Below are 72,089 nucleotides of genomic sequence, written 5' to 3' on the forward strand. Positions count from 1 at the left end.
CCAACAGTGAGGGACCTGAGGAGGTCAATGGCCTCCTCACTGAGGACAGCAGGGGTGACAGGGGCAGGGGCTGAGGTGCCTGGGGTGAAGGAGATGCCTCCTGCCCACCCTCCCTTATATGATGGGGCAACTCCAGAGGCACTGTGTGTGGCTATTAGGTGAGGACATGGACCCAATACAGTGTGACTAGGTGTCTGGGTCTAGGGATGTCCCTAAGAGTTAGTTTGTGTCTAACAGTTGTCCCTCGCCTTTTGCAGGTGACTCTGGTTACCCCAACCTGTCATGGCTACTGACCCCAGTGAGGAATCCCAGGACAAGGGTAGAGGAACGCTACAATGAGGCACATGGGCGAACTAGGAGGATTATAGAGAGGACCTTCGGCCTCCTGAAGGCCAGGTTCCGGTGCATCCATATGACAGGTGGTTCCCTGTTCTACTCACCAAAGAAGGTGTGGCAGGTCATCGTGGCCTGCTGTATGCTTCCCAACTTGGCTTTGCGACAACAGGTGCCTTTTCTGCAGGAGGATGGTCCAGATGGAGGTCTTGTGGCAGCTGTGAAGCCTGTGGACAGTGAAGACGAGGAAGCAGAAGAAGAGGACATAGACAACAGGAACACGGTGATTCAGCAATACTTCCAGTGAGACACTTGTAAGAAGACCACACTGCCTGCTACATCTGATTTAATTCGTCTACCTATCATCTGTCTGTCACTTTCACCCAGTGTATGGACCCTGAATTGTCACTTTGCCCTTCCATTTCACAGATGTGGGTCCCACTGTGTGACCTCTGCTATGTTACCTCATCTACTAGAGCTGTGTGACATAGGTATGTTGACAATAGAATGGACATTGCTATTTTCCTTAGTTATTGCAAATACACATTGGTGAAAGCACAGACTGACTCCAGATTGTGTTGTAATTCAAGGGTGTTTATTTAAGTGCTAAATATTGGAGGGGGTTGTAAAATGGTCAGGGGTGACGGTGGAGGAATGTCCATGGCAGAGTCCAGTCTATTAGTCTCACAGGTGCATTGTCCAAAGGGGCATAGGAAGTGGAGCTGGGGCAGTTGATGAATGGACAGGGTGACAAAGTGGGACAGAAGGATGACAATCAGGGGGGGTCTCATTTCTTGGCGGGGTCTTGGCATTGTTCTCTGTATTTGTCCTGGATCTCAGGGACTATTTGCGGGGTGGTTCTCCATCTGCAGGGGGTGGGGTGCTGGTGTGGTGGTCCTGTGGCGGTGCCTCCTGTCCACTAGCGCTAGCGGAGGTGGTGGGCAGTTCATCGTCCAGGCTAGTGTCAGTGACCCTTTGTTGTGCCACAGTGTCCCTCCTGGTGTTGAGGAGTTCCTTCAGCACCCCTAAAATGGTGCCCAGGGTGGAATTGATGGATTTGAGTTCCTCCCTGAATCCCAAATTCTCCTCCTGCAGCCGCTGGGTCTCCTGAAACTTGGCCAGTACTGTTGCCATCGTCTCCTGGGAATGGTGGTATGCTCCGATGATGTTGGAGAGGGCCTCATGGAGAGTGGGTTCCCTGGGCCTGTCCTCGCCCTGTCGCACAGCAGCCCTCCCAGGTCCCCTGTTTCCCTGGGCCTCTGTCCCCTGAACCGTGTGCCCACTATCACTGCCCCCAGGTCCCTGGTGCTGTTGGGTTGGTGGGTTAGCCTGGGTTCCCTGTAGTAGTGGACACACTGCTGCTTGACATGTCTTGGGGACAGAGGTATGGGCCCGCTGGGTGAGTGCTGTGCTGGTGTTTCCAGAGGGGGGGAAACTCTGTAGTGGCCTGTGCCAGTGTGAGGGGAACCGACTGTCCCAAGGTCCCAAATGGGCCAGGCTGGTCATCTAGATCCAGTTGGATAGAGCTGCTGTCATCACTGTGGGCCTCTTCTGTGGGTGGAGTGGACATGTCTGGACCCTCCTGTCCGGTGATGTTGGGTAGGGGTCCTGCAGGGGTGTAAAAGCATGATTATTGCATCTGTGTGTGCCATGGTGTGCAATGGGGGGGTGACCCTGTACCCCAGTGCTTGCATTCTTGAGTGGGACCTTGTGTGATAATGGTTTAGGGGGTGTATGGGTATATGCAGTGGACATGCTTTGGTGATGGGTGTCCATGCTTTGGTGTTACATGCAGGGCTTGGGTTTGGGATGTGTAGTTTTTTATATTGGGACATATGTGAGGAGTTGGAGTGATGGGGGTGAGGGCGAGGGTGGGGGTATGTAATAGCATGCAGGTGGGTGGGGGATGAAGTAGTGAAAGATTTGACTTACCAGAGTCCATTCCTCCAGCTACTCCTGCGAGGCCCTCAGGATGCAGTATAGCCAAGACCTGCTCCTCCCATGTTATGAGTTCTGGGGGAGGAGGTGGGGGTCCGCCGCCAGTCCTCTGAACTGCAATCTGGTGTCTTGAGACCACGGAACGCACCTTCCCCCGTAGGTCGTTCCACCTCTTCCTGATGTCATCCCTAGTTCTTGTGTGCTGTCCCACTGTGTTGACCCTGTCCACGATTCTTCACCATAGCTCCATCTGCCTAGCTATGGTGGTGTGCTGCACCTGTGATCCAAATAGCTGTGGCTCTACCCGGATGATTTCCTCCACCATGACCCTGAGCTCCTCCTCAGAAAACCTGGGGTGTCTTTGCAGTGCCATGGGGTGGTGTGGGTTATGTGTGGGGTGGTGTGTGTTGTGATGTGTGGGGTGATATTTAGAGGTGTGTTGTGTGAGGAGCGTGGATGTTGTGTGAGTGATGGTGTTGAGTGCCTGTGGATGCTATTGTTGTTTCTGGTGGTGTCTCTCTCTGGCCTTCTGTCGCAATTGTTGTCGTAAGGGTTTGTGGGTGATGTGGGTGTGTGTTTTATATTGTATTGGATGTGTGGGTGTGGTGTGTGTATGTGTATCAGGTGTGTGTCTTTGGAATTGTCCAATGTGGATGTGTTTTGTAAGAGTGTGTGTATATTGAGCGCGGTGGTCTGTACCACCAATAGAATACCGCGGTTGAAAGACCGCTGCGTGGATTCGTGGGTCGTGATAATGTGGGCATATTCCAGTTGGGATGACGGTGAGGTTTTGTTATCGCCAGTTTATCACTGACCTTTGGTGTGGCGGACTTGCATGGATGTCTGGATTTTGGCGGATTCCGAGCTGTGGGTCATAATGGCAGTGGCGGTATTCCGCGGCCGCGGCGGTGTGTCAGCGGTCTTCTGCACGGCGGTAAGCGGCTTTTACCGCCAATGTTGAAATGACCCCCTTAGTTCTGAGAAAGGAAGAATGCTTAGAAAAGAGTCAGGAAAATGAAATTAGTGTGTGTAGTGTAACAGGTGGAATTGTGGAATAGGACGAATGGTTAAGAGCGGTAGTTGAAGATTCAGTGTTACAGCGTGTGTGTGAAGGAGTTAGGTATGGGTGGGAGTCGAATGTGAGACAAGATGAAGAATTGGGAGGATTTTGGACAGTGAGGGATGAGTTGTCTATGGAGAAAGGTCTTCTTTTGCGTGGTTTCAGATTAGTAGTTCTGGCTATTCTGAGGGACAAAATTACAGAATTGGGACATGAGGGGCATCAAGGGATGAGTAGGACGAAAGCTAGAATTTGTCTTAACTATTGGTGGCTAGGCATAGACTTAATGATTGAAAGGATTGTCAGGGAATGGCCAGATTGTTGCAATAGTGACAAAGTGTACAAAACTAGAGTACCACCGATGTGTATTATAGATATTCCAAACAAACCTTGGGATGTAGTAGCTGTTGATGTTGTTGGACCAATTCATGGGAAAGGTGGATCCAACTGTATCTTGGTTTTGGTATATCAGTTTGGGTGTGTTGGGGAAAAAATGACAGTGTCTCTTGGCGCAGCATGAGTGGGGGAAGTGACTGTGAGAAGAAATGTATACAAAGAAGGAAAGAATATTTTGATGAAAAGAAGAACACATTTAATGTTGGAGTGAAGGTTGGGGATACAATTCTAGTCAGGAAACCAACTCTATGTAAAAGTGGAAGTAAGTTCATGGGTCCATTTGAAGTCATCACATTTTCAGGAATGCTGTCAAAATTAAGGATGGGAGGGTGTGGAATCTCAAGCGTGTAGTTATTTCAAAGAGAGTTTCATGACTTTAAGTTTATTGATATGTTTTTTGTTCCCTGTTCTTTTCCCTTTTGTTTTGTTTTTGAACATTATAACCTTGTATCTTGTCCATAAGAGGGGAGGTGTGTGGTAGTTGTCATTTTGGCATCTCATTGGATGGTACAATGTAAGGGATTCCATTCCTGAGGTAGATGTCATTCATGACATAATATCAGATTTCCAGTGTATGAGTGTTCCTCTGCCTCAGGCTGTGGAGAGAGATGGATGTTCTTCAGTTGTGAGTGGATAGGATACTCCTAATAAAGAACCTACTCTTCATTTCTGGACTCTGCATCTTCATTACAACAACACATCCTACAAACTTTTAAACCATATAAAACAAACAAGTAATTTTTACTCCCTGTAGGAAGTTGGCTCTGTATGCACTATTTCAAAGTAAGGAATAGTATGGACAGAGTCCAAGGGTTCCCCTTAGAGGTAAGATAGTGGCAAAAAGAGATAATTCTAATGCTCTATTTTGTGGTAGTGTGGTCGAGCAGTAGGCTTATCAAAGGAGTAGTGTTAAGCATTTGTTGTACACACACAGGCAATAAATGAGGAACACACACTCAGAGACAATTCCAGGCCAATAGGATTTTGTATAGAAAAATATATTTTCTTAGTTTATTTTAAGATCCACAGGTTCAAGATTTACATGTAATACTTCAAATGAAAGGTATTGCAGGCAGGTACTTTAGGAACGTTGAATTAGCAAAATAGCATATACAGTTTTCACATAAATCACATATCGCTATTTTAAAACTAGACAGTGCAATTTTCAACAGTTCCTGGGGGGAGTAAGAGTTTGTTAGTTTTTGCAGGTAAGTAAACCACCTACGGGGTTCAAATTTGGGTCCAAGGCAGCCCACCATTGAGGGTTCAGAGCAACCCCAAAGTTACCACACCAGCAGCTCAGGGCCAGTCAGGTGCAGAGGTCAAAGTGGTGCCCAAAACGCATAGGCTTCAATGGAGAAGGGGGTGCCCCGGTTCCAGACTGCCAGCAGGTAAGTACCCGCGTCTTCGGAGGGCAGACCAGGGGGGTTTTGTAGGGCACCGGGGGGGACACAAGTCCACACAGAAAGTACACCCTCAGCAGCAGGGGGACGGCCGGGTGCAGTGTGCAAACAAGCGTCAGGTTTGTAATAGGAATCAATGGGAGACCAATGGGTCTCTTCAGCGATACAGCAGGCAAGGGGGGGCTCCTCTGGGTAGCCACCACCTGGGCAAGGGAGAGGGCCACCTGTGGGTCGCTCCTGCACTGGAGGTCGGATCCTTCGGGTCCTGGGGGCTGCGGGTGCAGAGTCTTTACCAGGCGTCAGATCTTAGAAGCAGGCAGTCGCGGTCAGGGGGAGCCTCTGGATTCCCTCTGCAGGTGTCGCTGTGGGGGGTCAGGTGGGTCAACTCTGGCTACTCACGGTCTCGCAGTCGCCGGGGAGTCCTCCTTGAAGTGATTGTTCTCCACAAGTCGAGCCGGGGGCGTCGGGTGCAGAGTGCCAAGTCTCACGCTTCCGGCGGGAAACACGTGTTGTTTCAAAGTTGCTTCTTTGTTGCAAAGTTGCAGTCTTTGGTGAACAGAGCCGCTGTCCTCGGGAGTTCTTGGTCCTTCTAGATGCAGGGCAGTCCTCTGAGGATTCAGAGGTCGCTGGTCCCTGTGGAAAGCGTCGTGGAGCAGTGTCTTTAGAAGTGGGGAGACAGGTCGGTAGAGCTGGGGCCACAGCAGTTGGTGTCTCCGTCTTCTCTGCAGGGTTTTTCAGCTTAGCAGTCCTCTTCTTCTTAGGTTGCAGGAATCTGAGTTCCTAGGTTCCGGGGAGCCCCTAAATACTGAATTTAGGGGTGTGTTTAGGTCTGGGGGTTAGTAGCCAATGGCTACTAGCCCTGAGGGTGGCTACACCCTCTTTGTGCCTCCTCCCTGAGGGGAGGGGGGCACATCCCTAATCCTATTGGGGGAATCCTCCAACTGCAAGATGGAGGATTTCTAAAAGTTAGAGTCAATTCAGCTCAGGACACCTTAGGGGCTGCCCTGACTGGCCAGTGACTCCTCCTTGTTTTTCTCATTATCTCCTCCGGCCTTGCCGCCAAAAGTGGGGCCGTGGCCGGAGGGGGTGGGCAACTCCACTAGCTGGAGTGCCCTGGGGTGCTGTAACAAAGGGGGTGAGCCTTTGAGGCTCACCGCCAGGTGTTACAGTTCCTGCAGGGGGAGGTGTGAAGCACCTCCACCCAGTACAGGCTTTGTTACTAGCCACAGAGTGACAAAGGCACTCTCTCCATGTGGCCAGCAACATGTCTGGTGTGTGGCAGGCTGCTAAAACTAGTCAGCCTACACGGGTAGTCGGTTAAGGTTTCATGGGGCACCTCTAAGGTGCCCTCTGGGGTGTATGTTACAATAAAATGTACACTGGCATCAGTGTGCATTTATGGTGCTGAGAAGTTTGATACCAAACTTCACAGTTTTCAGTGTAGCCATTATGGTGCTGTGGAGTTTGTGCATGACAGACTCCCAGACCATATACTCTTAGGGCTACCCTGCACTTACAATGTCTAAGGTTTTGCTTAGACACTGTAGGGGCATAGTGCTCATGCACTTATGCCCTCACCTATAGTACAGTGCACCCTGCCTTAGGGCTGTAAGGCCTGCTAGAGGGGTGACTTATCTATACTGTATAGGCAGTGTGAGGTTGGCATGGCACCCTGAGGGGAATGACATGTCGACTTAGTCGTTTTGTCCTCACTAGTACACACAAGCTGGCAAGCAGTGTGTCTGTGCTGAGAGAGGGGTCCCCAGGGTGGCATAAGACATGCTGCAGCCCTTAGAGACCTTCCCTGGCATCAGGGTCCTTGGTACTAGGGGTACTAGTTACAAGGGACTTACCTGGATGCCAGGGTGTGCCAATTGAGGAAACAAAATTACAGGTTAGGGAAAGAACACTGGTGCTGGGACCTGGTTAGCAGGCCTCAGCACACTTTCAAATCAAAACTTAGCATCAGCAAAGGCAAAAAGTCAGGGGGTAACCATGCCAAGGAGGCATTTCCTTACACAACCCCCCCCCCCAAAACAAAAGAATATGAGACTAACCTTTCCCAAGAGAGTCTTCATTTTCTAAGTGGAAGAACCTGGAAAGGCCATCTGCATTGGCGTGGGCAGTCCCAGGTCTGTGTTCCATTATAAAGTCCATTCCCTGTAGGGAAATGGACCACCTCAACAGTTTTGGATTTTCACCTTTCCTTTGCATCAGCCATCTGAGAGGTCTGTAGTCAGTTTGAACTACAAAGTGAGTACCAAAGAGGTATGGTCTCAGCTTCTTCAGGGACCAAACCACAGCAAAGGCCTCCCTCTCAATGGCACTCCAACGCTGCTCCCTGGGGAGTAACCTCCTGCTACTGAAAGCAACAGGCTGGTCAAGGCCATCATCATTTGTTTGGGACAAAACTGCCCCTATCCCATGTTCAGAGGCATCTGTCTGCACAATGAACTGCTTGGAGTAATCTGGAGCTATAAGAACTGGTGCTGTGCACATTGCTTGTTTCAGGGTGTCAAAGGCCTGTTGGCATTCTACAGTCCAGTTTACTTTCTTGGGCATTTTCTTGGAGGTAAGTTCTGTGAGGGCTGTCACTATGGATCCATATCCCTTCACAAACCTCCTGTAGTACCCAGTCAAGCCAAGAAATGCCCTGACTTGAGTCTGGGTTTTTGGAGCTGCCCAGTCCAGAATAGTCTGGATCTTAGGCTGGAGTGGCTGAACTTGGCCTCCACCTACAAGGTGTCCCAAGGAAACCACAGTTCCCTGCCCTATCTGGCATTTGGATGCCTTGATAGAGAGGCCTGCTGATTGCAGAGCCTTCAAAACCTTCTTCAGGTGGACCAGGTGATCCTGCCAGCTGGAGCTAAAGACAGCAATATCATCAAGATAAGCTGCACTAAAGGACTCCAAGCCAGCAAGGACTTGATTCACCAACCTTTGGAAGGTGGCAGGGGCATTCTTTAAACCAAAGGGCACAACAGTAAACTGATAATGCCCATCAGGTGTGGAGAATGCTGTCTTTTCTTTTGCTCCTGGTGCCATTTTGATTTGCCAGTGCCCTGCTGTTAAGTCAAAGGTACTTAAGAATTTGGCAACACCTAATTTGTCAATCAGTTCATCTGCTCTTGGAATGGGATGGGCATCTGTCTTGGTGACAGAATTAAGTCCTCTGTAGTCCACACAGAACCCCATCTCTCTCTTTCCATCTTTGGTGTGAGGTTTGGGGACTAAGGCCACTGGGCTAGCCCAGGGGCTGTCAGGGTGCTCAATGACTCCCAATTCCAGCATCTTGTGGACTTCCACCTTGATGCTTTCATTAACTTGGTCAGACTGTCTGAATATTTTGTTTTTGACAGGCATGCTGTCTCCTGTGTCCACATCATGGGTACACAGGTGTGTCTGGCAAGGGGTTAGGGAAAAGAGCTCAGCAAACTGTTGTAGGACCTTCCTACAGTCAGATTGCTGTTGGCCAGAGAGGGTGTCTGAATAGATCACTCCATCAACTGAGCCATCTTTAGGGTCTGTGGAGAGGAGATCAGGGAGAGGTTCACTCTCAGCTTCCTGGTCCTCATATGTTACTATCAACAGATTCACATCAGCCCTGTCATGGAAGAGCTTTAGGCGGTTCACATGGATCACCCTCTTGGGGGTCCTGCTAGTGCCTAGGTCCACCAGGTAGGTGACCTGACTCTTCTTTTCTAGCACTAGGTAAGGGCCACTCCATCTGTCCTGAAGTGCCCTGGGAGCCACAGGTTCTAAAACCCAGACTTTCTGCCCTGGCTGAAATTCAACCATAGCAGCCTTTTGGTCATACCAAAACTTCTGGAGCTGTTGGCTGGCCTCAAGGTTTTTGCTTTCCTTTTCCATGTACTCTGCCATCCTTGAACGTAGGCCTAGTACATAGTCCACTATATCTTGCTTAGGCTCATGAAGAGGTCTCTCCCAGCCTTCTTTCACAAGAGCTAGTGGTCCCCTTACAGGGTGGCCAAACAGAAGTTCAAAGGGGGAAAACCCTACTCCCTTCTGAGGCACCTCTCTGTAAGCGAAAAGCAGACATGGCAAGAGGACATCCCATCTCCTTTTGAGTTTTTCAGGGAGCCCCATGATCATGCCTTTTAATGTCTTGTTGAATCTCTCAACAAGGCCATTGGTTTGTGGATAGTATGGTGTGGTGAATTTGTAAGCCACCCCACACTCATTCCACATGTGTTTAAGGTATGCTGACATAAAGTTGGTACCTCTGTCAGACACCACCTCCTTAGGAAAACCCACTCTGGTAAAAATACCAATGAGTGCTTTGGCTACTGCAGGGGCAGTAGTCGACCTAAGGGGAATTGCTTCAGGGTATCTAGTAGCATGATCCACTACTGCTAGTATGTACACTTCCCTGAGGCTGTGGGAGGTTCAAGTGGACCCACTATGTCCACATCCACTCTTTCAAAGGGGACCCCCACCACTGGAAGTGGAATGAGGGGGGCCTTTGGGAGTCCACCTGTCTTACCACTGGCTTGACAGGTGGCACAGGAGACACAAAACTCCTTGACCTTCTGTGACCTGTTGGGCCAATAGAAGTGGTTGACTAGTCTCTCCCACGTCTTGGTCTGTCCCAAATGCCCAGAAAGAGGAATATCATGGGCTAAGGTCAGAATGAACTCCCTAAACTCCTGAGGCACTACCACTCTCCTAGTGGCACCAGGTTTGGGATCTCTTACCTCAGTGTAAAGGAGTCCATCTTCCCAATAGATCCTATGTGTTCCTGTTTTCTTTCCATTGGACTCTTCAGCAGCTTGCTGCCTAAGGCCTTCAAGAGAGGGACAGGTTTTTTGCCCCTTACACAACTGCTCCCTTGAGGGTCCCCCTGGGCCTCGGAGATCAACCTGATAAGGTCCTAACTCCAGAGGCTCAGTTCCCTCAGAGGGCAGAACTTCTTCATGAGAAGAGAGGTTCTCTTTTTCTTGTTGTGTTGCAACTGGTTCCCCAGTTGTCTTTCCTTTTCTCTTGGAGGGTTGGGCCCCTATTTCAGGCTCCAACACCACTTTTTCACCCTGAGCCTTACACTGTGCCCTTGTCTTGACACACACCAGTTCAGGGATACCCAACATGGCTGCATGGGTTTTCAGTTCTACCTCAGCCCATGCTGAGGACTCCAGGTCATTTCCAAGCAAACAGTCTACAGGGATATTTGAGGAGACCACCACCTGTTTCAGGCCATTGACCCCTCCCCACTCTAAAGTTACCATAGCCATGGGATGTACTTTAGTCTGATTGTCAGCGTTGGTGACTGGATAGGTTTGTCCAGCCAGGTATTGACCAGGGGAAACCAGTTTCTCTGTCACCATGGTGACAGTGGCACCTGTATCCCTCAGGCCTTCTACACTTGCCCCATTAATTAAGAGCTGCTGCCTGTATTTTTGCATGTTAGGGGGCCAGGCAGCCAGTGTGGCTAAATCCACCCCACCCTCAGAGACTAATGTAGCTTCAGTGTGACATCTGATTTGCTCTGGGCACACTGTTGATCCCACTTGGAGACTAGCCATTCCAGTGTTAGCTGGAGTAGAGTTAGAAGTGGAACTTTTCTTGGGACAGGCCTTGTCTCCAGTTTGGTGTCCAGGCTGATTACAGCTACGACACCAGGCCTTTTTAGGATCAAAGTTTTTACCCTTGTACCCAAAATTGGATTGTGAAGAGGTTCTGGGCTTACCCTCCTGAGCAGGTTTTTGGGGGCCTGAAGAAGACTCTTTACTATTTTTCCCTTTGGATGTCTCAACACTCTTCCCCTGGGGAGGCTTTGTGACCCCTTTCTTTTGGTCACCCCCTGTGGAAGTCTTGGTCACCCTAGTCTTGACCCAATGGTCCGCCTTCTTTCCCAATTCTTGGGGAGAAATTGGTCCTAGGTCTACCAGATGCTGATGCAGTTTATCATTTGAATAATTACTTAGTAGGTGTTCTTTCACAAATAAATTGTACAGCCCATCATAATCATTTACACCACTGCCTTGAATCCAACCATCCAGTGTTTTCACTGAGTAGTCCACAAAATCAACCCAGGTCTGGCTCGAGGATTTTTGAGCCCCCCTGAACCTAATTATATACTCCTCAGTGGAGAATCCAAAGCCCTCAATCATGGTAGTCTTCATGAGGTCATAGGATTCTGCATCTTTTCCAGAGAGTGTGAGGAGTCTATCCCTACACTTTCCAGTGAACATTTCCCAAAGGAGAGCACCCCAGTGAGATGTGTTTACTTTTTTGGTTGCCCAAGCCCTCTCAAAAGCTGTGAACCATTTGGTGATGTCATCACCATCTTCATATTTAGTTACAATCCCTTTAGGGATTTTCAACATGTCAGGAGAATCTCTGACCCTATTTATGTTGCTGCCACCATGGATGGGACCAAAACCCATCTCTTGTCTTTCCCTTTCTATGGCTAGGAGCTGTCTCTCTAAAGCCAATCTTTTGGCCATCCTGGCTAGCAGGAGGTCATCTTCATTGAGGCTGTCCTCAATGTTTGCAGAGCTGCTGGACTCCCCTGTGAGAGAACCAGCATCTCTGACTATCACATTTGGAATCAGGGTTTGAGGAGCCCTGATTTCTCTAACTAGGACTGGAGGGGGGGAATTCTCCTCCACATCACTAGCTTCCTCCTCTGGGAGGTCATCCTCAGAGGGGTTGGCTTTGGCAAACTCTGCCAACAGCTCCTGGAGCTGTAGTTTGGTAGGGTTTAAACCAGCTTTAACATTTTTTAATTTGCAGAGAGACCTTAACTCCCTCATTCTAAGATGGAGGTAAGGTGTGAGGTCGAGTTCCATCACACTCTCTTCTGCATTAGACATTATGGGGGTCATTCCAACCCTGGCGGTAAAAGCCGCTTACCGCTGTCAGAAGACTGCCAACATACCGCAGCGGCTGCCCCACAACAGGCAATCCGCCAAAATACAGACATCCACAAAAGTCCGCCACACCAAAGGCCAGCGAGAAACTGGCGATGACCAAACCTCCACCGTCACGCCAACAGAAATACGGCCACACTATCACGACACACGAATCCACGTGGCGGTCTTTCAACCGCTGTATTCTATTGGCGGTACACACCGCTGAGCTCAAAATACACGCACACTTACAAAACACAGCCACATTGGACAATTCGAAACACACACACCTGATACACATACACACACCACTCCCACACACCCAATTAAATATAAAACACACACCCACATCACACACAAACCTCCACTCCTAGAGAATCGGGACCACTCACAGAGAAATAGAGAACCGAGCACCCAGACGTGCATATTACATACACCCAGCAATATTACCATGCACTTCACACAACACACCAATACACATCACCACACTTAGCACCACACAATCCACCCCACACATCACCCACACCACCCCATGGCACCGCAAAGACACCCCAGGTTTTCTGAGGATGAACTCAGGGTCATGGTGGAGGAAATTGTACGGGTAGAGCCACAGCTCTTCGGGACACAGGTGCAGCACACCACCATTGCCAGGAAGATGGAGCTATGGAGCAGAATAGTCGACAGGGTCAACGCTGTGGGACAGCACCCAAGAAATAGGGACGACATCAGGAAGCGTTGGAACGACCTACGGGGGAAGGTGCGTTCAATGGTATCCAGGCACAACATCGCGGTGCAGCGGACTGGCGGCGGACCCCCACCTCCTCCCCCAGAATTTACAACATGGGAGGAGCAGGTCTTGCCGGTCCTGCATCCTGAGGGCCTCGCAAGAGTATCTGGAGGAATGGACTCTGGTAAGTCTCATCTTCACTACTTCATCCCCCCCACCCCACCAGCATGCCAACTCATACCCCCACCCTCACCCCCATCACACTTACTCCTTGTAAATGTCTCACCATCACAACCCACCCATCCCAACCCCAAGCCCTGCATGCGAACACAAAGCATGGACACCCATCACCAAAGCATGCCCACTGCACATCCCCATCCCCCCCAAACCACCGTCACAAAAGCCCCCACACAGGAATGCCAGCACTGGGGTACACGGGCACCCACCCATTGCACGCTATGGCACACACAGATGCAATAACCACCCATTTATACCCCTGCAGGACCCGAACGCCACGTCACCGTGCAGGAGGGTCCACAAATGTCCACTCCACCCCCAGAAGAGGCCCACAGTGATGACAGCACCTCTGTCGACCTGGATCTAGATGACCAGCCCGGCCCATCGGGGACCTCAGGACAGTCGGTTCCCCTCAGACAGCCACAGGCCACAGCAGACCTTCCCCCCTCTGGGAACACCAGCACAGCACCCACCCAGCGGGCCCATCCCTCTGTCCCCAGGACACGTCAATCAGCGGTGTGTCCACCACTACAGGGCACCCAGGTTAACCCACCACCCCAACAACAACAGGGACCTGGGGGCAGTGGTAGTGGGCACACGGTCCAGGGGACAGAGGCCCAGGGAAACAGGGGAACTGGGAGGGCTGCAGTGCGACAGGGGGGGGACAGGCCCAGGGAACCCACTCTCCACGAGGCCCTCTCCTCCATCATGGGAGCCTACCATCATTCCCAGGAGACGATGGCGACGGTCCTGGCCAGGTTTCAGGAGATCCAGCTCCTGCAGGAGGAACAGTATTTGGGGTTCAGGGAGGAACTACGAACCATCAGTTCCGCCCTGGGCACCATTGTAGGGGCTCTGAATCAGGTAGTCACCACATTGCGGGACACTGTGGCACCACAAAGGGCCCCTGACACTAGCATGGCCCAAGAACTGCCTACCACCTCTGCCGGCGCTAGTGGACAGGAGGCCCCGCCACAGGACCAACAGGCCACCAGCACCCCACCCCCTGCAGAAGGAGAACCACCCTGCAAGCGGGCCCTGAGATCCAGGAAGAAGACAGAGTAAGATGCCAAGACTCCCACCAGGAAAGGATACCTCCCTGATTGTCATCCCACTGTCCCACATTGCCAGCCTCTCCATCCTTAAACTGCCCCTGCTCCACTTCCCACAGCCATTTGGACAATGCAACTGTGATCCAAATATTCTGGACTCTGCCATGGACAATCCTCCACCATCACCCCTCACCGATTTGCAACCACCCAACAATATAGAGCACTGTAATAAACACAGTTATTGCACAAAACAATCAGGAGTCTGGCTGTGATTTTGTACAAATGTATTAGACATTACCGTGCCAAAATGCTTATTTACATTGTGATGCCAACATACCACTGTCACACAGCTGTAGTCCATGGGGAAACAAAGCAGATGTCACGCAGTGGGTCCCACATCTCTGAAATCGGAAGGGAAAGTCACAACCCAGTTACCATACACTGGGGGAAAAGGACAGACAGTAGAGAGGTAGTAGTGTTTAAGTATATGTAATATGCCGGTGTGTATTCTTACCTGTGTGTCATTGAAAATACTGCTGTATTACTGTGTTCCTGTTATCTACTTCGGCTTCCTCGTCTTCACACTCCACAGGCTCCACAGCTGCTACAACACCACCATCTGGACCCTCCTCCTGCAGAAAAGGCACCGGTCGTCGCAAAGCCAGGTTGTGAAGCATACAGCAGGCCACGATGATCTGGCACACCTTCTTTGGTGAGTAGAATAGGGATCCACCTGTCATATGGAGGCAGCGGAACCTGGCCTTCAGGAGGCCGAAGGTCCGCTCGATCACCCTCCTAGTAGGCCATGGGCCTCATTGTACCGTTTCTCTGCCCTTGTCCTGGGATTCCTCACTGGGGTCAGTAGCCATGACAGGTTGGGGTAACCAGAGTCACCAATTAGCCACACACGGTGCCTCTGGAGTTGACCCATCACGTAAGGGATGCTGCTATTCCGCATGATGTACGCGTCATGCACTGAGCCAGGGAACTTGGCATTAACATGGGAGATATACTGGTCTGCCAAACACACCATCTGTACATTCATCGAATGATAACTCTTCCTGTTTCTGTACACCTGTTCACTCCTCTGTGGGGGAACCAAAGCCACATGGGTCCCATCAATGGCACCTATGATGTTGGGGATATGTCCAAGGGCATAGAAATCACCCTTCACTGTAGGCAAATCCCCCACCTCAGGGAAAACGATGTAGCTGCGCATGTGTTTCAGCAGGGCAGACAACACTCTGGACAACACCTTGGAAAACATAGGCTGGGACATCCCTGATGATATGGCCACTGTTGTTTGAAATGACCCACTTGCAAAGAAATGGAGCACTGACAGCACCTGCACTTGAGGCAGGATCCCTGTGGGTTGGTGGATTGGTGACATCAGGTATGGCTCCAGCTGGGCACACAATTCATGAATAGTGGCTCGGTCAAGCCTGGATGTCAGTATGACATGTCTTTCCTCCATTGTCGACAGGTCCACCAGCGGTCTGTACACGGGAAGATTCCGCCATCTCCTCGCATATCCCAGCGGACGGTGCCTATGAAGGACAACAGCGAGCACAGAGTCAATCAACCCACAGGTACGTAACCACAGCTTGCACATAACACGATTCTCAATCCATTGAATGGTTTGTATGAGTGTTGATGCAAGGCCTAGGTATGTGTGACGCAGTAGAAAGTAAGCCATCTGGGCCCCTGAAATGGCGGCTGCCTGACCTGTGAAGTGCGACAATGGGATGTGAGGTAACTGCGCTGGCGTGGCACACCGTGGCGGTATGCGGTCGAAGACCGCGGCGCTAAGCAGCATTGGTTAACATTGGACCCTATGGGTCTCAGGAGCCAATGACGATGTGCGCCGGCGGTCATGGTACGCACCGCCGCAGTACGCACCGCCGCGGGCGTGGCCGCCATTTTATATCTGCTTAATCACTCGATGCCTGATCTTCGACAGGAGAGGACCTACACTGCAAGTGCTGCTGTGACCTCGGTCTGGAAGAGACAATGGCTCATGCGACTGGGGAAAGGGCCCATGCCTTCACTGCTCAGGAATTGGAGAAACTTGTGGATGGGGTCCTCACCCAGTACGCGCTACTCTACGGTCCTCCAGACCAACAGGTAAGTACACTGGGATCATGCTTTGTGGGCAATGCCTGTGTTGAGTGGGGTGGATGAAAGTTGGTGGGGAGGGAAGCGATTGAGGCATGCATCAAACGACGGTGAGAGCATGTGCCACATGGCAAGGGTAGGGATGGGGGGCCACTCACATTGAGCGTGCAGAAGGTGATGACTATTTTTCTCCCCCTGTACATTTCACATAGGTCAGCGCCCACCAGAAGATCGATATTTGGCGTGCCATCGCCAAGGACGTCCGGACCCTGGGAGTCCACCACATACGGGGCACCCACTGCCGGAATTGATGGGAGGACATCTGCCGCTGGAGCAGGAAGACGGCGGAGGCTCAGCTGGGGATGGCCTCCCAACGTGGGAGGGGTGCCAGTCGGACTTTGACCCCCCTGATGTCACGGATCCTGGCGGTGGCCTACCCCGATTTGGATGGGCGCGTGAGGACATCACAGCAGACACAAGGGGGTGAGTACACTCTCATCCTGGTGACTTTGCGCGCAGTGGAGGTGTCTGGGTGGGGGAGGAGGGCTGTGGGTATCCCTAGGGCAGGGCAATTTCTGTAGGCTAGGCCCCTCCGTAAGGCATGGCCCTGTGCCCCCGCCCCCACCTCTGTAGGGTGCCAAGTACAGCTATTCATGGCCCTGTGTCATCTATGTGTGCAGATGTCGTCCATAGGCTTGTAGGCCATGTCCCACGGATTGAGTAGTCGACCCAAAGTGCGCGGCGTAGTGCAGGGGGCTTCTGTGTCTGTCCTGTCCGCCAACGGTGTCGCCAATGCATGCACTCAACATGTCTTTATTTTCTCCCCCCCCCTTTTTTTGTGGTCTTCCTGTTCATGTGTGCATTAGCATCATGAGACGGAGGAGCAGTGGCATCGGAGCACGAGGGAGCTGCATCCCACATGGCCATGGAGGGCCATGCAACGGACTCCGAATTCACCAGTGGGACAGAGGGCGAGGGGAGCTCCACAGCGGGGACTCGGGCAGACATCAGTGACACCGACTCGTCCTCTGAAGGGAGCTCCCTTGTGGTGGTGGCAACATCTGTGCCCCCCGCAACAACAGGTACAGCCGCAACCCACCGCACCAGCACCGCCCTCCCAGCAGCCCCACAGTGTTTGCCCCGTGCCCGCTCACCCAAGAAGGTGGGCATCTCCTTCGCCCCAGGCACCTCAGGCCCTGCCCCAGTCACCCCGGCTGCCCTCAGTGAGGAGATCATTGACCTCCTGAGGACGCTCACTGTTGGGCAGTCTACCATTTTGAATGCCATCCAGGGTGTCGAAAGAGAGGTGCACCAGAGTAATGCATACCTGGAGGGCATTCATTCTGGTCAGGCTGCCCTTCTGCGATCGTTCCAGACTCTGGCCTCAGCACTGATGGCAGCCATTGTCCCTGTCTCTAGCCTCCCCCCTCCAACTTCCTCCACCCATACCCTATCACCTGTACCTCTGCCTATCCCAGACACACCATCAGACCAGCCTGCACACACCTCAACACCCAAGGGAAGCTCAGCCAGACATAAGCACCACACATCACACAGGCATTCACAGAAGCAACATCCACATACAGACATACCAACACCCACTGCCTCCACTGTGTCCCCCTCCTCCTCGTCTCCCTCCTCCCTCCCTGTCACGTCTCCACTCACACCTGCATGCACAACATCTTCAGCCACTACGTCCATCACCAGCACACACACCAGCACCCCCGCACATGTGCACTCACCACCCCCACTACCATTTGCACGTCCCCTGCGTCCTCTCCCAGTGTGTCTGTGACCCCCTCTTCCAAGATACACAAACGCAGGCAGCCACCCACCCAACAGCCATCCACCTCACGACAGCCTCCAGCCCAAGCACCTGCACCCAAAGACACCAGACTTAAAACTCCTACAACCACAACCTCTTCCTCCACTCCCATACCCACTACACCTACCCGTCCCACTGCTCCTAAAAAGCTTTTCCTGTCCAAACTCAACCTCTTTCCTCCAAGTCCCCCACCCCGTCCATGTCATAGGACTACAGACAGCACCTCAGCCACGACAAAACCGGCCCCTGTCATCACAGTCTGCCATGGACTGTGGAGTGCCCCACCCTCCAGGGCAGCCAGTTCGGTACGAAGCCAAGGCACGGGCAGCCCACCCCCGGAGAAACATCCCAAGATAGGCAGTGGCCGGCGCGAGAGGGTGAAAACACCAGGGACGAAAACCCCTACCATGGCTGCGGCAGGAAGTGTGGAGACAGCTGGCACACCGCCCAAGGTGGGGAAGGGCCACAGGTGATCAGGGAAGGCTGGGAAGGGCAGCACGCCCGACAACACCGCCATCAGCCCAGCTGGCCAGGAGGGCCCCGCCAGCCCCATCCCAGGTGGGCAGGAGGCCACCAACAGGCCCGGCACTGCAGCCCAGGAGGGCCCCGCCAGCCACAGGACAGGTGGCAAATGACCTCCCCGCCATGGCCGGATCCGCTGAACTGGGCCCTTCATCTCAAGCACCGCTGCGCTGGGCACCACCGTCTCAAGCACCGCTGCGCTGGGCCCTTCATCTCAAGCACCGCTGAACTGGGCCCTTCATCTCAAGCACCGCTGAACTGGGCCCTTCATCTCAAGTACCGCTGCGCTGGGCACTGCCGTCTCAAGCACCGCTGAACTGGGCCCTTCATCTCAAGTACCGCTGAACTGGGCCCTTCATCTCAGGAACCGCTGAACTGGGCCCTTCATCTCAAGCACCGCTGCGTTGGGCACCGCCGTCTCATGCACCGCTGCGCTGGGCCCTTCATCTCAAGCACCGCTGTGTAGTGTGGTTAGTTTTACGTATCCTTTGCACATTAGCTTCAGGCTTTAGGCCTTTGTGCACTTTGCCCTGAATGTATTTTATTCATTTGCTGACAGCTTAGACCCTCTGTGCACTTTGCTCTAAATGCTTTTTATTAGGCTTCGTACTGTTATTTTTCAAATAGCCAGTTCTACGGTGTTGTTTTTTATTCATATCACACTGTTTAGCCTACTTCAGCGCTGGAGTTCTCCATAACATATTCACTCTGTGCTTCAGTCAAGGATACAGTCTGGTACATTGCCGATAGACATGGTAGGAGTTTAGATTTGGCATTCCTGCGTAGGGACATTTTGTGATCACAATGACATGTTAGTTATAAAATCACTTCCTTGTCCCAATACACGAGAGAGGGAGATTCCGACCAGGGAACCACAACTAGGCGCTGACTGCCTCGTTGCAGATGCTGAACCAGATCACAGGTCTTTGCTCAGGTATGAGGGCTGATGTCTCCCCAGTGATTCGGAAAGGCAAGCTAGAAGCTTAACATGCTGTGCTCTAAATAGAACAAGCAGAGGGAGAGTAGAAACTGTTAGGCACTATGATAGCTTTGTTCTTATGTTTTACTCACCTGGTGACTATTTCAATCCTACTATGTTGTATTGTTCTGGTTATTGTGGCTCACGCCTTATTATCTAAAATACAGTCGTTTTATTAAAACATTATATAAAACTTATACTGTCTTTGTCATTTGTATATGAGATCATATTGTAAATGAGGGAGTTGGTTTGGATCTGAGTGACCACGACTTCCCTGAGAAGTTCCAAAGATGTCATGCGCTCGGCTGCATAATCATTTCTTCCCCGTGGGAGAAATGAGGCACTGCTAGTTAACCGGAGCAAAAAACGGATTTAGGGTGACAGAGTTCTTTACAAGTGGGTCAGACTCAGTCCCCCACACCGTTATCGATCCTGCTGCCTAGAAATCCAGTAGTCTCATTTAGGATAATGAGAGCCCACGCGACATGGTGCCGCCAACGATTGGTCTGGCTCTAATGTTTAGGTCCGACTGACTCTCCCGGTCTCATATATATTTTGACTCCTCGGTTCCGTATGCGGAGACGTCCGTGGGGCTGAGGGTTTCCGCCACCACTGGATAGGTACATCCTATTGCTTAGTGGTTGGTTGTTCAAGCTTGAACTTTGAAAGGAAAAACCCCAATATTGGTGTGCCTTCTCTGACCTGGAGCTATTTTTTTTTTAACAAATGGCGAATCCTAATGTAGTGAATATAGCAATCAATATGCGTCACCCACTCACAGGACATCTGATAGCACATGGACTGACAGTCCAGGGGGGTCCGGTCACTTTTGTGGTGGACGCCCATGCAGCCTATAGAACAGAACTTTTTCATTCTTGGGTCATATTTCCAGCAGTTGATGGGGGAGCAAATACTTTTCACAAATTCACTGTTGCGAATGCCCCTGGACAATACAGGGCTTACGCATACTTAGAGATACCTTTATCTTATCAAGAACACCATAATTGGCTTGATGGTGCCCTCCCACACACAGTAGCACAAGTAAGGTTAGGTCCACTGAGTAATGATGGTCCGACCTGGCCTTTATTGGCTACTTATACACCATATCCTGCGGTTGCAAATTTGGCAGTGGCTGACGTGCGTCGTTTATATATAGACTTAGCAACTACATACAAAAGACTGGTTCAGTTTGTAATGCAGGCATTAAATACTAATGCAGCCCGTGCTGCTCTGGCTCACCAACAAGCAGTGGTTCCGGGTATCAATCCAGCCACTGTACACTCAGTTATGGGTAAGGTACTGGCTAAACGTGAGGAGACTCCATTTTGGCTGGCGCAGAAAATGAATACGCTGGAAGCAGTGTTTCCCCATACGGGACCTCAGGATAAACATAGAATATTGACGATGTGTTTGCCGTATGGGATGGTTCCTCCGGTGGACCTTTGTAATACCTGGGGCACGGTGTTTGCCGCGCTCTACACTACAGCACACGGTACACCGACATTAGCTAATTTACCGGAAGTGCTTAAACAAATTCAAGATGAATATGGGGCTCCAGATTTGTGTGGGTATGGCCACAACGCTCGGCTGACGCTCGAACTGTTATTAAAGATTTGCGCATCTTTGTCGATACATTTGCAGTGGTGGCTTTTCATTCGGACCAGGGCCCTGCTTTTGCCTCTAAGGCATTCAGGGGCACCATGGCTTCGTTGGGGGTCCAACTCCAATTCTCGTCTCCATTTCATCCCGAGGGAAATTCTGTCGTGGAGCGTTTGAATCGTGATTTAAAGCAATCCTTAACGGCCAGAGTTATAGGTACGGGTCGTGGTTGGCTAGCCCACCTGTATGGAGTACAGAGAGCACTTAATAACTTGCCTAGAAGGTCACTGGGGGGTCGTACTTCATATGAGTGCCTGTTTGGAACACGAATGTATGTTCCTGATCTAGATGGTCCTGGTGTGGAGGCGGCGGATACGCCCTTTGACATAAATGATCGTGTCACTGTTTTGCAGGATTTACAACAATTCCGTGAAGATAACTCTTCTGCAAGTGCTGCCTCCTCAGGAATTAAGGATGAACCAGTAACTCCTACTAGTTGGATACCCAGGATTGGGGATCTAGTGCGTGACAAGGTCGCAGTAGAGAAAGAATTTGGTCCTTCTTATTGAGCACCTGTCCCTGTGTTAGGGGTTAGCGGCACGAGAACTGTGATTTTACCGCCGCTGCAAGGGGCCAAAGGAAATCGCTTTGTTTCCATTGATAATGTCAAGTTACAACATGTGGCCGATTCTGCACAGCAGACCAAGAGGGACACCCAGTAGTTCCGGAATCCCTCTCGCTACTGGGGAAGAAGTCCCGCTGCAGGTGATTTACACTGTTTCCTCTCCGAGCTTGGGGAGGGTGGAAGATGATCTTGCGATTGTTCCACAGACAACGATTAATTTGGATTCTTTTGATCAAGTTGCTGTACGTTCTACTGATGTTTCTGAACATGTGGTTTATAGCGTGCCTAGGCGAGAGCCTCCATCTGCTTCTTTGTTCACAATTGCACCTTTTGCAAGAACTGCCTCTGGCTGCTTCAACGACGCTGATGATGCAGTGTCCAGCTCCTCGTCCTCAATATCTTCTGTCCGAGGTCCACGTAAGCTGCTGGGTTGGCTTAAACGCACATATTTTGTTTTTCCTTGGAACTATTTGTGGCTTTTTATGGCTGTAATGACTCTTTTTTTATGGTTGGGATTTGTGGTTACTTTTTTTTTTAGTAATACATGGTCATTTTCTTCCTGATCGATCTGACATTGAGCACGTGGAGGCTGTGTTAAAACCACATTTTTCGTCTCATATGGTTCGAAGAGACTTGTCCAATGTAAACATTTCTGCAATACCGATTCCGGATGGGATTGTGTGGGATAAAGTAATGTTTGATATATATGGTCCCACTGAATTGATTCAAATACCGTATGTCCTCAAGTTATCAATGAATGATATTGTTATACCAGGCATTGTTTCTGATGATTGGGATGTGAAGACAGTAGATTCTATGCTAATAGATTTGCAATATTATACTGTCTATGACGATGAAGATGCTTACCAATTTAGAGATAATCATGGTGACATGTTTTGCTACAACTATTATGGACACCACTTTATTAATAAAGCTAGTAGCCCTAAGTCCATATTTAATTATGTGCAATGGGAACGTTGCTCGACTCCTCCACAAGGGAGTTCGAAAACGTATTATGATAAATTTGCATATTTTTCTGGGCATAATCAACGAAATGCTAGGTCTTACTATTTTAAAGTTACTCCGTATTCTAATAAGCAAATGTTATTGACCGATACTAAATTACTGTATTCAAATTTGTTTGTATCTAAACTTTCGGTCGAGGGGTATGACTACTGGTTTAAGACTGTTGACTTGAAAAGTGTTTGGGGTACGAGAAATTGGCAGATGCAAGGCAGGGATACATTATTTAGAGCATGTCTTAACCCTGTGCAGATGATTTTCCTCAATGACACAGTACAACAGACTAGCTGTTTGGGCTTGGCGACAATCAGAGAGTTGAATTTGCCTAGTATACCTGTCCATTCCAAATTAAACAACTGGCAGCACTATGTGAATGCTACTTTTAGTGAATTTACACATTGGGTCCAGAATGGTACGCTTAACACTTCATCGTTACATCCGGGCGGGTGGTTATTATGGCCCGTAGACACTAATGAGTGTCATCAACGTTTTGTCACCTCTTCAGGGGGTTTCAGGACTAGTAAGGCAGACCCTCGTTACATTTCGCCAGAACATGCTGATATTATAACTACATACAGCGTGGGGAAGCTTTGTCAGCAATGGTTGAAGTCATCCACGCTGGATGCAGTTAAGTCACATCTCACGTTGCTGTCTAATGATACTGATTTACAAGATTTTTTGTCAGGTCCCAAGGTACCACGGAAGAAAAGATTTTTATACGAAGTTTATAATGAGATTTGGAAGCTTTCACAACAGGAGGCTGCAGCCCGGTTGAGGCAGATTGATCAGGAAAATCTGCTGCAGACTTTCGGGGTCATTCTAAGTTTGGCAGGCGGCGGTTGCCGCCCGCCAAACCTATGCGCCAAATGACCGCTCCGCAGTCAAAAGACCGCGGGGGCCATTCAGACTTTCCCGCTGGGCAGGCGGGCGCCCGCCAAGAGAGCGCCCGCCGGCCCAGCGGGAACGGCCCTGCAACACAGAAGCCGGCTCCGAATGGAGCCGGCGGTGTTGCAGGGGTGCGACGTGGGTGCAGTTGCACCCGTCGCGATTTTCACTGTCTGCTATGCAGACAGTGAAAATCATGCTGGGGCCCTGTTAGGGGGCCCCTGCACTGCCCATGCCAGTGGCATGGGCAGTGCAGGGGCCTCCAGGGGCCCCAGGACACCCGTTCCTGCCATCCTGTTTCTGGCGGTGAAAACCGCCAGAAACAGGCTGGCGGGAAGGGGGTCGGAATCCCCATGGCGGCGCTGCTTGCAGCGCCGCCATGGAGGATTATCCCAGCCGGGGCTAATCTGGCGGGAAACCGCCGGACCCGGCTGGGCGACCGCGGCTTTACAGCCGCGGTCGGAATACCACATGAAGCACCGCCAGCCTGTTGGCGGTGCTTCCGTGGACAGCCACCCTGGCGGTCTATGACCGCCAGGGTTGGAATGAGAGCCTTTGTCTGTTGTTGATAATGGCATGCATACCCTTTCTGACCCTGCTTACACGATTGACAGCATTGTTTCCTCTGCTATTGACATTATTAAATCGGACATATCTTCTTTATATCATGGGCAGAGTCAGACGCGGTCCATCAAGCAACTGGGTTGGACTTTATCTCCTTTAATTTGACTCGTCAACAACAGTTGATGGCTACAAAGGAAGCGACATATGTTATGTTGAATATTGAGAAATTGGAGAAACTGCCTTTCACGGTGGCTGAGATTCCGTCAGCTGAGTGGTTGATTCATGGGGTTATTAATTTGCCTATCTCCACTCTGCAATTTACTTCTTGTTTGAAGCACATTCCGGTGGGTAGATATGAACTATTGGGAGACAGTTACATACATGAGGTGTGGGAGCTCCCCTTTCAATACAGATGAGTTAATGGTTTGAGGGAGGTTTTTCTTAGCGGTAGCGAATGCGAAGCTACTGTCAGCCATTCCATGGTTTGTAAACAGCTGTCCTTGCACGGAGCATGTAACGCTTTGATTGCTAACTTAGCTTGTTATTTGAAGGGAGTTCCAGTCCCGGTTATTAAAAACACTTTCCAGGTGCTTTCTAACGGCAGTTACATTGTTCTTAACAGCGAACGCTGCTGTGGCATGTGTGCATGAATAGTTTACGTTGTCGTTGTCAACAAGGCCGTTACGTGCTGCGGGAATGTGTTGTTTCCCCCCACTCAAATTAGGGAGGTAGAGGACATCTGGCCTCATATTGCTACTTCCAAGGTTGATTTCGACAAGTTGAGTCGGCTGAAAGCTTTATTGTTTCAAAAGCATGTGGCCCTTACATCTGCTAGCGAGACCTACGCACTTCAGGTGGCAAGGTCATCGGCGGAGATACAGTCCCTTTTGAATACTAACTTTCCAAGTCACTTCGGTGAACTTGTGGGACGTATATTTAATGCATCCAGCACTGCTGGTATTGCTAATTTTTTCAAAGCCGTTGGTGTTGGTTTCGCTCACACCTTCTCTTCCATATTCGGTTTGATACCTTCGGCTATACACTCTATTTTCAGAAGCATTTTTGGGGGTAGGAGTTTAGATTTGGCATTCCTGCGTAGGGACATTTTGTGATCACGATGACATGTTAGTTATAAAATCACTTCCTTGTCCCAATACACGAGAGAGGGAGATTCCGACCAGGGAACCACAACTAGACGCTGACTGCCTCGTTGCAGATGCTGAACCTGATCACAGGCCTTTGCTCAGATATGAGGGCTGATGTCTCCCCAGTGATTCGGAAAGGCAAGCTAGAAGCTTAACATGCTGTGCTCTAAATAGAACAAGCAGAGGGAGAGTAGAAACTGTTAGGCACTATGATAGCTTTGTTCTTTTGTTTTACTCTCCTGGTGACTATTTCAATCCTACTATGTTGTATTGTTCTGGTTATTGCGGCTCACGCCTTATTATCTAAAATACAGTCGTTTTATTAAAACATTATATAAAACTTATACTGTCTTTGTCATTTGTATATGAGATCATATTGTAAATGAGAGAGTTGGTTTGGATCTGAGTGACCACGACTTCCCTGAGAAGTTCCAAAGATGTCATGCGCTCGGCTGCCTAATCATTTCTTCTCCGTGGGAGAAATGAGGCACTGCTAGTTAGCCGGAGCAAAAAACAGATTTAGGGTGACAGAGTTCTTTACAAGTGGGTCAGACTCAGTCCCCCACACCGTTATCGATCCTGCTGCCTAGAAATCCAGTAGTCTCATTTAGGATAATGAGAGCCCACACGACAGCTGCGCTGGGCACCGCCGTCTCAAGCACCGCTGCGCTGGGCCCTTCATCTCAAGCACCGCTGAACTGGGCCCTTCATCTCAAGTACCGCTGCGCTGGGCACCGCCGTCTCAAGCACCGCTGAACTGGGCCCTTTATCTCAAGTACCGCTGAACTGGGCCCTTCATCTCAGGAACCGCTGAACTGGGCCCTTCATCTCAAGCACCGCTGCGCTGGGCACCGCCGTCTCATGCACCGCTGCGCTGGGCCCTTCATCTCAAGCACCGCTGTGCTGGGCACTGCCGTCTCAAGCACCACTGAACTGGGCCCTTCATCTCAAGCACCGCTGCGCTGGGCCCTTCATCTCAAGCACCGCTGCGCTGGGCACCGCCGTCTCAAGCACCGCTGCGCTGGGCCCTTCATCTCAAGTACCGCTGCGCTGGGCACCGCCGTCTCAAGCACTGCTGAACTGGGCCCTTCATCTCAAGCACCGCTGAACTGGGCCCTTCATCTCAAGTACCGCTGTGCTGCCCTCCGCCGTCTCAAGCACCGCTGAACTGGGCCCTTCATCTCAAGCACCGCTGAACTGGGCCCTTCATCTCAAGTACCGCTGCGCTGGGCACCGCCGTCTCAAGCACCGCTGAACTGGGCCCTTCATCTCAAATACCGCTGAACTGGGCCCTTCATCTCAAGCACCGCTGCGCTGGGCACCGCCGTCTCAAGCACCGCTGAACTGGGCCCTTCATCTCAAGTACCGCTGAACTGGGCCCTTCATCTCAGGAACCGCTGAACTGGGCCCTTCATCTCAAGTACCGCTGAACTGGGCCCTTCATCTCAGGAACCGCTGAACTTGGCCCTTCATCTCAACCACCGCTGCGCTGGGCACCGCCGTCTCAAGCACCGCTGCGCTGGGCCCTTCATCTCAAGCACCGCTGAACTGGGCCCTTCATCTCAAGCACCGCTGCGCTGGGCACCGCCGTCTCAAGCACTGCTGCGCTGGGCCCTTCATCTCAAGTACCGCTGGCCCATGAGCAGCAGGGGCTGGCCCGCATCTGTGTCGGACAGGGCTGCACGAAGCACTCTGGGTACCAGGCCCCCTCCAGAACCAGTGGAGACTGTTATCCACTTGTGAGACTGTGGGTTTGCACTCCCCAGGATGTAACAGTGGGAAGCCCACCCACTGTCTGGACTTGTGAGACTGTGGGTTTGCACTCCCCAGGATGTAACAGTGGGAAGCCCACCCACTGTCTGGACTTGTGAGACTGTGGCTTTGCACTCCCCAGGATGTAACAGTGGGAATCCCACCCACTGTCTGGACTTGTGAGACTGTGGCTTTGCACTCCCCAGGATTGAACAGTGTGCATGGAGGCCCCTCGTGGATCTGGCGTTGTGCACTCATCTGGCTGAGGTGCCCCCCCTTCCCTTCCCCCTGAGGTGCCTGTAGTTTTGCTATCTGATGCCCCTGCAGTGTTCTCTCCGTTGGAGTCAGGTATCCTGTGTGGGCTTTGCCCATGTGATTTGGGCCCAGTGGTCCACGAACAATGCCTGCTACAATGCTCGGACTTGTACATTTATGTGTGTAAGAGTTTTTGATGTGTATATATATATTTTTATGGCAGTATTACAATATATTCCAATGTTTAGAATCATTTACTTTTGTATTTCCATTCTTCCGGGGGGTTTGGGGGGTGTCACTCTGATGTGTTGCTATGCATTGCTGTGTGTGTTGTAGTGGGTGAGGGTGAGGGTGGGTGTGTCGCGTATGTGTGTACCCTTAATAATTTCCCCTCCCACCTCCCCTGTGTCGTAGGTGCAGTACTCACCGTTGTCTTCTGCGCTGGCGTTCGTGCTCCTGGTAGAGGAGTAGGAACACTATCGCTGGGAGTATGTGGAGTTCGGGTTCCATGCTGTCCTGAATCCTCGTGGGCTGTATGGAGGTGAGCGCTTTCCCTTCGAAATGGCTGTTTCCGCTGTGTTTTTATCGGCGGGGCTACCGCCCCGGAAAAGGTGGCGGATTGGTAGGTTGTGATAGAGTGGGCGGTACATTGTCTCCCGCCTTTCTGTTGGCAGTGACCGCCGCGCTGTTTGTTTGTGCCGCCGTGGCGGGCGGTGTGTTGTTATGGCGGTCGCTGTTGGTGGTTTCCGCCAGGGTCGGAATTCCATTTTTTTTCCCGCCAGCCTGTTTGCGGTTTGGCCGCAGCTTTAACACCGACCGCCAGGGTTGGAATGACCACCTATGTTTCTAAAAGTTGGAATACTTTTTAAGAATCTAAAACTGTCTCTAGAGCTTAATTCAAACTTTCACAAAACTTTTAAACTCTAAAAGAAATGCTAACAGGGACTAACACAAGGCCCTAGCAGGACTTTTAAAAATTTAGAAAAATAACTCAAATTTCAAAAATCTGTTTCTAATGACAATTTTTGGAATTTAGTTGTGTGATCAGGTATTGGCTGAGTAGTCCAGCAAATGCAAAGTCTTGTACCCCACCGCTGATCCACCAATGTAGGAAGTTGGTTCTGTATGCACTATTTCAAAGTAAGGAATAGTATGCACAGAGTCTAAGGGTTCCCCTTAGAGGTAAGATAGTGGAAAAAATAGATAATTCTAATGCTCTATTTTGTGGTAGTGTGGTCGAGCAGTAGGCTTATCAAAGGAGTAGTGTTAAGCATTTGTTGTACACACACAGGCAATAAATGAGGAACACACACTCAGAGACAATTCCAGGCCAATAGGTTTTTGTATAGAAAAATATATTTTCTTAGTTTATTTTAAGAACCACAGGTTCAAGATTTACATGTAATACTTCAAATGAAAGGTATTGCAGGTAGGTACTTTAGGAACTTTGAATTAGCAAAATAGCATATACAGTTTTCACATAAATCACATATAGCTATTTTAAAACTAGACGCTGCAATTTTTAACAGTTCCTTGGGGGAGTAAGAGTTTATTAGTTTTTGCAGGTAAGTAAACCACCTACAGGGTTCAAGTTTGGGTCCAAGGCAGCCCACCGTTGGGGGTTCAGAGCAACCCCAAAATTACCCCACCAGCAGCTCAGAGCCGGTCAGGTGCAGAGGTCAAAGTGGTGCCCAAAACGCATAGGCTTCAATAGAGAAGGGGGTGCCCCGGTTCCAGTCTGCCAGCAGGTAAGTACCCGCGTCTTCGGAGGGCAGACCAGGGGGGTTTTGTAGGGCACTGGGGGGGGACAAGTCCACACAGAAAGTACACCCTCAGCAGCACGGGGGTAGCCGGGTGCAGTGTGCAAACAAGCATCGGGTTTGTAATAGGAATCAATGGGAGACCAAGGGGTCTCTTCAGCGATGCAGGCAGGCAAGGGGGGGGCTCCTCGGGGTAGCCACCACCTGGGCAAGGGAGAGGGCCACCTGGGGGTCGCTCCTGCACTGGAGGTCGGATCCTTTGGGTCCTGGGGGCTGCGGGTGCAGAGTCTTTACCAGGCGTCAGATCTTAGAAGCAGGCAGTCGCGGTCAGGGGGAGCCTCTGGATTCCCTCTGCAGGCGTCGCTGTGGGGGCTCAGGGGGGTCAACTCTGGATACTCACGGTCTCGCAGTCGCCGGGGAGTCCTCCCTGAAGTGATTGTTCTCCACAAGTCAAGCCGGGGGCATTGGGTGCAGAGTGCCAAGTCTCACGCTTCCGGCGGGAAACTTGCGTTGTTTCAAAGTTGCTTCTTTGTTGCAAAGTTGCAGTCTTTGGTGAACAGAGCCGCTGTCCTTGGGAGTTCTTGGTCCTTCTAGATGCAGGGCAGTCCTCTGATGATTCAGAGGTCGCTGGTCCCTGTGGAAAGCGTCGCTGGAGCAGTGTCTTTAGAAGTGGGGAGACAGGCCGGTAGAGCTGGGGCCAAAGCAGTTGGTGTCTCCCTCTTCTCTGCAGGGTTTTTCAGCTTACCAGTCCTCTTCTTCTTAGGTTGCAGGAATATGAGTTCCTAGGTTCTGGGGAGCCCCTAAATACTGAATTTAGGGGTGTGTTTAGGTCGGGGGGGGTTAGTAGCCAATGGCTACTAGCCCTGAGGGTGGCTACACCCTCTTTGTGTCTCCTCCCTGAGGGGAGGGGGACACATCCCTAATCCTATTGGGGGAATCCTCCAACTGCAAGATGGAGGATTTCTAAAAGTTAGAGTCACCTCAGCTCAGGACACCTTAGGGGCTGTCCTGACTGGCCAGTAACTCCTCCTTGTTTTTCTCATTATCTCCTCCGGCCTTGCTGCCAAAAGTGGGGCTGTGGCCGGAGGGGGCGGGCAACTCCACTAGCTGGAGTGCTCTGGGGTGCTGTAACAAAGGGGGTGAACCTTTGAGGCTCACCGCCAGGTGTTACAGTTCCTGCAGGGGGAGGTGTGAAGTACCTCCACCTAGTACAGGCTTTGTTACTAGCCACAGAGTGACAAAGGCACTCTCCCCATGTGGCCAGCAACATGTCTGGTGTGTGGCAGGCTCCTAAAACCAGTCAGCCTACATGGGTAGTCGGTTAAGGTTTCAGGGGGCACCTCCAAGGTGCCCTCTGGGTGTATGTTACAATAAAATGTACAATGGCATCAGTGTGCATTTATGGTGCTAAGTTTGATACCAAACTTCACAGTTTTCAGTGTAGCCATTATGGTGCTGTGGAGTTTGTGGAAGACAGACTCCCAGACCATATACTCTTATGGCTACCCTGCACTTACAATGTCTAAGGTTTTGCTTAGACACTGTAGGGGCATAGTGCTCATGCACTTATGCCCTCACCTATGGTACAGTGCACCCTGCCTTAGGGCTGTAAGGCCTGCTAGAGGGGTGACTTATCTATACCTGTAGGCAGTGTGAGGTTGGCATGGCACCCTGAGGGGACTGCCATGTTGACTTAGTCGTTTTGTCCTCACTAGTACACACAAGCTGGCAAGCAGTGTGTCTGTGCTGAGTGAGGGGTCCCCAGGGTGGCATAAGACATGCTGCAGCTCTTAGAGACCTTCCCTAGCATCACAGCCCTTGGTACCAGGGGTACCAGTTAAAGGGACTTACCTGGATGCCAGGGTGTGCCAATTGTGGAAACAAAAGTACAGGTAAGGGAAAGTACACTGGTGCTGGGGCCTGGTTAGCATGGCCTCAGCACACTTTCAAATCAAAACTTAGCATCAGCAAAGGCAAAAAGTCAGGGGGTAACCATGCCAAGGAGGCATTTCCTTACACTCCCTCAAAACAAATCATAGACTTTGAGCAAGCCATGATCCAAACCATTCTAAAAATATCGCCTCTACACTGTGTAGAATATTCCACTAACAACCAATTCACCTTCGAAGTCAAAGAAAATGAGAGCACTAGCTTATGTCCCTTTTACAGAGCTAGCCAACCAGTATAACTAATAGAAAGCTTTTTCTACCAACAAAATGAAGACAAACTTAGGGCCTAATTACGAGTTTGGTGACCCGTGCACTGCACTGGCGGCGGGGTGGCAGCCCGGCTGCCATCAGCTTGGTGGTCGGTCCACCGTATTACAATGCTGGCAGTCCTATTGAGGAAAGACTGCCATGGTCCCGCAGGCAGTGTAGACTGCCACGGTGGTGAGGCAGGCCAAACAGGTTGAAGGAGCCAGTGTTTTTGCTGAACACATTATGATGTTGCACACCACTAACCTGACCATGGCCGTTCAACCACCATGTACCAGCAGGCGTAAATGGAGAGCATAAAGGAAGCAACTCATTTGCAGGCAGTGTTACAAATCCTGTGCCGCCATGGAGCCCATCACACACATCCTGCTGATGCTCATCGATGGAGCCCAAAATCCATGCCGCTATGGAGGCAACCAACAGTAAGAGCACACACCTACCTGTGTCATTAAGTTCAACAACAGATCTTTACTCCTCCATTCACATGATACGGGGCTCACGCTATGGGCACCAAGTAAACTTGCAATCGTGTCCACAGTCGGAGTCATTCACAAAGAATGACACTTTCACAGCTATCAAACGCCCCCTTTTGGCAGGTCACTGACACTGCACTGCCACACTCCACAAAAACACACGTCTGCCCATCTCAGGCACGGGGACAGTGAAGTGTACAGAAAATAAAGTCACACAACAGCAACACCGCAGCAACATCACATCTACCAATTCAACTGACACCATCACATTCATCACATGCCTTGACTGTCATCATATTGAAGACAAATATGTATGGATGTGACATGGAACACAAATGCCCCTTACATGAAACATCCCTGTAATGGACCCACACATCACCCACATTGGAACACAATGGAAGGTCAATGGGATGCACAATAGTTTGTGAAACAAATATCAAAATTTCACAATGCAAACAATACCTGCACAATAGGGATGGCGGTATCAGGAGCACTCATGGAAGGATGCTCCCCTGGAACACATTTCACTTTGCATTTTCCCCTAAAACACCATTTGCGCAGGAACTGGCCCTTCATGTATCTCAGGAACAAACAATATTTGAGCCAAGTGACAGGCCTATGTGCCAAATGTGCATGTGCAAGTCAAGAAAGCACATACAACAGCAACAGCATGGGCCATACATCTAGATAAAGTAGCTGCAAGGTACACATATCAAAATGGACACCTGGTGAGTCAAATGCAAAGGAAGCTAGCACAACTGAACACCCTCCCTGTTTGGACAAACAAAGCTCTAGCTCCCACACATGAGACAAATGTACAATCAATATCAGAGGGACAAATCTAACACTATACATGCTGACATTGGCCAACACAAGATGAAATAATGAAATACTTACCGTAGCAAACAAAGCACAATGCAATAATACCTCAATTGGATTAACACCCACATATCCATACTGTGAACATCTACCCTTGTCTTGGATGACACCTGCACTTCCCACAAAGTCAGATACTGCAAACAACAGCAAATGGATCAGCAATTAGGGTGAAACTCACACAACTGCAGGCATACAACACACATTACTCAGGAACGTCATAAAGGTAGAAATGTTATGGCAGAACAAATGTGTATCCAACAAAACAACAACTGGCTTTATTCAATTCAAATGATGGAGAGCAAAGGCCATTGACCAGTCCATATGAGTTAAGCCACATTACTGTGCCCAACCATGACTCCAATCACTGCCAGGAAACCTTCATAGGACGGGACATTAAACAGGCAGGCAGGCACGTCAGGGGTCATGCTTGGGTGGGATCCGATTTGGGATGGGTAGATTTGGGTTTGGGAAGGGGGCTTTTTCTTCGGAGGTGTGGGCTTCTTCTTGGGGAGAGGTATGGGTGTTTGCAGGGGGGAGTAGGTGTGACAGGGGAGTACTTGGATATGTAAGGAATGGGTTGGAGTGTGGGTTGGGGCTCGGGTTTAGGAGGGGGTTTGGAGGTAACAGGGGAAAGGGCAAGGTCGAAAAGGAAACTCTCCCAGGGAAAATGGGTAGGATCATCAGAAGGGGTTGGGGATTTGGAGGTTGAGGGAGTGCTTATGTTTGGGTGGTGTCTGTTGCATGTGTGAATGTGGGCATTCGCATGTCTTGGGGGCTGGGAGGTGGAGGTGCTGGGTGATGAGGGAGTAGGAGATATGTGTGTGTCTGTTGGGGTGGTGTCTCTGGGTATGGTTGATGTTTTGGATGTTGTGGTGGATGTGTTTGTGGGTGTTGTGCTTGTGTTTGGGGGTATGGTTTCTGAGCTGTGTGGGTCTGTGGATAGTGAGCTGTTGTCTGGGTGCAGGGTGGTTGTGGTGGATGTGTCAATGGGTACTGTATTGGTGTCTGTGGGTATGGTGGATGTGATGTGTGGGTCGGTGGGGGGTGGTAGAGATGTCTGCTGAAATGGTGGCCGATTTGGTGTCTGAGGGTGAATGTTGAGTGTGCGCGTGCTGGTGTGTCTTGTGGTGTTTGTGTCGATGTGTGCTGCTTGTGTGTGTTGAGGTGGGTGCATGTGGATGTGTCTGTGCGATTGGGACAGGTAGGTTCATAGAGAATTTGGATTGGCAAGAGAAAGGTGGTGGGGGGAAGATTGTGTGGTGGATGGCTACCTTCAGTGAGGAGGCCAGAGCCTGAAAAGATCTCTGCAGGCCAGACATGACACTATGAATGGCTTCCAGGAAAGCAGCTGTCTGCTGAAGTTGGCTTGCCAACCTCTGGATGTCATTCACAATGGCAGTCTGCCTCACAGAGATACTCCTCAGATGGTCACTGACGTCCTTACTGAGGGCAGCAGGGGTAACATTCGCTGGGACAGAGGTACCTAGGGCGAAGAATACCCCCACCCTCTTGGGTGAGCGAGCATGGCCACCTGGGTGGGGAGTAAAAGGGAGAGTGGTGATAGAACGGGGTGGTGGACAAGGATGGTACAGGAGCAGGTCTTAATGAGTCTGCCATCACTAGGAGGTGGCCACTAGAGGTAGAATCCGAAAATAGCGAGGTTGATCCCGTGGCCTCTGTGGCACTCCACATGCCCTCCATGTCACTGGGTCCCTCCATGCCGGTGGTGTCATGACTGAAGGTACTGTGGCCAGATGCTTACCCACTAGGTTGTGCCCTATCTCCTTTGCTTGCCTGGGATGATGCTGCAAATACAAAGAGGAAAAGGGTCACCACATGTTCCTGATCACACTTGAACAACAGCTGAGATTAGCAAACATTAACATGACTTCAAGTAGGCCCCAGCATCAAACTACATCAAAGTGTCTCTAAAATGCACCATTTCATATGCATGCATGCCACATGAACTGTCAACATTTGCCCACAGGAAAAGCAGGATTTCAGACAACTCCAATTGCTTGGGTGAAGTTGTGCAATCACAGTAACCATTAAACAAGTTGGAGACACATCACCTTCAGTGCTTTGCCTCATGGAACTTACCTCAGTTACCTGTTGTCATACAATAGTAGGCCAATGCCAAGTTTATTCCCACAGATCCCACACAAGATCATGCAAACATCTATTTGTCACATACACAATAACACAAACTCCTGCCATGTTGCTGACAGCAGTAGAGTAGCCTGAAGAAGGGGACATGGAAATACTCATGTCATACTGGAAACATATCAACAATGCACACTTCATCATCTGTAAATTGTCCTAAGGGAGTCATTGAGGTAGTACTAATGTTTCTCAGATATGCTACACATTTGGCTTGGAAATGTACACGGTAGACAAAATGTGCAAAATATCAGGGAGCTATGTCTCTAAAACCCACAACACAATTAATCAGCTTGCCCCAGGTAAATCACTACTACTGTCTGGCACCCATTAAAATGGCATACTCTGATTTCATCAGTAGAATCCTTTAGTCCTTTGTATGTTGGAGAGGTCCAGGGATTTGCGAGTGCTTGGAGAAGGCCCTCAACATGTTGCCCAATAGTAAGCTACATCACTGTCTCCTTTGTGTTCCTGGAAATCCAATGTCCATGAGCGAATGAATGTACCCAACTACATGTGATTCCAACATAACCTCAAGTCACTCCATGATGCATGCCAACAGTCAGGTAACAAACCTTCCCCATTTCACATGTCCAGTGCACTTTGCTACATGATGCACATCAATGGCATGTAAATGCACATTGTGTGTAAAAGCTCTAGTCCTACCTATCATGTTCCTCATTGCTACTGCAGTTGTACATGCCAAATGACATGCAATGACGGATGAGGGTATGTGTGAGCCACCAATCAATGGTGATACACTCCTGTCTGTGGCACCACATGAAAGTTAACCCCATTGCATATGCCCAATTCCAAACAGTAAGATGGCGGAAAGGTGGCTAGCAGCAGCACACCATGATACGGCCTGGCGGTGTTTTGCTGACGGACGCTGCTGCTGGCAGCAGCGCCGCGTCCCGTCTCCTGCCGGAGGACCCCCTGCTAGCAGGTAAGTCGGGTTCTCTGACAGGAGAGGGAGATGGGGGTTGTTGTGTGCGTGTGTGGGGGGGTGTGTGACTGTGTTTGAATGCATGCATGCATGTGTAATGCGTGTGTCTATGAGTGGGTGTGTGTGTACATGCATGTTGTGTCATGTGATTCCGTGTGTGCCTGGATATATGTTCGTGAGTGTTGCTGTGAGTGTGTATGAAGGTATGCATGCGTGGGTGAATGTGTGTGTGCGTGTGTGTATGGGTGCCTATGTATGTGCTTGTATGTGTGTATATGGGGGTCGGTGATGGGAGGGGGAGGGTGGGGGTGGACTCTAAGGGAGGGAGCAGGGGAGACCTCTTTCAGTGCTAGGGAAGGAATTCCCTGGCACTGGTAGTGCCTACTGCCATGGTTTCTGTGGCGGTACAGAAACCACGGAAATCATGGCGTGGGCGAGGTCAAAATTCCATGGGTGACCAAGTGCCAGCCGCTGGGCTGGAGACTGCAGTCTCCAGCCCGGCGGTCATTGCCACTGTGGCGGTTGGTGTGTTTACTTGGCGGTTTGGGTTGGGCCAAACCGCCAATGTCATGATAGTGGAGGTATGTACCGCCAAACTGTTGGCGGTACTACCTCCACTATTACACTGACCGCTGGGGTCATAATGACCCCCTATGCCCCATACTAGGAGGTACATTTGACAGACCCTGGTCTCTGCAGGCTGACCATACAGAACCTACATGGCACTCATATTTCCATTACTTCCATGCATGACAGTACATTATGTGGCCATGAGCAATGTGGCTAGTGTGGCAACCTGAAGGGCACAGTGAGTCATGATATGCTTTCAAGAGAATAGTTTGGCAAAGCCAGATGTGGTGAAAGATCTGTGGCACAACAGACATTACTTACAAGATCCTAAAATGACTCAGAGAAGATGCATACACAGCTCATGCTGTCATGCACATACATGCTGTCTAACATTTACAACCATTATAAACAAAGAAATGTTATTGGAATGCAGTAAAGTCTCATTGCCTAGTTATGTGCATCCAACACAAGGAGGATCTAGGGCCCGAAAAAACATCATACAACACAACATTTAGAGATGGTCTCCAATACCTGCACCATGTACATCCCATTAAGAGGCAAACAAGAAGTCTAACTGGCACACAGGGGCACAGTGTGGCCTGTGAGGAGGGAAACAATATTGTTGAACAGAGGCTATTGTGCTATGAGGTACTTACCTGCTCCTCTGGTGAGCCAAAGAGCTGACCATACAGGGAAAGGACCTCATCCACAGGCCTCTCCAGCTTCTCTGTAGAGAAGGCAGGGGCCCTTTCACCTGCTGGACGCAATGATTGCGCCCAGAGGCAGCATACAGCAGCAGAAGTGTTGGAGGTGTTGCTGGCAGCAGTGTCAGAAGTAAAGTGACTGATGTTGCACAACGTGCTGGACACGTATGTGGTCATCACCTACAATGTACACAGCCATTGGGCCACAACCACCACAGGCAATAATGTTAGGCCATGGCTGGGTCCGCCAAGGTTGGAACCGCCTACCCAGTAGACGACTTCTACCAGTGGCCACGGAAGGTTCCTCATGTCCAGTGGAATGGGTCAGGCATCCGCCATTTTGACAGCTTGAAAGACTGTATGTGGCCCTGTTGTATGCATCACAAAAACAATATAAGTTTAGTATCATCCCAAACATCCTTAATCTGTCTTTTTGTGTAGGTCCGACTATACAACCACCAGTGTAGTATGTAGCAAAGGTACAGATGGCATATGATGGCTGTGCACGAGCCATCACCGCTGACGGTATTTTTGACGGTCAAATAATACAGTCCCATTTAGTGGGGCAATCGGGTAGCAGATAGCTGTGTGTCGCCCAAATCCATGTTGTGGACACATGTTCACAACCATGGGTGTCACATTTGACCCTTGTGTAGTTGCCAGCTGTGATGTGTACTGGGTGCGATGTAATCCAGTCAGAAATACTCTGTCACATGATATTGTTGGCATGCATCATGTATGTTGCTGTGGACACACTGACTGATGTTCCAAATCATGGGGGTCATTACAACCCGCTGTTCCGACGGAAGCACCGCCAACAGGCTGGCGGTGCTTCCCATGGCATTACAACCACAGCAGAAGCGCTGCGGTCGCACCGCCGGGACCGGCGGTTTACCGCCACTTCAGTTCCGGCAGTTTTAATCCGCCAGGGCAGCGCTGCTTGCAGCACTGCCCAGGGGATTACGAGTCCCCCTACCGCCAGCCTTTTCCTGGTGGTTTGAACCGCCAAGAAAAGGCTGGCGGTACGGGAGTCGTGGGGCCCCTGGGGGCCCCTGCAATGCCCATGCCACTGGCATGGGCAGTGCAGGGGCCTCCTGACACGGCCCGTGCAGCTTTTCACTGTCTGCTAAACCAGGTTTCCGCCCGCCGGCCCAGCGAGGATCTCAAAATGACCGCAGCGGGAGTGCGGTGCATTGGCGGCCGCCCGGCGGTCCAACCTTGGCGGGCGGCTGAAGCCACCCGCCAAGGTTGTAATGAGGGCCCATGTCTTTCCACACGTAGGTACATTAGGAGAGGGAGAATGTGACAACGGTCAGACCATGAAGGAACACCACATCATCCAGCTCTACCATCTGAATAGGCAAACAATAGTGGATTCATGCCATTAGTTGGAGCCAGGTCTAATGCCAGCTAACAGTAATCCATACTACATACTACCCATTGTACAAGTCATGTCAGTATTGCACTTCCTGGCCATACGGTCCTTCCAACATCCAGGACCTCATTACAACCCTGGCGGTCGGTGATAAAGCAGCAGTAATACCCGCCAACAGGCCGGCGATAACAAAAATGGAACTATGACCATGGTGGAAACCGCTCAGACAGACAGACACTTTAACACACCGACCGCCACGGCGGTAGCAACAAGCACCATGGTGGTAACCGCCACCAGCCAGGTGGAAGACAATGTACCGCCCACTGCATTATGACCAGCCTATCGGCCAGCTTTTCCAGGGCAGTAAGAGCCACATCAAAAGCACAGCGGAAACAGAACACAGAAGTCAAAGGACTCACCTCTTGAAACACAGGGAACAACCACGATGCCACGGAGTCCGAGTTGCACATATTTTCCATGCTCATCTACATTTTCCAGCATTATGAACACCAACGCCGGCAAAGACGACCACAGTGAGTGCTGCCTAGCACACAAGGGAGGGGGGAGGAAAAAGAGAGTGACACACACACAGCATTGAACACCCCCACCACCAACACCATATACACAACCAGATGCACAAACATTACATATCCACACTGCACCCTTCAGGAATAATGCAAGGACAAAATGATTGGAAGAAAGTGAGTGTAATATGATTAAAGAACATGAAAAAGTGCATTAAATTACAAAAGTATATACATATTTACAAATGAAGGGACACTGGCCAGTCCTCAATGTCCACAGGGCCACAACACATAGGTCAAGGCCCCATCTCACTCCTGCAACAACACGGAGAGAACACTGCAGGGGCATCAGGTCGAAAATACACAGGCACCTCAGGGGGTTGGGGAATGGGGGGCACCTCAGCCGGAAGATGGTATAACACCACTGGTCCTGGAGAGGGCTACATGCCCTGTGCGATGTGCTGGGGAGTGCAAGGCCACAGTCTCTCAAGTGGGTGGTTTGCCCACTGCTTGGTCCTGGGGAGTGCAAGGCCACAGTCTCTCAAGTGGGTGGTTTGCCCACTGCTTGGTCCTGGGGAGTGCAAGGCCACAGTCTCTCAAGTGGGTGGTTTCCACACTGCCTGGTCCCGGGGAGTGTAAAGCCACAGTCTCTCTAGTGGGTGGTTTGCCCACTGTCTGGTACTGGGGAGTGCAAAGCCACAGTCTCTCAAGTGGGTGGTTTGCCCACTGCCTGGTCCTACAGAGTGCAAAGCCACAGTCTCTCTAGTGGGTGGTTTGCCCACTGCTTGGTCCTGGGGAGTGCAAAGCCACAGTCTCTCTAGTGGATGGCTTCTCCACTTGTTTTGGAGGGGTCATTGTGCCCAGTGTGCTTCATCCTGGGAAGGATGCGGTGAGTGGATGGCTTCTCCACTGGTTCTGGAGGGGGCATTGTGCCCAGTGTGCTTCATCCTGGGAAGGATGCTGTGAGTGGATGGCTTCTTCCACTGGTTCTGGAGGGGGCATTGAACCCAGTGTGCTTCATCCTGGGTAGGATGCGGTGAGTGGATGGCTTCTCCACTGGTTCTGGAGGGGGCATTGTGCCCAGTGTGCTTCATCCTGGGAAGGATTCGGTGAGTGGATGACTTCTTCCACTGGTTCTAGAGGGGGCATTAAGCCCAGTGTGCTTCAACCTGGGAAGGATGCAGAGAGTGGATGGCTTCTTCAACTGGTTCTGGAGTGGGCATTGTGCCCTGTGATGCAGATCTTGGGGAGTGCAAGGTCACAGTCTCTCACCTGGGTGTCAGACCCACTGGATTTGCAGGGGCCAGGATGCACAACAGCCCATGGAGGCAGGACTACACACTGTCCGCTGGCGGTGACGGCTGCTCAGTGGTGGCGCTGCAGGTGTCGGTGCTAGAAGTGGTGGGGGGATGCTCCAGCCCATCCCCTGCAGCCTCGGACGGCAGCCCACTGGGGCTGCTGCTGCTGGCAGTGGTGCTGGTGGTGGTGCTGGTGGCAGTGCTGGCAGTGGTGGGGGTGGCTCCAGCCCATCCCCTGCAGCCTCGGATGGCTGCCCACTGGGGCTGCTGCTGCTGGCAGTGGTGCTGGTGGCAGTGCTGGCAGTGGTGGGGTGAGGCTGCAGCTCATCCCCTGCAGTCTCAGATGGCTGAACCACCAATGTTGGTGGTGGGGGCTCCCAATGAGTCCCAGCAGCAGGCCCCCTGTCCTTCCTGCCTGCTGGTGAAGGCCCCTTGCACTTCCTTTCAGAAGACGGGGATTGCCCCTTGCCCTTCACACCTGCAGCTGGGGGTGCCTCCTTGCCCTTCCCTGTAGCAGTGGGGGGTTCCTCCTTGCTCTTCCCTGTAGCAGCTGGGGGTGCCTCCTTGCCCTTCCTAGTCGCAGCTGCTGGTGCCTCCTTACCTTCCTTGATGCACCTGGTACAGACACCCTGTCAGTGTTGCTGCCTAGTGCCTGGGATCCTCTCCCACCTGCAGTAGCTGTCTGCACTACTGTGCCCCTGGACTGGGTGGCTGAGGTGCTTGCGTGGGTTTTCTTCACCCTGGCCTGATATGTAGGACGGGGGGAGGAGGGGTAGGGAAGAGGTCAATGGTGGAGAGGAAAAGCTTCTTAGGGACATTGGGGCGGGAAGAGGGTGAAGGTTTGGGAGTGGAGGAAGTGGTGGTAGGAGGTGTCAGTCTGCTGTGTTTGGGTGCAGGTGCATGGGCTGGATGCTGTTGTGAGGTGGATGGCTGTTGAGTGTCTGAGTGCTGGCGTTTGTGAACCTTGGGAGGAGGGGTCACAGACCCAGTGGAAGAGGATACAGGGGACGTGTGCATGGAAGTGAGGGTGGTGACTGCCAGTGAGGGGCGGTAGTGATAGGCGTGATAGTGGTAGTGGATGAGGATGTAGTGCATGCAGGTGTGAGTGTAGATGCTATTGCGAGGGAGGTAGACGAGGAGGAGGAGGGGACACAGTGGAGGCAGTGGATGTTGGTGTGTCTGCATTTGGATGGTGTTTGTGTGAGTGCCTGTGTGATGATGTGTTGGGCTTGTGTTTAGGATAGGTTGGGGTTGAAGGGAATGGGATTGGGCAGAGGAGGTTGGAGGGGGAGGCTAGAAGCAGGGACAATGGCTGCCATCAGGGAGGAGGCCAGAGGCAGGATTGATCTCTGTTAGGCTGCCATTCCAGAGTGAATGCCCTCCAGGAATGCATTTGTTTGTTACAAATGGGCTACCAGCCCCTAGATGGCATTCACAATGGTTGACTGCCCAACAGAGATGGATCGCAGGAGGTCAATAGCCTCCTAACTCAGGGCAGCAGGGCTAACTGTGGCAGGGCCTGAGGTGCCTGGGGTGAAGGAGATGCCCACCCCCCTGGGTGAGCGGGCACAGGAAACACGCTGAGGGGCTACTGGGAGGGCGTTGCTGGTACAGGGTGGCGGCTGTACCTGTAGATGGGGTGGGCACAGATGTGTTTGCCACCACCAGGGTGCTTCCATCAGAGGAGGAGGTATCACTGTCCGAACTGTCCCCTCCAGTCTCTGCCGTGGTGCTCCCCTCGCCCTCCGTCCCACTGGTGCCCTCACCGTCGGTGGATTCGGCCTCCTGGGCCCTGTGGGATGCAGCTCTCTCTGTCGCCAGTGCCTCTGATCCTCTGCCAGATGATGCTAATGCACATAAGGACAGGGTGACAAAACAAAAAGGGGGGTTTGCGACAGTGGGTGCTCCACCTGCCGTAGACTCCCAGGGTCTGCACGTCCTTGGCAATGGCACGCCATATACCCTTTTTTTTTATGGGCGCTGACCTGCAGAGAAATGCACATAGGAAAGGGTATCAGTCAGACTGTCCTGCCTGTTACACTCATAGCCCACCACAGCCCTCACATCCCCTTACTCACAGACATTGCCCACCATACATGCATCACGCTGCCCAGGGCCCTTACCTCATCCCCCCCACACGAGGCCCTCACACACAGCACTCCATGGATTCATGCCCCATTCATTGTGCTCACAGTGTACTCACCTGTTGGTCTGTAGGCCCATACAGCAGTGGGTACTGGGGTAGGACCCCATCCACCAGTCTCCCCAACTCCGCAGCGGTGAAGGAAGGGGCCCTTTCCCCAGTGACACGAGCCCTGGTCGGTTCAGACACGGGTCACAGCAGCACTTGCAGTGTAGGTCGTCTCCTGTTGAAGGTCAGGTAGCAAGTGGGTGAACAGATAGAAAATGGCGGTCACGTCTGCAGTGGTGCGTACCGTCACCGGCGGCGGTCATCACCATTGGCCACTGTAACATCTAGATCCCAATGGGATCCAATGAGGATTTGCATGGCGGTTTTCGACCGCCTCCCGCAACGGCGCACAACATCAGTGGAATTACCTCATTTCCACCTCTCCCTCCATACAGGACAGGCAGATGCCATTTCAGGGCAGGGGGCATGCCATTGAACCTAACTCCGTCACAGTACACATAGGGGGTCATTCCTACCCTGGCGGTCCGAGACCGCCAGGGTAGGGGACGGAGGAAGCACCGCCAACAGGCTGGCGGTGCTTCTGGGGCTATTCTGACCGTGGCGGTAGAGCCGCGGTCAGAAAAGGGAAGCCGGCGGTTTCCCGCTGCCCCTGTGAATCCTCCACGGCGGCGCTGCAAGCAGCGCCGCCATGGGGATTCCGACCCCCTTCCCGCCAGCCTGGTTCTGGCTGTTTTCACCGCCAGAACCTGGCTGGCGGGAACGGGTGTCGTGGGGCCCCTGGGGGCCCCTGCAGTGCCCATGCCACTGGCATGGGCACTGCAGGGGCCCCCTAACAGGGCCCCACATTGATTTTCAGTGTCTTCTTGGCAGACACTGAAAATCGCGACGGGTGCAACTGCACCCGTCGCACACCAGCAACTCCGCCGGCTCCATTCGGAGCCGGCTTCCTCGTTGCTGGTGCTTTCCCGCTGGGGAGCGGGCGGCCTTATGGCGGTCGCCCGCCAGCCCAGCTGGATAGACAGAATGACCGCCGCGGTCTTTTGACCGCAGTACGGTCTTCTGGCGGTTCCCGCCAGGTGGGCGGCGACCGCCGCCCGCCAAGGTAGGAATGACCGCCATAGTCACCATTTGGGCCTATACAACAATATTGTGTTACAGTCAACTTGCAATGCAGTGTTGTATTTGGAAATATGGAATACTGACCAGCTACTCACCGTTTGCCCCCTAGCTTGCAACCGCTGCGGATGAATAAGAGATGGAGACATCCGCCGTGTTCAGTCACCTGGGGGACTTGGCAACAATGGAGAACAGGCACATTATCCTCACCTATAGACAGGACAGGGCCACAATCACAGAAATGTGTGCCCAATTGGAACTTGACCTGATATCTGCTATCCGTCAGCCCACCAGGATCCCCCCTCTTGTGCAAGTCCTATCTGTGCTCCATTTCCTGGCAAGTGGCTCCTTCCAAGTGACAGTGGGCTTGGCAGCAGGAATGTATCAACCAATGGTCTCAATAGTACTGACCATAGTATTGTCTGCCCTGATTAAACAAATGCACAGCTCGCAGCTACATCATTTTCCCCCAGGTGGAGGATTTGGCCACAGTGAAAGCTGATTTCTATGCTATGGGACATATCCCCAACATTATTGGGGCTATTGATAGTACACATATTGCATCCATCCCCCCCCCCCCCGGAGAAATGGACAGGTGTTCAGAAATCGAAAGAGCTTTCACTCCATGAATGTGCAGATAGTGTGCCTGGCGAACTAGTACGTCTCCCATGTCAATGCAAAGTATCCTGGGTCTGTCCATGATGCTTTTATCCTGAGGAATAGCAGCATCCCTAATGTGATGGCTCAACTCCAGAAGCACCGGGTGTGGCTAATAGGTGAGCCCTGGTTCCCAAACAGGGGTTGTTGGTGTATGGTGTGGGTGCTAAGGGTTAGCGTGTGTCTAACAGTTGTCCCTCGATATTTTCAGGTGACTCTGGTTACCCCAACTTCTCATGGCTACTGACCCCTGTGAGGAATCCCAGGACAAGGCAGAGGAAGGAACGTTACAATGAGGCACATGGGCAAACAAGAAGAATAATAGAAAGGACATTCGGCCTCCTGTAGGCCAGGTTTCATTGCCTATATCTAACAGGTGGATGCCTGTACTACTCACCTAAGAAGGTGTGCCAGATCATCGTAGCATGCTGTATGTGGCGCAACCTTGCCTTACATCACCAGGTGCCTTTTCTGCAGGAGGATGAGGCTGGAGATGGGCGTGTGGCAGCAGTGCACCCTGTGGACAGTGAAGATGAGGAGGCAGAGGATGAGGACAATAGAAGTGCTATAGTATGACAGTACTTCCAATGACACACAGGTAAGACACTGTAATTACACTTTACATTGACGGTTTTGGATTTGACATTGTCACTGACAGGCTGATTTTCCCACTTCTATGGCCACTTAATGTACCCTTTGGCATCTCTATTTGCAGATATTTGTGCCCCACTATCGCTCCTGGTGTGTTGACTGCAGCCAACTACAGTTCATTCCTATGTATACATTACTATACAGTTATTTTGCAGTGTTTAAAGCTTGTCAAACGAATACATGGTTAAATGGTTTGACAGACTCCATACTTGTATTTATTCAAATTATGTTTATTTAAGTGCTAATGATTACAGGGGGATTTGCAATGGGCGGTGGTAATGATGGAGGAATGTCCAGGATAGAGTCCAGTCTATTTGTGTCACAGGTGCATTGTCCAAGGGGGCACAGGAAGGTGTCAGTTCAAGGTGGACAGGGTGACAGAGTGGGACAAAAGGATGACATTCAGGAGAGTCTTATTTCCTGGCGGGGTCTTGGCAATGTTCTCTGGCTTCTGCCTGGATCGCAGGGACCGTTTGCAGGGTGGTTCTCCTTCTGCAGGGGGTGGGGTGCTGGTGGCCTGTTGTTCCTGTGGCAGGGCCTCCTGTCCACTAGCGGCAGCGGAGGTGGAAGGCTGTTCATTGGTTTGGCTAGTGTCAGGGGCCCACTGGTGTGCCACTGCCTCCCTCATGGTGTTGGCCATGCCTGCCAGCACCCCTGCAATGGTGACCAGGGTGGTGTGGATGTCCTTCAAGTCCTCCCTGATCCCCAGGTACTGTCCCCACTGCAGCCGCTGGGTCTCCTGCAACTTGTCCAATATCTGGCCCATCGTCTCCTGGGAATGGTGGTATGCTCCCAGGATGTTGGTAAGTGCCTCCTGGAGAGTCGGTTTCCTGGGCCTGTCCTCCTCCTGTCGCACAGCAGTCCTCCCAGCTTCCCTGTTGTCCTGTGCCTCTGTCCCCTGAACCATCTGCCAACTGGCACTGACCCCAGGTCCCTGATCGGTCTGTGTTTGTGGGGTCGCCAGGGTCCCTGTAGTGGTGGACACACTGCTGATTGATGTGTCCTAGGGACAGAGGTATGGGCCCACTGGATGGGTACTGTGCTGGTGTTTCCTGAGGGGGGAGGCTCTGTGGTGGTATGGGACTGTGCCTGGGTTACCAACTGTCCGGAGATCCCTGATGTCCCAGGTTGGTCATCCAGATCCAGGCGTCCAGAGCTGCTGTCATCACTGTGGGCCTCTGCTGGGGGTGGACTGGAAGTTGCTGGCACCTCCTCTCCAGTGACGTTGGGTGGGCGACCTGTGGGGATGTAAATGCATTGTTATTGTTTCTGTGTGTGTCTTCTTGTGAATGGGTGTGTTGCCTTGTATGGTTGTTATTGCCCTGACAGCTTTGCCTTGTGTGAGTAGTGATTTTGTGGGCTAGGTGATTCTCTCTAATGTGCATGCTTTAGTGATGGGTGTCCATGTAGGTCTGTGACGGGTGTCCATGCATTGGTTTTGCATGCAGGGATTGGTATTGGGATGAGTGGGTTGTGATGGTGGGGTACGTGGGAGGTGGTGGAGTGATGGGATTGGGTGTAAGGGTGGGGGTTTGTGATGGCATGCAGGTGGGGGATGGTAGTAATAGAGAGTTGACTTACCAGAATCCAGTCCTCCTCCTACTCCTGCCAGGCCCTCAGGATGCGTGATTGTCAAGACTTGCTCCTCCCATGTTGTTAGTTGTGGGGTAGGAGGTGGGGGTTCACCGCCAGTACTCTGTCCAGCTATTTGGTGTCTTGCTGCTGTGGAACGTACCTTCCCCCATAGGTCGCTCCACCTCTTCCTGATGTCATCTCTTGTTCTGGGGTGCTGTCCCACGGCATTGACCCTGTCCACGATTCTCCACCATGGCTCCATCTTCCTAGCAATGGACATCTGCTTCATCTGTGATCCGAATAGCTTTGGCTCTACCCGGATGATTTCCTCCACTATGACCCTTGCATCCTCCTCAGAGAACCTGGGGTGTCATTGCAGTGCCATGGGTGTATTGTGAGTGGTGTGGGTGAGGGTGTGTCTGGTGCTGTGTTGGGGTGTGTGATGCAGGGTGCGTGATGGTTTATAGGTGATGGTGGTGTGTGTCTGTGGTCTTGTCTGTGGTCTTGCTATCTGTCTTGTGGGTCTTGTTTGTAATGGTAAAGGGTTGCGGGTAATGTGGATGGGTGTTTTATAGTGCTGTGGGTGTGGTGTGTGTATGTGTGTCAGGTGTGTGTAGTTTGAATTGTCCACTGTGTGTAGTTTTGTTAGGTTGTGTGTATTTTGAGCGCAGCGGTATGTACCGCTAATGGTTTAGCTCCATTGAATGTCCGCCACGATGATTCATGGGCCATAATGTTGTGGGCGTAGTTCTGTTGGCGTAACGGTGTGGGTTTTGCTACCGCCAGTTTATCACTGACCTTTGGGCTGGCGGACTTGTGTGTGTGGCTGTAAAGTGACAGATTGCTATGTGTGGGTCATAATATGGGTGGCGGTCATCCACTGTGGCGCCGGTATGCTGGCGGCAGTCAGCACGGCGATAAGTGGGATTTACCGCCAATGGCATAGTGAGTGCCACAGTGTCCCTAACTGGTAGTATGTCCCAACCGATGTTCTGTTTGGTGTTTAAAAAATTCCTTTCAGCAATGTTGAAAGACATGGACATCTATGTCAAGTTCCCCAGACGTGACGATTTAGCCAATGTAAAGGCTGACTTTTATGTTTTTGCCCGCTTCCCACATGTGGTGGGGGCCATTGATGGCTCACATGTTGGCTTGGTGCCACCACAGGCCGCTGAACAAGTCTATTGCAACTGAAAAAACTTCCATTTCATCAACGTTCAAGTTGGTTTTGGGGGATCCCTACATCTCAAATACGTGTGTACGTTTTCCTGGATCAGCCCATGATTCCTTTATAATGCGGAACAGCACCATACCCCAATTGATTTCACAACTGCAACTAGAGAGGGCCTGGCTGGTTGGTAAGTGATGTCTGTACTGATTGTGTGTGAGAAATATCAGGTGCTACAATCATGAAGTGAGTGACTCGTTGTTACACTTATGTCCCATTCCTTAACAGGAGACTCAGTATATCCAAACTGTTCTTGGTTATTGATGCCGCTGTGGAATCCAACTACATCAGGGAAGACTGCTTCATTTATGCCCATGGAACACAGCGGGCAGTGGAGCGGGCTTTTGGGCTTCTGAAGGCCAATTTTTGCAGTCTGGATAGGACTGGTGGACCCCCCCTCTACTCTCCTGGGAAAGTGTGTCAGATCCCTGTGGTATTCTGCATGCTCCACATCACACTGCGGAGGACTATCCTGTACATCCCAGAGGAGGGGTAGCCTGGAGTGCCACTGAGCGAGAATCTTAGAATGCCAACTGAGGATGACAGGGGTGGAGAGGAAGGATCTGACTTGCGAGAAGATCTCATCCACAGCTGCTTCTCATGAGTGTAAGTATGTCATGTGATTGCATGGCTGTGACTGTGCAATGAACTGTAGTTGTGAGGATCTGTGGAGTTTAGTGTTTTCGAAACTGTTAGGGAGCTGATACTCTGTAAAAATCAGCCTAAGACTGATTGATAGGATAGCTTTTGACACATCCCCACCTTGATGATGTTGCTTTGCTGGTGTCAGAATTTTTGCAATGTACTTTTTCCAGCCCATCCCCTGCAGCCTCGGATGGCTGCCCACTGGGGCTGCTGCTGCTGGCAGTGGTGCTGGTGGCAGTGCTGGCAGTGGTGGGGTGAGGCTGCAGCTCATCCCCTGCAGTCTCAGATTGCTGAACCACCAATGTTGGTGGTGGGGGCTCCCAATGAGTCCCAGCAGCAGGCCCCCTGTCCTTCCTGCCTGCTGGTGAAGGCCCCTTGCCCTTCCTTTCAGAAGACAGGGATTGCCCCTTGCCCTTCACACCTGCAGCTGGGGGTGCCTCCTTGCCCTTCCCTGTAGCAGTGGGGGGTTCCTCCTTGTTCTTCCCTGTAGCAGCTGGGGGTGCCTCCTTGCCCTTCCTGGTCGCAGCTGCTGGTGCCTCCTTGCCTTCCTTGATGCACCTGGTACAGACACCCTGTCAGTGTTGCTGCCTAGTGCCTGGGATCCTCTCCCACCTGCAGTAGCTGTCTGCACTACTGTGCCCCTGGACTGGATGGCTGAGGTGCTTGCGTGGGTTTTCTTCACCCTGGCCTGATGTGTAGGACGGGGGGAGGAGGGGTAGGGAAGAGGTCAATGGTGGAGAGGAAAAGCTTCTTAGGGACATTGGGGCGGGAAGAGGGTGAAGGTTTGGGAGTGGAGGAAGTGGTGGTAGGAGGTGTCTGTCTGCTGTGTTTGGGTGCAGGTGCATGGGCTGGATGCTGTTGTGAGGTGGATGGCTGTTGAGTGTCTGAGTGCTGGCGTTTGTGAACCTTGGGAGGAGGGGTCTCAGACCCAGTGGAAGAGGATACAGGGGACGTGTGCATGGAAGTGAGGGTGGTGACTGCCAGTGAGGGGCGGTAGTGATAGGCGTGATAGTGGTAGTGGATGAGGATGTAGTGCATGCAGGTGTGAGTGTAGATGCTATTGCGAGGGAGGTAGGCGAGGAGGAGGAGGGGACACAGTGGAGGCAGTGGATGTTGGTGTGTCTGCATTTGGATGGTGTTTGTGTGAGTGCCTGTGTGATGATGTGTTGGGCTTGTGTTTGGGATAGGTTGGGGTTGAAGGGAAAGGGAGTGGGCAGAGGCGGTTGGAGGGGGAGGCTAGAAGCAGGGACAATGGCTGCCATCAGGGAGGAGGCCAGAGGCAGGATTGATCTCTGATAGGCTGCCATTCCAGAGTGAATGCCCTCCAGGAATGCATTTGTTTGTTACAAATGGGCTACCAGCCCCTAGATGGCATTCACAATGGTAGACTGCCCAACAGAGATGGATCGCAGGAGGTCAATAGCCTCCTAACTCAGGGCAGCAGGGCTAACTGTGGCAGGGCCTGAGGTGCCTGGGGTGAAGGAGATGCCCACCCCACTGGGTGAGCGGGCACAGGAAACACGCTGAGGGGCTACTGGGAGGGCGTTGCTGGTACAGGGTGGCGGCTGTACCTGTAGATGGGGTGGGCACAGATGTGTTTGCCACCACCAGGGTGCTTCCATCAGAGGAGGAGGTATCACTGTCCGAACTGTCACCTCCAGTCTCTGCCGTGGTGCTCCCCTCGCCCTCCGTCCCACTGGTGCCCTCACCGTCGGTGGATTCGGCCTCCTGGGCCCTGTGGGATGCAGCTCTCTCTGTCGCCGGTGCCTCTGCTCCTCTGCCAGATGATGCTAATGCACATAAGGACAGGGTGACAAAACAAAAAGGGGGGTTTGCGACAGTGGGTGCTCCACCTGCCGTAGACCCCCAGGGTCTGCACGTCCTTGGCAATGGCACGCCATATACCCTTTTTTTGATGGGCGCTGACCTGCAGAGAAATGCACATAGGAAAGGGTATCAGTCAGACTGTCCTGCCTGTTACACTCATAGCCCACCATAGCCCTCACATCCCCTTACTCAAAGACATTGCCCACCATACATGCATCACGCTGCCCGGGGCCCTTACCCCAACCCCCCCACACGAGGCCCTCACACACAGCACTCCATGGATTCATGCCCCATTCATTGTGCTCACAGTGTACTCACCTGTTGGTCTGTAGGCCCATACAGCAGTGGGTACTGGGGTAGGACCCCATCCACCAGTCTCCCCAACTCCACAGCGGTGAAGGAAGGGGCCCTTTCCCCAGTGACACGAGCCCTGGTCGGTTCAGACACGGGTCACAGCAGCACTTGCAGTGTAGGTCGTCTCCTGTTGAAGATCAGGTAGCAAGTGGGTGAACAGATAGAAAATGGCGGTCACGTCTGCAGTGGTGCGTACCGTCACCGCCGGCGGTCATCACCATTGGCCACTGTAACATCTAGATCCCAATGGGATCCAATGAGGATTTGCATGGCGGTTTTCGACCACCTCCCGCAACGGCGCACAACATCAGTGGAATTACCTCATTTCCACCTCTCCCTCCATACAGGACAGGCAGATGCCATTTCAGGGCAGGGGGCATGCCATGGCACCTAACTCCGTCACAGTACACATAGGGGGTCATTCCTACCCTGGCGGTCCGAGACCGCCAGGGTAGGGGACGGAGGAAGCACCGCCAACAGGCTGGCGGTGCTTCTGGGGCTATTCTGACCGCGGCGGTAAAGCCGCGGTCAGAAAAGGGAAGCCGGCGGTTTCCCGCTGCCCCTGTGAATCCTCCACGGCTGCGCTGCAAGCAGCGCCGCCATGGGGATTCCGACCCCCTTCCCGCCAGCCTGGTTCTGGCGGTTTTCACCGCCAGAACCTGGCTGGCGGGAACGGGTGTCGTGGGGCCCCTGGGGGCCCCTGCAGTGCCCATGCCACTGGCATGGGCACTGCAGGGGCCCCCTAACAGGGCCCCACATTGATTTTCAGTGTCTGCTTGGCAGACACTGAAAATCGCGACGGTGCAACTGCACCCGTCGCACACCAGCAACTCCGCCGGCTCCATTCGGAGCCGGCTTCCTCGTTGCTGGTGCTTTCCCGCTGGGGGGCGGGCGGTAGCCCGCCAGCCCAGCTGGAAAGACAGAATGACCGCTGCGGTCTTTTGACCGCAGTACGGTCTTCTGGCGGTTCCCGCAAGGCGGGCGGCGACCGCCGCCCGCCAAGGTAGGAATGACCGCCATAGTTACCATTTGGGCCTATACAACAATATTGTGTTACAGTCAACTTGCAATGCAGTGTTGTATTTGGAAATATGGAATACTGACCAGCTACTCACCGTTTGCCCCCTAGCTTGCAACCGCTGCGGATGAATAAGAGATGGAGACATCCCCCGTGTACAGTCACCTGGGGGACTTGGCAACAATGGAGAACAGGCACATTATCCTCACCTATAGACAGGACAGGGCCACAATCACAGAAATGTGTGCCCAATTGGAACTTGACCTGGTATCTGCTATCCGTCAGCCCACCAGGATCCCCCCTCTTGTGCAAGTCCTATCTGTGCTCCATTTCCTGGCAAGTGGCTCCTTCCAAGTGACAGTGGGCTTGGCAGCAGGAATGTATCAACCAATGGTCTCAATAGTACTGACCATAGTATTGTCTGCCCTGATTAAACACATGCACAGCTCGCAGCTACATCATTTTCCCCCAGGTGGAGGATTTGGCCACAGTGAAAGCTGATTTCTATGCTATGGGACATATCCCCAACATTATTGGGGCTATTGATAGTACACATATTACATCCATCCCCCCCCCCCGGAGAAATGGACAGGTGTTCAGAAATCGAAAGAGCTTTCACTCCATGAATGTGCAGATAGTGTGCCTGGCAAACTAGTACGTCTCCCATGTCAATGCAAAGTATCCTGGGTCTGTCCATGATGCTTTTATCCTGAGGAATAGCAGCATCCCTAATGTGATGGCTCAACTCCAGAGGCACCGGGTGTGGCTAATAGGTGAGCCCTGGTTCCCAAACAGGGGTTGTTGGTGTATGGTGTGGGTGCTAAGGGTTAGCGTGTGTCTAACAGTTGTCCCTCGATATTTTCAGGTGACTCTGGTTACCCCAACTTCTCATGGCTACTGACCCCTGTGAGGAATCCCAGGACAAGGCAGAGGAAGGAACGTTACAATGAGGCACATGGGCAAACAAGAAGAATAATAGAAAGGACATTCGGCCTCCTGAAGGCCAGGTTTCATTGCCTATATCTAACAGGTGGATGCCTGTACTACTCACCTAAGAAGGTGTGCCAGATCATCGTAGCATGCTGTATGTGGCGCAACCTTGCCTTACATCACCAGGTGCCTTTTCTGCAGGAGGATGAGGCTGGAGATGGGCGTGTGGCAGCAGTGCACCCTGTGGACAGTGAAGATGAGGAGGCAGAGGATGAGGACAACAGAAGTGCTATAGTATGACAGTACTTCCAATGACACACAGGTAAGACACTGTAATTACACTTTACATTGACGGTTTTGGATTTGACATTGTCACTGACAGGCTGATTTTCCCACTTCTATGGCCACTTAATGTACCCTTTGGCATCTCTATTTGCAGATATTTGTGCCCCACTATCGCTCCTGGTGTGTTGACTGCAGCCAACTACAGTTCATTCCTATGTATACATTACTATACAGTTATTTTGCAGTGTTTAAAGCTTGTCAAACGAATACATGGTTAAATGGTTTGACAGACTCCATACTTGTATTTATTCAAATGATGTTTATTTAAGTGCTAATGATTACAGGGGGATTTGCAATGGGCGGTGGTAATGATGGAGGAATGTCCAGGATAGAGTCCAGTCTATTTGTATCACAGGTGCATTGTCCAAGGGGGCAGAGGAAGGGGAGCAATGTCAGTTCAAGGTGGACAGGGTGACAGAGTGGGACAAAAGGATGACATTCAGGAGAGTCTTATTTCCTGGCAGGGTCTTGGCAATGTTCTCTGGCTTCTGCCTGGGTCGCAGGGGCCGTTTGCAGGGTGGTTCTCCTTCTGCAGGGGGTGGGGTGCTGGTGGCCTGTTGTTCCTGTGGCGGGGCCTCCTGTCCACTAGCGGCAGCGGAGGTGGAAGGCTGTTCATTGGTTTGGCTAGTGTCAGGGGCCCACTGGTGTGCCACTGCCTCCCTCATGGTGTTGGCCATGCCTGCCAGCACCCCTGCAATGGTGACCAGGGTGGTGTGGATGTCCTTCAAGTCCTCCCTGATCCCCAGGTACTGTCCCCACTGCAGCCGCTGGGTCTCCTGCAACTTGTCCAATATCTGGCCCACCGTCTCCTGGGAATGGTGGTATGCTCCCAGGATGTTGGTAAGTGCCTCCTGGAGAGTCGGTTTCCTGGGCCTGTCCTCCTCCTGTCGCACAGCAGTTCTCCCAGCTTCCCTGTTGTCCTGTGCCTCTGTCCCCTGAGCCATCTGCCAACTGCCACTGACCCCAGGTCCCTGATCGGTCTGTGTTTGTGGGGTCGCCAGGGGTCCCTGTAGTGGTGGACACACTGCTGATTGACGTGTCCTAGGGACAGAGGTATGGGCCCACTGGATGGGTACTGTGCTGGTGTTTCCTGAGGGGGGAGGCTCTGTGGTGGTATGGGACTGTGCCTGGGTTACCAACTGTCTGAAGATCCCTGATGGGCCAGGTTGGTCATCCAGATCCAGGCGTCCAGAGCTGCTGTCATCACTGTGGGCCTCTGCTCGGGGTGGACTGGAAGTTGCTGGCACCTCCTCTCCAGTGACGTTGGGTGGGCGACCTGTGGGGATGTAAATGCATTGTTATTGTTTCTGTGTGTGTCTTCTTGTGCATGGGTGTGTTGCCTTGTATGGTTGTTATTGCCCTGACAGCTTTGCCTTGTGTGAGTAGTGATTTTGTGGGCTAGGTGATTCTCTCTAATGTGCATGCTTTAGTGATGGGTGTCCATGTAGGTCTGTGACGGGTGTCCATACATTGGTTTTGCATGCAGGGATTGGTATTGGGATGAGTGGGTTGTGATGGTGGGGTACGTGGGAGGTGGTGGAGTGATGGGATTGAGGGTAAGGGTGGGGGTTTGTGATGGCATGCAGGTGGGGGATGGTAGTAATAGAGAGTTGACTTACCAGAATCCAGTCCTCCTCCTACTCCTGCCAGGCCCTCAGGATGCGTGATTGTCAAGACTTGCTCCTCCCATGTTGTTAGTTGTGGGGTAGGAGGTGGGGGTTCACCGCCAGTACTCTGCCCAGCTATTTGGTGTCTTGCTGCTGTGGAACGTACCTTCCCCCGTAGGTCGCTCCACCTCTTCCTGATGTCATCTCTTGTTCTGGGGTGCTGTCCCACGGCATTGACCCTGTCCACGATTCTCCACCATGGCTCCATCTTCCTAGCAATGGACGTCTGCTTCATCTGTGATCCGAATAGCTTTGGCTCTACCCGGATGATTTCCTCCACCATGACCCTTGCATCCTCCTCAGAGAACCTGGGGTGTCATTGCAGTGCCATGGGTGTATTGTGAGTGGTGTGGGTGAGGGTGTGTCTGGTGCTGTGTTGGGGTGTGTGATGCAGGGTGCGTGATGGTTTATAGGTGATGGTGGTGTGTGTCTGTGGTCTTGTCTGTGGTCTTGCTATCTGTCTTGTGGGTCTTGTTTGTAATGGTAAAGGGTTGCGGGTAATGTGGGTGGGTGTTTTATAGTGCTGTGGGTGTGGTGTGTGTATGTGTGTCAGGTGTGAGTAGTTTGAATTGTCCACTGTGTGTAGTTTTGTTAGGTTGTGTGTAATTTGAGCGCAGCGGTATGTACCGCTAATGGTTTAGCTCCATTGAATGTCCGCCACGATGATTCATGGGCCATAATGTTGTGGGCGTAGTTCTGTTGGCGTAACGGTGTGGGTTTTGCTACCGCCAGTTTATCACTGACCTTTGGGCTGGCGGACTTGTGTGTGTGGCTGTAAAGTGACAGATTGCTATGTGTGGGTCATAATATGGGTGGCGGTCATCCACTGCGGCGCCGGTATGTTGGCGGCAGTCAGCACGGCGATAAGTGGGATTTACCGCCAATGGCATAGTGAGTGCCACAGTGTCCCTAACTGGTAGTATGTCCCAACCGATGTTCTGTTTGGTGTTTAAAAAATTCCTTTCAGCAATGTTGAAAGACATGGACATCTATGTCAGGTTCCCCAGACGTGACGATTTAGCCAATGTAAAGGCTGACTTTTATGTTTTTGCCCGCTTCCCACATGTGGTGGGGACCATTGATGGCACACATGTTGGCTTGGTGCCACCACAGGCCGCTGAACAAGTCTATTGCAACTGAAAAAACTTCAATTTCATCAACGTTCAAGTTGGTTTTGGGGGATCTCTACATCTCAAATACGTGTGTACGTTTTCCTGGATCAGCCCATGATTCCTTTATAATGCGGAACAGCACCATACACCAATTGATTTCACAACTGCAACTAGAGAGGGCCTGGCTGGTTGGTAAGTCATGTCTGTACTGATTGTGTGTGAGAAATATCAGGTGCTACAATCATGAAGTGAGTGACTCGTTGTTACACTTATGTCCCATTCCTTAACAGGAGACTCAGCATATCCAAACTGTTCTTGGTTATTGATGCCGCTGTGGAATCCAACTACATCAGGGGAAGACTGCTTCATTTATGCCCATGGAACACAGCGGGCAGTGGAGTGGGCTTTTGGGCTTCTGAAGGCCAATTTTTGCAGTCTGGATATGACTGGTGGACCCCCCCTCTACTCTCCTGGGAAAGTGTGTCAGATCCCTGTGGCATTCTGCGTGCTCCACATCACACTGCGGAGGACTATCCTGTACATCCCAGAGGAGGGGTAGCCTGGAGTGCCACTGGGCGAGAATCTTAGAATGCCAACTGAGGATGACAGGGGTGGAGAGGAAGGATCTGACTTGCGAGAAGATCTCATCCACAGCTGCTTCTCATGAGTGTAAGTATGTCATGTGATGGCATGACTGTGACTGTGCAATGAACTGTAGTTGTGAGGATCTGTGGAGTTTAGTGTTTTCGAAACTGTTAGGGAGCTGATACTCTGTAAAAATCAGCCTAAGACTGATTGATAGGATAGCTTTTGACACATCCCCACCTTGATGATGTTGCTTTGCTGGTGTCAGAATTTTTGCAATGTACTTTTTCCAGATGCTTGCTATATGACTTGTGTCATATGTATGGATTCAAGCCTAGACTCATTGTTTTGTTCTGTGTACAGGTACCTTCACCATGACTTCTTCATGTGGCATTTCAGAGTTGTGACATTGGCAGGTATGTGATGCTGTTCTGACACACAAAGTGGACATGGATTGTTCCAGCTAATGTAGGACACATAGGCCCTCATTCCAAGTCTGGTGGGCGGCGGTTGCCGCCCGCCAGGCGGGAACCTCCATTTGGCCGCCACGCGGCCAAAATAGCGCTTCCGGCATTCCAACCTTCCCGCTGGGCCGGCGGGCGCTAACCATGTTATCGCCCGCCGGCCCAGCGGGAAGGAGGCCTGCAACACAGAAGCCGGCTCCGAATGGAGCCGGCGGTGTTGCGGGCGTGCGACGGGTGCAGTTGCACCCGTCGCGCTTTTCACTGTCTGCTAGGCAGACAGTGAAAAGCTTCATGGGGCCCTGTTATGGGGCCCCAGGACACGCGTTACCGCCAGCCTCTTCCTGGCGTTGAAAACCGCCAGAAACAGGCTGGCGGTAAGGGGGTCAGAATCCCCATGGCAGCGCTGCTTGCAGCGCTGCCATGGCGGATTCGCCCAGCCGGGGCAAAAACGGCAGGAAACCGCCAGCCCCGGTTTTCTGACCGCGGCTTTACCGCCGCGGTCAGAATGGGCATGGAAGCACCGCCAGCCTGTTGGCGGTGCTTCCGTCATTCGCGAGACCGCCAGGGTCAGAATGACCCCCATAGTTTGCATGTATGACACCTGTGCCAAAACAGCTTGCACAGTGTTTGGATGGAAGTTCAGAAGTGCTCATTGGACTTGTTTTGTGTCCTTTGGTGGGCCTGTTGCATCATGTCTGTCATCATGTGGTCTTAAAATATGTAGTCCTGTCTCACAACCAACTCAGTTTTTATTCACATTGGCTAAACACTCTTTTTGCATAACCTGTATATACCTGTAGATGTGTTTCATTATTGTAAGTCACAGTGCCTGTGCCAAAATACTAACATATGTTTGTGTCATACCACCAGATGCATGAGCATTGGATTATAAGGGCCGTGTGATCAGGAACTGTTGTACTGCCATCTGTTTGAATCTTGGATTATGTGATGTTGGATTACTTTGGTGTGGTATGTGATGAGTCTCAAGCTGTTAAATTCAACCATTTCAATTTTGCCTATTCTATAGGACAATGTCTGACAAATCCCTTCCTTCCATGGTCTGGAGGGCTGTACCTGTAAATATGCTCATTTACTTAGTGTGAGACAATCATTTGTGATTGCCAATAATTTAGACAAATTGACAGCCTATGTGTTGAACACTGTAATATTTTTTTTTATTTTGACCACTTGTATGTATGTGTTTGTGTGGGATGGTTGTAATCCTGAGCGGGAAACTATGTAAATGCAACATATCCCATCTTCCACAAGAACCTTGGATCATCATCGTATGGTTCATATGGTTTAACATATCTACATGACTAAATTTGAAATCAAAATAAGCAGACAATGAGTCAGTGATGGGTGATTTTATTGTGAAGCTACGACTAACAGAAAATATATGTGACATGAATCAACCAAAAAAAAAATATATATGTGAAGGGGTCAGTCATGGTGAATGAAATAATTGGAGTAGATGCCACACCATCGGAGGGCCAAAGTCCACACTACTCCTCCCATTGGAAATAGAAGGTGGTTCAGGATCAGCCCACAAAGTGAATGTGTAACACACAAAAGAGGACCTCAAGGAAGAGGGTTATTGCAGGCAGTGGTGGGTGCCTTGCCATCCGCACCGCCTGGATTCTTTGCTAGTTGTCCTCACTTGTGGCGCAGTTGGGTTCAGCTGCTACAGAGGTAGGGGTGTCTGTGGCTGGTTGTTTCTCTGGCAGGGCCTCCCTTTCTGTGGTTGCCACCGCTGTTTATGGGCCTGCTGTTGATGAGCCAAAGGAAGGGGTAGATTTGTTTTGAAAAGCCCTGCTCAGGGTTGTGTGTATGTCCCTCAACATCCCTGTTAGGTAGGCCATGTTGGAATTGTGGGCCTGCATCTGTTCACTCATGTCCCTATGCATGTCCCTCTGTAGCTGCTTCATTTCCCAAAGTTTGGTCAACACCTGGCTCATCATGCCTTGGGATGCCTGATAGACCCCCAAGATATGACTGATGCTGCCCTGGCGAAGAGCAGTTCCAGTGGCCTCACCGAATTGTGGGCCTGCATCTGTTCACTCATGTCCCTATGCATGTCCCTCTGTAGCTGCTTCATTTCCCAAAGTTTGGTCAACACCTGGCTCATCATGCCTTGGGATGCCTGATAGACCCCCAAGATATGACTGATGCTGCCCTGGCGAAGAGCAGTTCCAGTGGCCTCACCCCGCTGGCCCACAGCATTGCACCCACATACCCTATCCCCACAGGCCTGTGCCCTTGACACAGGGTGCCCTCTCCAACTTGCTCCTAGACCCTCATTGTCCGAAGTGTTGCGATGCAACTCAGGATGCAGGACTGGGGGGCACAAGATGGTGGAAACTGTGCTAGGTATACAGGTTGCGAGGGAGGGCAAATTGTTTCCTGTGATGTTGAAGGAACAGGGCTGGGATGTGACATTGTGGGCACAGTGAAACGCACTGTTGCTATCTGGCCAGGATGCCCAGAAGAGCCATAACCCTCCTCTACATTTACAAGTCCAGAAGTGTTGACATCACTGAGGGCTTGATCCGGGGGCGCGGTCACAGTAGCCTGTTCTGTGGCCTCCATGTGTCCAGCGGCAGATCCACCTGTGAAAAACGTACATTGTTACTACAGTAGGTGAACTGTGAAATCTACCTTCAAAGGTTTTTTTTGGTACACTAAGCATAGACCTCGGACAAAGTTAAGCTGTAGGTAATCCAGTTGTGCAAAGTAAAATGGTATTGGGTGATTTGACATGACATGTGAAACATGCCAACACAATTTGACTCAAGAAGCTGATGAGATTTGCAGATCAGTTGCACTTTGGAAGAGGGCCTGAAAATTACATTTTACCACCAATGCAGCCAACAGAGTGAAGAGGCAAGATATAGCTTTGAGCATTTGGAGGCCTAGTTGAGTGGGATGCAGGCAAACCCAGACCTTGGTTGTATATGTGACTGAAGTCATCATGTGCTCAGTGCTGTGTCAATGTGTCTACTGCCAATACCAATCCGACAATGCAGCTTGGGGCCCTAGGAATGCTTGTTGTACATACTAGGTAAGGTGTAATTCCTGTCCTCAATAGTTTCATCTTGGGTTAGAAAGTCAAGATGGAGCTAGGTAGGCAGGCATGTCTCTGATTTTAGCATGATCTGTGTCTTGATCACTTCCAGGTGAAAAACTTCAGTAGAGAGTTCACAAACAGGGGTATTTAGCCAAGTGACCTCCGAACTGGTGTTTGGAGTTACTGAAACAGTGCCTCTTGGGAGTTGCAGTAAGTTCACTCCCTCTACTACATACACGTGACAAATAGTATCCCCCCAGGTGAGTACACTCAATTTAGAGTTCACAAAAAAGTGTATTTGGACAAGCGACCACTGGGCTGGTGTGTGGAGTTACTGGAACAGTGCCTAGTGTGTTTTACAGTCAGATCAATCTCTACACTACACACTATGCAAATGGTAACCTCCCTGGTGAGTACACTTCAATTGAGAGCTCACAAACAGGGGTATTTTGGCAAGTGACCACTGGACTGGTGTTTGGAGTTACTGGAACATGGTCTATTGTGCTTTGCAGCCAGATCACTCTCTACACTACACACACTATACAAATGGTATCTTCCCATATCAGTACACTTCAATTGAGAGTTCACAAACAGGGGTATGTGGGCAACGGACCACTGGGCTAGTTTTTGGATTTACTGTAACAGTGCCTCCTGGGAGGTACAGTCAGGTCACTCCCTCTAATACACACACTTGACAAATGGTATCCCCCCCGGTGAGTACATTTCGATTGAGAGATCACAAACAAGTCTATTTGGACAAGTGACCACTGGGCTAGTGTTTGGGGTTACTGGAACTGGGCCTATTGTACTTTGCAGTCAGGTCACTCCCTCTACTACACACACTTGACAAATGGTAGCACCCCAGGTGAGTACACTTCAATTGAGATTTCACAAACAGGGGTATTTGGACAAGTGACCACTGGGCTGGTGGTTGGAGGTAGAGAAATTGGGCCTTCTGGGAGTTGTAGTAAGGTCACTCTCTTTACTCCCCAACACTTGACAAATGTTTGGTATTACATATTTGTGTACAAGCTGCATTTAGGTTTGAGCATACGTTTACATTTTGGGGCATACCATGAATCCTGGAATGTGTTTTTGTTATTGTGAGATTTCCAGGCACAATTTGGACAAATGGCATGTGATGGGCCTTGGTAGCTGTGCTGTTAGATCCAATTATATGGATTGACAGTGTTAATTATCAGATACACTGGGTATAAAATGTTGGTGAGGTACATGAACAAGACAGTGGCAAAAGCCGAGCTGTGAGCATGCATGACATTGAATTTTTGTGACAGTTTTTTGTGTTGTAACTTACCAGACTCCGCTCCCCTAGGTATTCTTGTCAAGCCCTCAGGATGCAGGCTGGCAAAGACCTTCCCCCCCAGGGAAAGAGTTTCAATGGGGCACTGGGAGGGCCATCACCAGTCTTCATGGCCTCCAGTTGCTGCCTGAAGACCAGGGAACTGGCCTTGCCCCTAAGGTTGTTCCACCTCTTCTTAATGTCCTCCTTTGTGTGCAGGGTGGTACATATAGCATTCACTCTGTCGACTATCCTGTCCCACATTTCAATTTTCCTACTGAGTGGAGTGTGCTGGACTTGGGCTCCATACAATTGTGGCGCTATTCTTATGATTTCATTCACCATGACTCTCTGAAAATCTTGTTTTTTTGGGCCACGATATGACTGGAAATTAAAGGGGGTGACAGTGACTAACTAAACAAGACAAGGGAATATGGGGAAAAAATAGATGATGTGTGAGAAAAGTGTAAAATAGGATGGGAAAAAAGGGCTGCCTTATGATAAAAAATTGACAAAATGATGTGTGGTCTGTCTTGTGCTGCAGTAAAAATGCAAAGGATTGTGGTCTATGAAGGGGTGTGTTTTATAGTGTGCTTCGCAGGTGTGTTCACTTGGCCAATGTGTGTCAGCTGTGTTGTTTTTTTTTAATTCATCCAATGTGCACTTGTCTGTGACCTTGCTGAACGCAGACAGCGGTGGTCGACCGCCATTGGCTGACCATCGCAGGGGACCATCACAGTAACTGTGTGTTTGTAACAGGCTCGGTGGTTGGTCACCAACCTGATGGCACTGGAGGTCGGACTTCCTAAATCCAAGCCACCGAGCAGCTGGTGGTCTGCCTTTTTTGCTTGGTGGATGGCGGTCCTGCCTGCATGAATCGTAATACGGAAGTCTGGGGACTGCAGACACAGCAGTCTTTTTAGGACCACCAATATGGAGGTCTGGCTGTTCAACCGCCAAAATCGTAATCAGGCCCTTAGTCCCCTAATGGACTATTTCAAAGACACTTTGGCTGGCAGACTGCATCACTCCAGACACAGACCCCAAGCCAAATTCCAGATACCATGTTAGAATGTCTATGACAGCATCGAGGCATAGGAAGCCAAAACAAACAATGCAGTGGAAGGATGGGACAATGCTTTCAAATCCACACTAGCAAACCTAAAGAGGGGAAGGGGCATTTATACCTTTAGAGCCTAGGCTTTACCACTAGAAAATCAAAACTAAAAAAAGGGAACTCTAGTAGGATAAATCACTACAATCAAAAAAGGAGATGACTTATTATTTATTGCCTCAATGGTAGAAGAAAACCACCATCTGAAATGTATTAATGCTATTCTAATACTCACAATGAGATTAGGCTTAAAGGCATTGCTGTACTGCAGTGAAGAAAATCACCAGCACTAACAAGTTGTTCTCAAAACAAGGTTTACTTATTCAAAATGAAAATGACTTGTTTGGCTATAAAATAAGACAAAAAGGCAACTAATATACACATTGATCCAACATATCCACTCTTCTTCTGAAAGTCACTAATGTTTTTAGAAAAGCACTCATGTTATCACAAAAAAATAATTTTAAGGTAGACAGTGTATCCGCAATGACCGACCTAAACCCTTATCAATAGTGATCAAGTAAGAACAGCCATCGCCAGGTAGGAGCACCTAATTATAGTAGACTGGCTTACGCAATAAACAAATCAATTGTGTAAAACTGTGACTATATCATTGGTCGAGGAAAACATTTTAGATTCTATGTTTGATTTTCATTTTAGGCATTGATCCTGGAGAATGTAGGTCAGTGGGTGGTTTTGGCAATCAGAGGGCTGTACTGTGAGGGGTTATCAGGGTACAAGTTTCTTATGTTAAATTCAAAAGCCACCATATAAGCCCAATAGCTGGAGGCTCAAAAATTAATGGCTGACTCTCCCTCTTTCTGAGATATAGTCCATCGGGCCCCCGGATATAGTATAAATGATGGACAGCGACAGTAGTGTTTAGTATATTGTTCAATTAAATTGTATTGATTTACCCTGCTAGAGCTTCCTTTTTCAGTTTTGAAATTCCAATCCACACTAGACAGAACTGAACCTATACTATACACATTTACAGAATATTACAAAAAAGCAAAGCTACCAAGAACTAAGAAACGAGCAATCAGTTAGCTTAATTGGCCGTAAACTTAGCAAAGAAACTAAAAGAATGTATGACAAGCTACAATTTAAAGTCAAATTCTTCATAAATAACAAGGGATTTGACTATTTGGAAATGATAGCCAAACCCACACTATAAAATAAATGTAAACCTACCAAAGTCCTCAAAAACTACAAAAAATACTAAGCCAACAAACATAATTGTTTTTTAAAGTAATAAATATAATATTTCATTAGCTCAATGAAACAATTCTTTTTAAAATCGCAATGTTAATAAATACTGATATAATAAATATATATATTCATTATTTTATTTTTAAATCACCAACCTAAAAAATTTAAAGCAAAATCTAAACATCACATCAAATAAATACAACACATAAACCAAACAATTCCACATAATAATCACATAAACATAACATAAAAATATATTATCACACTTCCCACCCAAAATGCAACAGAGAAATAAAAGTTTCTGTTCTATAGCTGCACAAAAAGGTGTAAAGAAATCCAAAAAGCCAAAAAGAAAATGCAAAAATATAAGAAATTCAATTGAAATCCCTCAAAGCAATCCAAAGTCTATGTCGGTCATTACAACATTGGCGGTAAAAGCCACTTACCGCCGTGCAGAAGACCCCCAATACACCGCCGCGGCCGCAGAAATCCGCCACAGCTATTATGACCCACATCTCGGAATCCGCCGAAATTCAGACACTCACACAAGTCCGCCACACCAAAGGTCAGTGATAAACTGGCGGAAAAAAAACCTCCACCGTCACACCAACAGAAACACGCCCATGCTATCACGACCCACGAATCCACGCGGCGGTCTTTCAACCGCGGTATTCCATTGGCGGTACACACCGCCGCGCTCAAAATACACACACATCTCCAAAACACCGCCACATTGGCCAATTCAAAATACACACACCTGATACACATACAAACACCACTCCCACACACCCAACACAATATAAAACACACACCCACAAACCCCTACGACCAAAAATTATTGACGAAGGCCAAAGAGACTGCACAGCATAGACAACCCCACCACACAGAGGCACACAACAGCATCACCCACACAACATCCACGCACAAAACACCACACACTGTAGTGTGGTCAGTTTTATGTATCCTTTGCGCATTAGCTTCAGGCTTTAGGCCTTTGTGCACTTTGCCCTGGATGTATTTTATTCCTTTGCTCGCAGCTTAGAGCCTCTGTGCACTTTGCTCTAAATGCTTTTTATTCGGCTTCGTACTGTTATTTTTCAAATAACCAGTTCTACGGTCTCGTTTTATTTTTTATATCACACTGTTTAGCCTACTTCAGCACTGGAGTTTTCAATAACACATTCCTGTTCACTCTGTGCTTCAGTCAAGGATACAGTCAGGTACATTGCCGATAGACTTGGTAGGAGTTTAGTCTTTGGCGTTCTTGCGTAGGGACATTTTGTGATCACGCTGACATGTTAGTTATAAAAACACTTCCTTTCCCAACACAAGAAAGAGGTAGATTCCAACTAGGGAACCACAACTAGACGCTGACTGCCTCGTTGCAGATGCTGAACCTGATCACAGGCCTTTGCTCAGGTATGAGGGTTGATGGCTTCCCAGAAAATCTGAAAGGCAAGTTAGAAGTTTAACATGCTGTGCTCGAAATGGAACTAGCTGAGAGAGAGTAGAAATTGTTAACACCATGATAGCGTTATTCTTATGTTTCACTCTCCTCGTGACTATTTCAATCCTACTGTGTTGTATGGTTCTGGTTATTGCGGCTCACGCCTTAATATCTAAAATGCAGTCGTTTTATTAAAACAATATATAAAACTTCAACTGCCTTTGTCATTTGTATATGAGATCATACTGTAAATGAGAGAGCTGCTTTGGATCTGAGTGACCACGACTTCCCTGAGAAGTTCCAAAGATGTCATGCGCTCGGCTGCCCAATCATCCCGTCCCCTTGGGAGAGATGAGGCACTGCTAGTTAGCCAGAGCAAACCCGGATTTAGGGTGACAGAGCTCCTTCCAAGTGGGTTAGACCCAGTCCCCCACATCGTGAACGATCCTGCTACCTAGAAATCCAGTAGTCTCATTTAGGATAATGAGAGCCAACGCGACATCACCACTACACATCACCACACTCATCACCACATACACCACCCCACACATCACCTACACCACCCCATTGCACGGCAAAGACACCCCAGGTTCTCCGAGGAGGAGCTCAGGGTCATGGGGAGGAAATCGTACGGGTAGAGCAACAGCTATTTGGATCACAGGTGCAGCACACCTCCATAGCTAGGAAGATGGAGCTATGGCGAAGAATAGTCGACAGGGTGAAAGCAGTGGGACAGCATCCAAGAAATCGGGAGGACATCAGGAAGAGGTGGAACGACCTGCGGGGTAAAGTGCGTTCCGTGGTCTTTAGACACAACATCGCGGTACAGCGGACTGGCGGCGGACCCCCACCTCCTCCCCCACAACTAACAACATGGGAGGAGCAGGTCTTGACCATTATGTATCTTGAGGGCCTCGTAGGAGTCGGTGGAGGAATGGACTGTGGTGAGTCAAATCTTAACTATCATATCCCCACCCTACCTGCATGCTATCACAGACCCCCACCCCCTCCCCTATCACTCCAACTCCTCACGAATGTACTAATAACACAAACCACACATCCCAACACCAAGCCCTGCATGACACAACAAAGCATGGACACCCCTCACTAAAGCATGCCCACTGCACATACCCATAACACCCCCCCAACCATCATCACACAAGCCCCCACACAGGAATGCTAGCACCGGGGTACACGCTCACCCACCCATTGCACACCATGACACACACAGATGCAATAATCATGCTTTTACACCCCTGCAGGACCACTACCCAACGTCACCAGACAGGAGGGTCCAGACATCTCTACCCCACCCACAGAAGAGGCCCACAGTGATGACAGCAGCTCTGGCAAACTGGATCCAGATGACCAGCCCGGACCATCGTGAGCCTCGGGACAGTTGGTTCTCCTCGCACAGGCACAGCCCAACACAGACCTTCCACCCTCTGGAAACACCAGCACAGCACCCACCCAGTGGGCCCATACCTCCATACCCAGGACACGTCAATCAGCTGTGTGTCCACCACTACAGGGAACCCAGGATAACCCACCACCCCAACAACAACAGTGACCTGGGGGCAGTGGTAGTGGGCACACGGTTCAGGGGACGGAGGCCCAGGAACACAGGGGAACTGGGAGGGCTGCTGTGCGACAGGGGGCGGACAGGCTAAGGGAACTCACTCTCCACGAGGCCCTCATCTCCATCATGGGAGCATACCACCTCTCCCAGGAGACGATGGCTACGGTCCTGGCCAAGTTTCAGGAGACCCAGCACATGCAGGAAGAACAGTATTTGGGCTTCAGGGAGGAACTCAGAACCATCAGCTCCGCCCTGGGAACCATCGTAGGGGTGCTGAAGGACATACAGAACACCATGAGGGACACCATGGCACTCCAAGGGGCCCCTGACACTAGCATGGACGATGAACTGCCCACCACCTCCGCCGGCGCTAGTGGACAGGACGCCCCGCCACAGGACCACCACACCAGCACCCCACCCCCTGCAGGCGGAGAACCACCCCGCAAGCAGTCCCTGAGATCCAGGAACAGGACAGAGCACCATGGCAAGACCCCCGCCAAGAAATGAGACCACCCTGATTGTCGTCCCACTTTGTAACCCTGTCCATATTGGAACAGCCCCAGCTCCACTTCCTATGCCCATATGGGCAGTGCACCTGTGAGACTAATAGACTGGACTCTGCCATGGACATTCCTCCACCATCACCCCTTACCATTTTACCACCCCCTCCAATATTTAGCACTTCAATAAACACCCTTGAAGCACAAAACAATCTGGAGTCAGTCTGTGGTTTTAAAAATGTGTATTAGCTATGACAGTGACAAAATCCGTTCTCAAATGTAATGTCAACATACCAATGTCACACATCACAAGTCCATGAAGAATGCAAGCAGATTAAACACGTTGGTAAATACACCAGTGAAACCGTAATGGATATGTACAACTCAGTTACCAAATACTGTTTGAAATTGACAGACAGGATAGAGGTAGAAGTGTGAAAGTACTTGTAGTAGGCAAGAAAGTGGAAATATTGCTGGATGACTGAGTCCCTGTTGTCAATGTTTTCTTCCTCTGCTTCATCCTCATCACTGTCCACAGGCTCCACAGCTGCCACAACACCGTCATCTGGACCATCCTCCTGCAGAAAAGGCACCTGGCGTCGCAAAGAAAGATTGTGAAGCATACAGCAGGCGATGATGATCTGGCACACCTTCCTTGGTGAGTAGAATAGGGAACCACCTGTCATATGGAGGCACCTAAACCTGGCCTTCAGGAGGCCGAAGGTGCGTTCGATCACCCTCCTAGTCCGCCCATGGGCCTCATTGTAGCGTTCCTCTGCCCTGGTCCTGGGATTCCTCACTGGGGTCAGTAGCCATGACAGGTTGGGGTTACCAGAATCCCCTAATAGCCACACACGGTGCCTCTGGAGTTGACCCATCATATAAGGGATGCTGCTATTCCGCAGGATGTAGGCGTCATGCACTGAGCCAGGGAACATAGCACTTACCTGGGAGATGTACTGGTCTGACAAACATACCATCTGTACATTCATCGAATGATAACTCTTCCGGTTCCTGTACACCTGTTCACTCCTGTGGGGGGGACCAATCCACATGGGTCCCATCAATGGCACCTATGATGTTAGGGATATGTCCAAGGGCATAGAAGTCACCTTTAACAGTAGCCAAATCCTCCACCTGAGGGAAAACAATGTAGCTCCTCATGTGTTTCAGCAGGGCAGACAACACTCTGGACAACACGTTGGAAAACATAGGCTGGGACATCCCTGATGCCATGGTCACTGTTGTTTGAAAAGACCCACTTGCTAGGAAATGGAGCACTGATAGCACCTGCACTTGAGGGGGGATCCCTGTGGAATGGCGGATAGCTGACATCAGGTCAGGCTCCAACTGGGTACACAGTTCCTGGATTGTGGCACGGTCAAACCTGTAGGTGATGATTAAATGTCGCTCCTCCATTGTCAACAGTTCCACCAGCGGTCGGTACACCGGAGGATTCCGCCTTCTCCTCACATGTCCCAGCTGACGGTGCCTAGGAAGGACAACAGCGACCACAGAGTCAAGCAACTCAGAGGTATGTACCCACAGCTACACAGAACACGAAACATAATCCAAAATGTTGTCTGTATGTGTGTTGAGTCTAGGCCTAGGTATGTGCGACACAGTTGAAAATGAAACCATGTGGGCCCCTGAAATGCCGACTGCCTGACCTCTAAAGTGGGACAATGGGATGTGAGGTAACTGCGCTGGCGTTGTACACCGTTGCGGTAGGCGGTCGAAGACCGCTGCGCAATGCTGCATTGGTTAACCCACCCACTGTAGTGACTTGAGAGACTGTGGCTTTGCACTCCCCAGGATTGAACAGTGGCCAACCCACCCACTGTAGAGACTTGAGAGACTGTGGCTTTGCACTCCCCAGGATTGAACAGTGGGCAACCCACCCACTGTAGAGACTTGAGAGACTGTGGCTTTGCACTCCCCAGGATATGGCAGTGGGCAACCCACCCACTGTAGAGACTTGAGAGACTGTGGCTTTGCACTCCCCAGGATACATCAATGGGCATGGAGCCCCCTCGTGGATCTGGCGTGGTGCTGTCATCCGGCTGAGGTGCACCCCCTTCCCTTCCCCCTGAGGTGCCTGTTGTATTTCTATCTGATGCCCCAGCAGTGTTCTCTCCGTTTTGCTCAGGTATCGTGTGTGGGCCTCGCCCATGCATTTTGGGCCCAGTGGTCCACGGACATTGAATGGTGCATTACCTGGACTACTATTTGTGATGTATATTTTGTTAATAGTGTATATATGCATATATTTGCTAACCGAATTTTGATATATTACAATGGTTCCACTCATTTCCTTTTGTCTTTGCATTCTTCCGGGGGGTTTGGGGGTTGTTACTTTAATGTTTGGATATGCATTGGTGTGTGTGTTGTAGTGGGTGAAGGTCGGGGTAGGGGTGTGGGTGTTGCGTGTGTGTGTCCCTGACTTTTGCCTCCCCTATGTCATAGGTGCAGTACTCACCGTTGTCTTCGCGCCGGAGTTGCTGATGATCGTACAGGAGCAGGAAGACTATCGCAGGGAGTATTTGGAGTTCCGGTTCCATGGTGTCCTCCTTCCTCGTGGAGTGTGTAGAGGTGAGCGTTTTCCCATTGAAATGGCTGTTTCCGCGTGTTTTTATCCACGGTGAATCCACCCCGGAAAAGGTGGCGGATTGGTAGGTTGTGATACTGTGGGTGGTACTTTGTCTTCCGCCTGTCTGTTGGCGGTGACCGCCGCGCTGTTTGTCTGTACCGCTGTGGCGGTCGGAGTGTTAAAGTGGCTGTCGTTGTTGGCGGTTTCCGCCACGGTCATAATTCCCTTTTTTTTCACCGGCCTGTTTGCGGTCTTACCGCCACTTTAACACCGTCCGCCAGGGTTGTAATGACCACCTATATGTTCCATAAGAAAACTGTAAAAGTGTTTAAAAAAAAGACCGTCCTCGGAAGCACCCTCAAAAAGCAAGTCTAAGTAAAAAAACATTGGTTGATTATACACCAAAATTGATTTACTTTAAAAAAAGAAAACGTGAACTCCAAATGTCTATAGAAGATGTCCTTAGAAAAACACCTATAAAATAAATGTTAAAAACCCCTGCACAACACATTACATTCCCAAATGTACATATATATTACATTTAGGGCCTCATTACGAGTGTGGCGGTCTTCTAACAGCCACACTTGCGGTGGCGGTCAGGACTGCCACTGGTGTGGCAGTCTGACCACCACATTAAAACCGTGATGGTCAGACTGCCAGGGAACCACCAGCACTGCCAGGATCCATGAACCTGGCAGTGGCAGAGATCGTAATCCGCCAGGGCAGCACTGCATTATGATCTTGTTCTCCGCCAGCCTTTTTATTGTGGTAACACAGCCATGAAAAGGCTGATGGAGAAAAGGTGCAGCCTTCCACCAGCCCTGAATCCTCGCAATGTTCACTGTCTGTTTTGCAGTGAACTGCGGATTACAGCCTTGCTATTGGATCGATTACTAGCCGGAGACAATGCTGAAGCCTGTCTCCCGCTAGGCTGGTGGCAAGCGGGAAACTCTAAATTACTCTGGCAAGGTGGTCGTCACAAAAGGTGGCGGCTAGCCTATCAGGAGTTTGGCGGACGGGCTTTCTCATCCACCAAGCTCTTAATTAGGCCCTTAGCCATCAAAATATAAGCAACATCACATAATTTAACACAACATACTCATCCTTTACTAAAACAATGTAAAAAATGCAAAATGATAAACTAGTATAAAAGACTAACAACAATACGCCTAAATGTAGCAAAAACCCACCAACAACACTATAACCAACTTTTAAACATCTCCCCTAAATCCGCCTACTCTCAAAACCCTTAGCAAAATCCTTAAAAAAGGACTTACCTGTTCTGATGAACAACAGCACCTTACTGCGATCTGGTTCCTGGAAGGCAGACTCAAAATAACACAAATAGACTACAAAATGGAAGGTAAAGGTAACAAAATGGAAGCTAAATGTAACAAAATAAAATACTATCTCCCCATAGAAATGAATGGGAAATATTGCAAAAATGTTCAATAAATGTTTTAAAAAAATATACAATTATTAAACATGTAAAACATCTTAAACAATGTTATAAAAATTTGACCTAATTGTAAAGTATAAATTAAATAATAGTATAAAATATATAAAATTATTTAGTATATATACTAATAAAAAACATGTTAAAATAATGTTAAAATAATGTTTGGAAATAAGTTAAGAAATGCAAAAACTTTATCAACAATGAAAAATAATAGTTGAAAATGTACAACATACTAATAGATTTAAAATATGATTTGCTTGTTTCTTATTATTAAAATTAATGAAAATGTTTTCTTTACATAACTTTATAATGTTTTTATTTTTACTTAACCTGTATATTTTTAAAATGTAATATTTACAATAAATTAACATTGAAAAAAAAAAAAAAAAGTGTGACATCTCTATATTATATTCAATCTGGGGAAAGTGTTAGGCACTAAATGGATGACAGTTACTATTCCCACTCTGACCTAAACCACTTTGGGGGAAGGTGTTGGCCACTAAAAGGGTGACATTTACTATTCCCACTCCATCAGAACCAATTTGGGGGAAGGTATCAGAGACTTAAGGGGTAACATTTGCTATTCCTACTCCAGTGTGAACCAACATGGGAAAGGTGTTGGCCATTAAAGGGATGACATTTACTATTCCAACTCCACCCAGAACCAATTTGTGGAAAAGTGTTGCACACTAAAGACGTGACATTTACTATTCCTACTCCAATATAAACCAACTTGGGGAAAGATGATGGACAGTGAAGAGGTGACATTTACTAATCCGACTCCACTTCAAAGTTGCAAGATTCACTTAAAAATAAAACATTACACATACCATATGACAAAATTAAAAATATTACATACACAACCAATACTCCCCATTTTCACTTTTTAAAAATAAAAAGTTAACAAAGATTTAATGTAAACACACAATGATGGAAGCTACAAAGCTTCATACAAATGTTTCTATTATAGTTTAAAAATAGAATTTGAATTACAATTAAAAATTAAAATATTGTTTAAAATATGTTCTACCATTCTTAAACTTAAAAGTAATTACATTGAATTTCAAAAACAAAATTAACAATCATAATTTTAATAAAAATATTCCCTACATTTTAATTTAAATTAACAATGTATAAAGTATATTGTAATTAACACCAAATAAAAAAAATCATAAAACACATTTTAAAAATAAAAACTAATAATGTGCATATGTTTAAAATTATTAACTTACATTAATATATTTAAAAAAACTCTCCCCTTCCCTACTCCCTAAAAACCCAACATC

Source organism: Pleurodeles waltl, chromosome 6 (genome assembly GCF_031143425.1).
Source record: "Pleurodeles waltl isolate 20211129_DDA chromosome 6, aPleWal1.hap1.20221129, whole genome shotgun sequence".
Classification (NCBI taxonomy): domain Eukaryota; kingdom Metazoa; phylum Chordata; class Amphibia; order Caudata; family Salamandridae; genus Pleurodeles; species Pleurodeles waltl.